Genomic DNA, 72,089 nt, shown 5'->3' with positions numbered 1-72,089 from the left:
GTAACCATGTGTTTAAAAATGGCCGTTGGACTTGAGTGAGGTGTGCACGCTTGTTTGTATGGATTCTTCCCCTCCCCCTTCACTACACAATGCATTCACATGTACATAGCTTAAAACATACACACACACACACTAAACCTTTAGACAAGAGTTAGTTAAAACACACACTTTTACATATATATGTAAATTACAGGCAATAAGAATGATGTATGGCACAAAATCTATATTTTGTGTGGAATATTGTTTCGCTGTTTATTGTTCTATAATATAATACAACACACTTTAAATGAAGTTATATCTTGTGGTTATTCTTGAAATCTGTCGATATAAGGGAATATAAGATTGATGTTTCTTGGGTTAATTTAGAAATACCTTTTGCGAGGAGTTGGTTGACGGTAATAGTCATATATTTAACGGTATTAAATGGCCATACATACATTTGCCAGAATATTAAGGAGATTGAAACCCATAAGGAGGTGAAAATCCTTCAATAAAGTGTATGGTCATAGTTAATGCAGTTTAGTGTAAATGTATAGCAAATGCATGAAAATGGTAGTGCATAGTTTGTTAGATTAAAATGGTTGATTTCTCTGCAATGTTGAATGGAAAGATTACTCTGTTTGTGAGCTGGTTAGAGTTGATTGAAAAGGCTAATGGAGGTTACAAGTGAGATTGTTAGTGTATCTAGAAAGTGACTTGGAAATATTTAGAAAATATTTAGAAACACATTGTGTTGTTTACACTGTTTGCACACAGAAACACATTGTGGATATGTGATGTTTGTATGAGATATTATTAGGAAGTGAAATGTTGGGAAAGTTCAGCATATACTGTCTGTTATATGCAGTCTAGTACTGGATAGATTTAATTGACAACATGGCTCATGTGAGAGACATGCGAGTTATGCTTCAAACTAAAAGCCAAAATGGTCTGTCCTCGATTTTGGCCTTCCTTCTCACATACACATGACCTGTTCCCCATTTTATCTACACACACACACACACACACACATCCTCCATATTGTAATTCTTTCTTTGTCCCACTCACACACACATGACCTATCCTCCATCTTTTTCTTCACACACACCAAATCCTCTTCACAAACACTCACTGTCTTACACACTAAGTCTTACACTGTGATTGCGCACAATATGATTACATACACACATTGTCTTACAACTGATTGCACACACACAACTCTTACACACAAACTGTCTTAAAATCTGATTACATACATTGTTCTGATTGCACGCACAAACACATTATCTTACAATATGATTGCACACAATATGAATGCACACACATAATGTTTGATTGCATATATATATCATGTTTGCTTAGTAATATAGATAAGAGGCACATTTACACATGTATAAGATAGCTGAAGCAGGCAATGAATTGTATTTCATGTTAAATATATAATGCTTTCTACACTGTTATTATATGTGTATATACTGTTACTGAAAATATCTATTGTTAATAAGAATACATATGATCTTTAATGAGACTTTGTGAAAATTCTTTCTTGATATGATATGATATACAGTATATTCATTCTTACCTATATTAAGCTGTGGTAATCAAAGTCAATAGAGCAGACATTGAAATAGAATTATCTTTCTAAGAACTGGGTTCAAATTGGAATCAACCTTGTAATGAACGTAGTTTGGTAAATGGTTATTACCATATTAGCATTAATAGTATATCTGCCACATCATTGGAACTTCGTGCTTTCAGATTAGCACAGTAAGTAGCAACCAAACCAGCTATCCTTTTACAGTCTGTGTGTATTGTTTTAGAACTGTGTTTGTTCCCAATTTTAAACTGCCATGGCATTTCCTGGCGCTATAGCAATAAATGATAATGATGTTAATGAGGATGATGATGATGATGATGAAGGGAGGAGAGGCCTATTTCTAGTTTGCTCCTGAACAATGCAAGGAATGCAAATCATTTTATTATTTTGTAAATAAGCTAAATACTGTCTGTCTTTTCATGTCGCACACAAATACTAGGGCATGCTCTATCCCAACTATAAATCTGTCCCCACATTTTAAGTGTACCTCCGCCTCCAAAGCAAGATGGTTTTACCGGGGTGCAAAGTTACTCCTGTTTTATGCTTTGCTCACCATAATGATTAGGTCGACAGGCCCAGTATTATCAGGTCTAGAATTCAAATGTAGACAGTATTATTAGGTCTAGAATTCAAATGTAGACAGTAAACTAGGGTTAAGGTTGGGGATAGGGATAGGGATAGGGATAGGGTTAGGCTTGTTATTTTTGACCTAACAATACTGTCTGCATTTAAATTGGCAACCTATTAATACTCTCTACAATTTTTTGTAATCTAAAAGTGGTGGTGTGGAATATATCAGTGATGGAATATGATAGCTTGATTTTTTTTAAAATACTTGTCCCATCTGTGCCTGAATAATTCCACCCCCAAAAATACCTGTCTATTCATTACTACTTGAGTTTTATGCAGACTGCATCCCTAATGTTCCCATTCTTAATCTGTCTCTCCCATCACACTTTAACTTTTACCTATGCCTCTACACCATATTTTGCCCTGTACCTATTACTAATCTCCCTGCACCATCTTCTCCTCTCACTTAACCCTCTGCAACATATTTTCACCTGTCCCTCTCACATAATCCCCTGTACCATCTTCACCCCTGTCCCTCTCACATATCCCCTGCACACCCTTCTTCTTTGTCCCTCTCACTTAACCCCCTTCACCATCCTCTCTCCTATCACTATCACATATCCCTGTGCACCGTCTTATCCCATGTCTCTCTCACATACACCCTTGCACCTTCTTCTCCTCTGTCTCTCTCACTTATTCCTATGCAATATCTTCTCCCCTGTCCCACTCACTTATCCCCCTGCCCCATCTTCTCCCCTTTCCCTCTCACATATCCCACTGCTCCATCTTCTCCCTGTCCCTCTCACATACACCCCTGCACCATCCTCTCTTCTGTCACTCTCACTTAACCCCCTGCACCATCTTCTCCCCTGTCCCTGTCAAATATTGCAGTGCACCATGTTCACCCCTGTCCCTGTCACATATCCCCCTACACCATCTCCCCCTCTGTCCTTCTCACATATCCCCCTGCACCATCTTCTTCCCTGTTGCTCTCACACATCCCCCTGCACCATCTTCTCCCCTGTCCCTCTCAACTATCCACTGCACCATTTTCTCCTTTGTCTCCCTACCTTAACTCCCTGCAACATCTTTTTCCCCCTCCCTCTCACATATACCCCTGCAACATCTTCTTCTCTGTCCCTCTCACATATCCCCTGCAACATCTTCTCTCCTGTCCCTGTCACATATCCCCCTGCATCATCTTCTCCACTGTCCCTCTCACCTAATCTCTTGCACCATCTTCTCCCCTGTCTCTCACATATCCACCTGCACCATCTTCTCCCCTGTCTCTCACAGATTCACCTGCACGATCTTCTCCCATTCTTGCAGCTTTCTTTCCTCTCACTCATTTAGTTTCCTTTTTCTGCTTTTTCACTGTCCTTTCTTCAGACCTTCCCACATTCATCAGTAACTTTTCACTTAATATTTACATCAAGAGCTGATGTATTTCTTAAGACTGACAAGCGTTGTTTGGATTTGGAGTGCCCTGTCTTATATTTTTTCCCACATTACCTTTTTTAGAGTTTTAAGAAGTATTACTACTAATACTACTAGTACTGGGATGCTCCTGATCAGTGGTAGTCGCTATTCCGACTCTGAGAAGCCCGACAAGGATGAAATAGACAAAAAAATAGTGATTACAATAACATAGACATGCTGTAAAAGTAGATTTACAATAACATAAACAGAGATTTTTTTTATGCACCAGCACTTTCCTTTCTACGGCTTCAGCGTAGTATTATTATTTGATTAATACAAAATATATTTTTCCTTTGATCATATACCTGGATCAAGTACATTATGTACCAATTCAGAGCAAGACTGTGTTAACTCTGTCAATAGGTTTTGGTTTTTGCAGAGGGTATTTGTCATTTGCAGGGGTCTGCACACACCTATTATACTACATATACGTGTCTATTTATTTTATTAAATTTTATGCTTTATATTGGTGATCCGTGTGTATTCTCATGATCTTATATATTAACTACTTCTTAAGATTTTATATCCAATTTTTAATATTGTGCACCGGTCCTATTGCGCTGTATATCATTATTTGCTTAACATACAGGACTTTTCCGACTACACAGTAATGCCAACTTGTATCAATTGTGAAGAGACTGAAAGCCGGCACTTAACTAAGACGTCACTAAAGAAAGCGACATTGAAATTTCGGAATTTAAAGCGGCAATGGCAGGACCTGGCGCCTAACCCTAACCCCAACCCTTACATTAAATTGTCCAGTTGCCGGGTCCTGCCATTGCTGCTTTAAAATCCAAAAATTCAAAGTTGCCTTTACAGTTAAACACTTGGATGATAAAATCAGGAAATGATTTTTTGGGTGAGTGTACTGCTCAAAAGTCAAATACAGGCAAGTTCCCCTCTGTTTTGCTGGCTACAATAAGAAGCATACTGGTGTCAATCCGTTGGAAAAACATAGAAATGTCATAGCAAAATGCTCACCCTGCTAAGTGTCTCCCCAGGATTCCCCTTTGCCGGTAATGGAGCGAACATAGTGTGTGCATTACAACTGAGTGAATTTCAACATGTACCATGCTTTGGTTGTTCAGAATGTCTTAAAAAACTGATAGGACAATGCAGGAGATGCTGTCTGTGGTCCATAAAATTTCTGGGCATTTTCATCATTCAGCACCTGCACGAAGATCATTGCAGCAACTTAAAAAAAATTACCTGTCATGCCACCAACTGAAGCAAGACTTAGCAATGAGGTAGAATTCTACACTTTATGCACACTGCTGTGTCACTATGTTTCATAGGGATTATATATTTTATTAAACTGCCATGTATTTGTGTCGATACTCACTCACTGTCACTAATTTTAGCCAGCTAGCTCGCTGCAGCCTTTGTCCAATATTGGTGAAAAATTTGACAGTTGAAGAGGTCATTAGAAAATAGACTGTAAATGAATGTTAATAATAGAAATATTAATGTAGGGACAAAAACAGCTCATAATTACATGATTTAACCTGTTTTTCACAATTTTTAAGGAAATCCAGATCCAATACTGAAACCAAAGCACGAAGATAGTTTCAGAACCAGAAGCAAAACCAAAATACAGGATTCTGTATTTGTATACACGGGGTTCTGTATTTGGGAAGTGTGGCCTTCAGACTAAACGAAGTTAAAATCACGTGGGTGAGTGATTAGGTGTTTAGCCTATGGGCTTCTGCTATTTGTAACCAATGGGACAGAGGAGGGGAGTGGTTTAATTTTATATAGGTGAAGGTTCTCCAAAATTTGCCCCTCTCTGCTTCCGGATTTCACGCTGAGGAGTCAGGCTTAGGAGAGCTGGTGCCGTGTGGTATCGTATTTCAGTGCATTTGTATTCTTTATTCTTACTTGTCATTTGTGTTTTCTGTTATCTTTGTCCTTTTTCTGTTTGCTCTTTTGTTATTTTCCTTGTCCCTGTTTCTCCCCCTTTTTCCTCTCTTCCTTCATTCCCCCCCCCCCTCTGTCCCCTCTCCTTCCCTCTCCCCCTTCCCTTTCATCCTCCCCCCCTTTTATCGTTTCTTTCTTTTCCTTTATCTGTTTCCATCCAGCCGCGGGGCTCCGTGGCTGGCTTCCTCCTTCTTTGGTCGGCTGTTGTGTGAGACTCAATATGTCTAGACCTAGCCGGGTGCACAGCGCACCAGCTAGGTATCGGGAGGCGGGGCTGGAGACAGTGTCCTTACCTGCATCTCCTTCTCCCCGTTCTTCTGGAGCTTCAGTCCCTGTATATGGCGGTGTGCCCGTTAGAGGCTCACGTAGCCTGTCCCCCTCTTCCGGTTCCAGGGGCGGGGGTGTCGGGAGGGGGCGGCGGGCGCGGGGAGGCAGAGCGGTGGGCGTGGCTTCAACGGAAGCTTCCATGGTCAGTTCCCCGGGGAGAGTAGGGGGGGAAGCAGTGGTGCTGCAGCAAAAGAGGGTGGTCTTAGTGGGGCCCCGGTCAGCTCTCTTCCTTTGATTCAGTCCCCTCTGCATGTTCCGTCCGGGGGCTTATTTAGGGGGTGGGAGTCTATGCATACACCAGCCGCCCGGGGAGGTGTCACCAGTGGGGGGGGTGCAGAGGCCCCCTTCTCCTTATAGGGGTTTGGGCCTGGTTATTTTGGATCCTCTGATCCCAGGGGTGGTTTCATCTTTTCCCGTGAGTGGTCCACCCGTTAGGGGGGAGAGGGTAGGGGGCGGGGTCGGTAGTTCTTTGCCCTATCCTGTGATAGGCAGCATTTTGGGCAACAGGGGCACAGGAGCAGCCTTCAGTAAGCCTTGGGGGGCAGATGTTTCTGTACCTCCTGTCTAGGGGAGGTCTAGGGGCTTATCTCCCGGGGCAGGGGGTTACGTTTCCCTGGTCAGGGGTCATTAGTGCGGGCACTCAGCCTCCGTACGGGGGGGGGTCCAGGGCAGGGGTCATTGCTACACTTCCAGGTCAAGTCGGTGTTCGGTCCCTACTGTCCCTGGGTCCGGTGGCCACAGCAATCTCCTCCCAAGTCTCGTGGGATTTACCGTACCCCCCAGTGGGGGTCCCTCGTTGTCTAACGCAGTGGTGTCTGGTGCCCCCCCTACCCCATTCCTTCTGGTATATATACCCATTACTACCCGGTGCCCATGGGACATTTTGAAGGGGAAGGTGGGCGACCTGGGTGTGGCTCAGGCGCTTCATTTAGTAGACCCCCTCCTCCTGGGTTTGTGGGTGCAGAACAGGGGATCTTAAGGGGCAGCACAGCAGGGGCAGTGGTCACTTTGTCATCAGGGAAAGTTTGTCAGATGCTAACATGCCTCTTGTTACAGATTCGCAAGTTATGGTTGGGTCAAGCGCACAGCAGTTGCAGGTGGTCGGTGACAGGCAAAGAGCTGAAGAGCGAGCTCTGGTCGTGGCGGATAGCGTGAGGTTGCCGGCAGCTATGGCATCGGGCGATGTGTTGGGTCCGGAATCACAGCAGGCAGCCATCATGGAGACGTCAGCACTGGGACCAGCAGGGGCCGTACAACAAGCGGAGGCGAGCGCTGGTGGTGAGTTGTTGAATGTCGAGCTTCCACACGTGTACTTACACATAGTCCTCCCATGTCTTCCACCGCTGAGGATTCTCCCTCTTCATCGGGGGAGGGTCCCCGTAAGTTGATAAAAATACTCAACTCTCACTTTAGTAGGTCTGGGTCAAAAGGGGGTAGGAATGCTTCAACAGCAAAGTCTGCTGCGGCTAGAGGCCCTATGGTGCAGTGTGAATACACCGCCCTTTTAGCGGGTGTACGCGCTTGCATTAAAGACAGGATTAGGAAGGGTTGGTTAGTGAATATGTTCGAAATTACGAAAGCAGGGAAGAAAGGGCTAGAAGCGGCTTGCGCAAAAGGGGGCATAGGTGAAGAGGCCTATAAGACTTACACGGCATGGGTTGAAGGTTATTGTGCTTTTGCTGCTTGCTATATCAAGACAAGACCGGAAGCGAGTGAGGAGGTATGGAAATACATGCATCTCATAAATGAGATGTATCGGAATGATGGTCCAGGTACGTGGCTTAAGTATGACGAATTATTTAGGGAAAAGGTCGAAGGTCAGGTGGATATGCCGCTTGGAATTAAGGACGTGGAGATATGGATGCAACTTAATCGGGCTAGCGTAGTTTTTGGATCAGGAACCCAGGGGACTCGGTTTCAGCAAGGGGGGAGACGTGGAGCTCCCCAGTTTACAAAAAACAGATGCTTCGCATTTAACAATTCCTCGTGTGGGAGGGGAGAAGCGTGCCGGTACAGGCACAATTGTACATATTGCCACGGACCGCATTCTGCCCAAGAGTATCCGAGGAGTGCCCCCGGTCTCGGCAGAGGTCGTGGCAGCGACGGTAATGTTGGTTAAAGCCCCTTCCCCGGTTTGCAACGATGTGTTAGAACGTTGGCTTAATTTGTACCCAGATGCTGAGCAGGCGGCGTTTCTCCGCGAGGGTTTTCGTAATTGCTTCTGGGTTCCGATTAGGTCAAGGATTAACGCTAGGGCTACTAGAAATTTAAAATCGGCTTACATTTTTCCGGAGGTCCTTGACGAAAAGATTCGGGGAGAGATTAGCCTGGGGCGCATGATTGGCCCTTTCAGCTCCCCCCCTATTATTGATTTGGTTATTTCTCCAGTGGGTATAGTTCGCAAAAAGGCCCCCGGTAAATTTCGCCTAATACAGCACCTATCCCACCCAGAAGGCGAGTCAGTCAATGACGCAATTGATCAAGACATCAGCTCGGTGGTGTATCAGTCATTCGAAGAGGCACTGTTGTTGGTTAGGTATTTTGGCGCAGGTGCATTAATGGCAAAATTAGATATAGAATCGGCGTTTAGATTGCTTCCCCTTCATCCTGACTCTTTTAAATACATGGGGTTTAAAATTAAAGGAGAATATTACATAGATAGATGTCTTCCCATGGGCTGTTCTCTGTCTTGTGCTTATTTTGAAGCATTTAGTTCTTTCCTTCACTGGGCGGTTCAAGCAGGGACAAGACACGAGGGCATTGCTCACTACCTGGACGATTTTTTGTTTGTGGGCCAGGCCGAATCCTCTTTGTGTGCGGATATGTTGTTTTCTGCACAGGCTTTATTTACGATCATTGGGGTACCGGTAGCTCGGGACAAGACAGAAGGTCCGACCACATGTTTGTCCTTCCTAGGGATAGAGATAGACACGGTGGCGGGCTGCTGTCGGTTGCCAGCAGATAAAATCGTGAAGCTGGGAGGGATGATATCTAGTGCTATGTCTGCCCCATTCCTTAAATTGAATCAGGTTCAAGCGTTGTTAGGGCTATTTAATTTCGCATGTAGGGTTATTCTAATGGGGAGGATTTTTTGTAGAAAGCTACAGCTTGCTACGGCGGGTAGGAATAGGCCTCATGCACTTATTAAATTGAACAAAGAGATCAAACAGGACCTGAAGGTATGGACTTCGTTCCGTAGTAGATTTAACGGTGTTAGAATTTGGCCTTCCACCCCTGTTTCCACGAGGGATTTAGAATTGTTTAACAGATGCGGCAGGGTCCTTAGGTTTTGGTGCATACTTTCAAGGTGAGTGGTGTGCATCTCCATGGCCGCAGCAGTGGGTTGAAGGAGATCTGATAAGAAATTTACTTGTTTTAGAGTTATTTCCCATTGTCGTGGCCTTGGTGTTGTGGGCTCCTCAGCTCAAGGGGCATAATGTGTTGTTTTGGTGCGATAATTTGGGAGTAGTTCAGGCAATTAATCGCCAGAGTGCGTCCTCCAGACCAGCGGTGAATTTGCTGCGTGTACTGGTACTTCGTTGCTTGGACTATGACATAGATTTCCGTGCCAAGCATGTCCTAGGGATAGAAAATTGCATTGCTGATTCGCTGTCACGCTTTGATTGGGGGCGGTTCAGATCTTTGGCTCCTGGGGCAAATCCCGTAGGTTTAGATTGTCCATTTTATATTTGGCAGATGGTCGGTCCGGATTAATGTTTTTGGCTGAAGCTGCCTTAGCTCCCTCTACGTTGAAGGCTTACCGGTTGGCGTGGAAGCGCTGGGAGAATTATTTGTTTGCTTCTGTCAGGCGATTAACAGGTGATGGCTCAGACATGGATGATTTTATGTTAAGGTGCTATCAGGAGGGCTTTAGTAAAGCATCCATGTCATCTACGATAGCAGGTATATCGTTTATGGCCAAAGTCCGGGGGCTTGCGGATCCTACGAAATCATTCCTTGTTAAGAAAGCCCTGAAAGGTTGGTCCCGATTACATCCTGTACCCAGGGATCACAGACGGCCAATAGATAAATTGTTGTTGGCTCGGTTGATTAGAGTTTTGTCGGATGTAACTGTAGATGTTTTTGAGGCTTCTCTTTTTAGCGCAGCGTTCTCCATGGCATTTCACGGGGCTTTGAGAATAGGGGAGTTGGTGGCTCAGTCCAAGAAGCAGTTAGGGTCGGCCATTTTAGCAAAAAATTTCATTTTAAATCCGGATTCTATTCAAATTAAGATTGTTCGGTCTAAAACAGATCAGTTGGGGGTGGGTCATTGGATAACGTTAGGAAGGCAGTTGGATGGGAATATTTGTCCAGTAAGGCTTTGCCATGAGTTAGCGGAAGGGTGCCCGCAGCAGGTGGAAGCTTGGTTAGTTCATAGAGACAGTTCCCCGGTTACTAAGTTTCAGTTCCATACCATCATGTGCAAAGCTTTGGAGATTTTGGGCTTACCTTCAAACAAATTTGTCACTCACTCATTTCGGATAGGCACACCGACAGTTGCAGCAGCAGATGGGGCATCAAGTACAGCTATACAGGCCTTAGGTAGATGGAAATCCAATAGCTATAAGCGTTATATTAGGCCTGATGTCTAACCAATGTTGTTTTGCTTCCTTTTTACGCAGCTCTTTCTTTTCTTCTCTTTCTTTTCTCAGGTCGTAGACCCAGGGGTTAGCTGCTCGCCGCTATTTGCGGGTGCGTGAAGGGCTTTTTCCCACCGGGATTTCACCTTCACCTGGGTCGCTACCTTTCCTTTTCTCTGTCTTTTTAATGTTGGAAGCAAAATTCACCCCTCTCCTTTTTGGTTATAGCATTTGCTTCTTGTATCTACATGTTCGGGTAGTATTCAGATTTCATTTGGTTAGGAGTTTTTCAACCCGTTTGTTTTTGTTTTGGTGTTCTGTAGTAGTGATGATTGGTTATTTCTTTTAGGGGTGGATACCAGAAAAATTTCGGTTTGGTTTTTGGGTCACTCCTTTGTCTTCTGGGCTGGTAGACATGATTTTGCCCGGAGTTGTCCATGGTTTCCTATGAATGCGGAAGTTATATGGATCGGAAGGCGGGGTATGAGATGGAGGGAGTTCATTCCCGTTTTTCTGGAGAGATTGCGGTGCGTGGTGTTCCTGATATTCTCGTGGTCCACTTGGGTGGCAATGACATCGGTCAAGTTAAATCCTTGGAGCTGATTATTAAAATTCGTGATGACATTTCTTTGATTTCTGTTCAATGGCCATCTATAAAACTTTGTTGGTCTTATATTATTCCTCGTAGAAGTTGGAGGTCCGATTTGCCCCCTATGGCCATCGCAGCGGTGGTTAGAAAGGTTAACCAGGTGGCCAGCAAGTTTTTTCGAGAAAAAGGGGGGTTTTCTATTTCTCATACATTACTTAAAGCGGAATTTGAACATTTATTTAGATCAGATGGGGTTCATTTGTCCGATATTGGCATTATAATTTTTATTGATCAGTTATTTTGGAAGCTCAGAGTTGTTTTTAGGGCTTTTGTTGGCGGGACGCAGTTTTAGGCAGCTCTGCGGCGTGGTGGGAGAGCAGTGCAGTCGGTAAGTTTGTATATGGGTCATCTTGTCATAGGTCACTACTCCCCCTTTTGGATTGTGTTGTCATCACGTGTGTTGGGTCCAGTGAATGGGACTCTCTACCAGTATGTTGGATATTTTACTGGTGGATATAAGGGGGGTGTAGTCTTGCCGTTGGACAGATATTTCGCACCGGCCAATAGATAAGGCATGATCCTGGGTTGGTGGTACAATGGTCTGACCTTTCCACCGTTATTGGTTTTGTGTTTGCTGACTGCCCTACTCTCGTCCGCCTTTCAGCCACTTTAATTTAAATATTAGCCATTTAATAAATATATTTTATTCCAACGTTAATCTGGTGTCTGTGTCTTTATTGGTTTATTAAGGTATTATGGTAAACACTAAGAACTTCCACACTGTGCATTTTAGTATATTTGTATATTTTTGTATGCGCACACACATTTGTATATGTTCTGAAGTTTCCTGAAAGATCTGAATCGACTTGCAGTGCATCACTTAAATGTTCAGGTACGAAAAATAATGATAAATGATTGGGAAAGTGACCTTTCAGAAGGTATAACCAACCTTTAATGGTTTTTCTGAAAGATTTAGTGGTATATTAACTAAACTGCGGGTTTGAAAAAGTGGAGATGTTGCTTTTAGCAACCAATCAGATTCTAGCTTTCATTTATTTAGTACATTCTACATAATGACAGCTAGAATCTGATTGGTTGCTATAGGCAACATCTCCACTTTTCAAACCTGCAGTTTAGTAAATATACCCCTTAGTTTCTTTCACTAGATGGAGCTGAGGAACCAATCATATTTGCACCTGATCTTCTAAAATATATCTATTAAATACAAAATGTGTTTAATTCATGCTGTTTCTTGCTTAAGCTTTCCTATAAACAAGGGTGGATTGGGAACTGAAAGTGGCCCTGAAAAAAACAACTGTACGTGGCCTCACATGGGCGGACCAAATCAATTGTAGACGGGGCCTGTTTGGAAAATGTATAGGTACATGACATATGGAAATAATGAACATAGAGAATACAGTGAATAAAGAGAGCTCCCTTGTGCCCGCAACACAATACATAAAGCACCCTTGTACCCAGCACACAATATACTGAACCCTTGTGCCTGACACACAATACACAGCACCTTTGTGCCCGCCACACAATACACAGCACCCTTGGGACCGCCAGACAATACAGAAGGCAGCCTTGTGACCGCCACACAAAACACAGCAACATTGTGCCTGCCACACAGAGCACAGCACCCTTGTAAAAGCCACACAATAAACATCATTCTTGTGCCCACCACACAAAACACAGCACCCTTGTGACCGCCACATAATACACAGCACCTTTATAAAAGCCACACAATACAGACAGCAGCCATGAAACCAGCGTACAATACAGAAGGCAGCCATGAGACTGCTGCACAATACAGAGAGCAGCTATGTAACCACTGTGCAATACAGAGGGCAGCCTTGTGACCAATAGCTCAAGTACTTAAAACCAGATACAGATAAAAGTGAGATTACATGAAAAAATAATTTGGCATGTTACAGGTATTCTGTCACCATAATACTTTCTGTAAAGAAAGTCAACAGGGATCTCAACAGATTGAGTCATTGGAAGGTGTTTGGGTTTTTTTCTAACTGGAACCTTTGAAAAACACATTGACATCTAATGTACTTGATAAACTAAAAGCAATATATTTTAGGCATAGATTCCCAGAAGAGTTTGTATTAGACAACTACTGTCAGTATCCTTCAGCAGAATTTGCACAATTTACAACAATGCCTTTAATTTGCACACAATTTCTAGCCCTATCAATCCAAAGTCAAATGGACAGATCGAGAAAACCTTCAAGCTTAAAAACAGAGAAATTCACTTCATCACCATAGTGGAATACAGAAATACAGCTGATTACACTGCATGCTGCCAATTACAGCTAAAAGGGATTCTATCCTTTACATCCCACAATGCCCTATACATACATACATAAAGCCATATACATATACGACCATATATACATATATATATATATATATATATATATATATATATATACATACATACATACACACACATATATAAACATACACATACACAATGCCATATACTGTACATACACAATACCCAATGCAATATATATATATGTATACACGCACACACATTGTCATATACTGTCATGTATTTTGACTGTCTGAGGACATCCACATTCCTGCATAATTAAATTAATAAATAATAACAATGGTAGGGAAAGTTTTGTGTATTCTGACTATCTGAGAACATCCGCATGCCTGCTTACACCGATACCTAGCCATGGACGCTACAGCACTGTTAAACCACTGCACATCATTTCAACAACTTTGATCCCTCTTTAAAGCTGTTATGCAGTTTTTTATGTAGAATTTTACCCCTGACCAGTTCCGATCTTTCAATATGGATGGTTCAGCCATGAGGCACACAACACAGTCTCGCATTCCGGGCACCTGGCATCTGTATAAACCTCATCAGGTGTTATTCCACAGCCTGGACCTCCTCTCTGTCCCAGGATTTCTGCCACACTTCTTTGCAATCTGAAAGGAAGTAGAGTCGTCCATTATGGCTCTGCAAAATACAGAGAAGGCAAAGCTCTTTTGCCTAGCGAAACTGTGTGCAACACCTACCTGTGGAAGCCATGGCTGGGCACTGTTGCCAGGTCCATACACAGCCGCTTTTCTGATGTGGAAGTGTTGAAAGGCTTAACAACTTGTCCCTCTGTCACGGGGGATTGCTCATCATCCGACATGTCACTCTGTAGCTGGACCGGTTCTGAAAAGAAACAGATATGTAAACATACATCAGACACCAGATTTCCTAATTACCATACGGATCAATGTGCATCTCGTCCAAATTCTTGCCTTTGAATTTGGCCAGTCTGTCACTCTCGAGAGCTATTAACAGTTTGCTGATCTTGGTGAGTTGAATTTTGTGTGTTTTTTAACCGCAGTCCTCCATCATGGTTCAACACTCCACAATGCTTGCAAATTTTGAAGGCCATGCCCGACCTTGAGTGCCAGCGAGGGCGTCTTAAATGTACTTGTCTACTTGTCTTAGCTAACTACCAGCTTCACAGTGTCTACTATGTGCAGAAAGTTCGATGGGGCGGTAAAGTCTTCCATCCTCTCCAAAGGGTATCTCTTCTGGCCAGTAGCAGTAGCCTGCCCATATTTCTAAGCTTCTGACGGATGTACTCGTGCCTGCCAACATCTGATCCGACCTGGTTAAAGAGATACTGCTCCACCTACATGATGCATCGGTCATTTTTGACAGCAAGTAAACCTCATCCTGGGTCATGTCACTCAAGAGCTTCCATCAGCCACCACTGATATCAGGTGGAACAGGCTGAGCAAAGGCACACAGTGACTGGACTCTGTTCTTGTCAGGTGTGAGCTTGTTGCCCCTGCGGTTTAGGTTACATATCTTCATGTGTCACCACAGGTATTTCCTTGTAAACAAGCCCTGGCAGGCTACACAATACATGAAGCCTTCGGCATCCATCTCTTTGTCTGGAAGTTTGCACAGGACCAGAATGCCATGGCCTGCCCTCATTGCTTCAGCGTTGTGTGCAAAGGTGCCCCTATTGCAAAGATGTGCCATTTGCATGTACCTTTCTTTTGAGTGCTTTGGGAATTTCATGGCCCAGGCTACTTCAGTCTCACCAAGAAACACAGATACTCAGGCCAGAAAGAAGGAATGGCTCTATATCTACTCTATAGACATGCAGCCTCAAGGAAGTAATGAAAGTCCAATACAGGGGTCACAAAACCCATATTTGTTATGTCCCCGCTTCTAATTTAATTTCTGGTAGTTGAACATGGGAAACATTTGTGAAATCTGGTGAAAATGATTCATTGCAATCAACCAGCTTTTTGCTTTCATTTTGATCAGTTTGAATATGAAGTACCTATAGGCAACACTTTCTTTTTTTTTTGTGCAACAATTTTCATAAATATTAGTAATTAAATATATTAATTTATATTTCATTTTCATGTAATAAAAAGCAAGATATGCAATAAATAAAATGACCACTTTCAGTGGCTCTCTTCTGCCAATTCTGAAAAAAGATCAAATAAACATACACGACAACAAGAAATGAAAGAAGCACTACAACTGCTTTAAATATTAGCAAGTCTTCTACAAAAGAAGTATTAATCATTATTGTTATTCTATTTATTTTCAGAAGCCAGCGTTTGTGCTTTGGAGGGCACTATGGCAATATAATATAATGGCTTGTGCAGTTGGCAAAGCAGTCACCAGTAGCAAGGGTGTTTGGGTAATTTCCCAGTTGATGGAAACATTTGTGACTATCTCAGTGTTATTTTAGTGAATGTCTGACCTTTGCAACCAACAAAAACTGCTTCTCAGACATAGAAATAAAGAGATCTTCTCAGTTGTCAGAACAATGATCTCTTGAAAAGTACAAGAAAGACATGATGAGACATGGCTGGATTCCACGGTCGAGCTGCTTGTATCTGAGCCACAGTAAAAGTCTGTGGTTACAGAGGCAACTTGATTGTGCTATTTTAGTAAGTCGAAACCTCCTTTTCAAGTCCTGAAATACATTTAGATATGTTACACTGCAAAATATTATAATCACATAGAAATATACCTCTGCCATCACTTTCTTTATTGTACAATTTAATAACAGCACTTCTTAAATCGTAATTAATAATAATAATAATAATATATAATAAATGTCCTCATACTACCTTGTGTTTATTAATACCTAGGGCTAGATTTACTAAGCTGCGGGTTTGAAAAAGTGGGGTTGTTGCCTATAGCAACCAATCAGATTCTAGCTGTCATTTTGTAGAAGGTACTAAATAAATGAAAGCTAGAATCTGATTGGTTGCTATAGGCAACATCCCCACTTTTTCAAACCCGCAGCTTAGTAAATCTGGCCCCTAGTCTTGTTTTATTACTATATTTGTAACCAATTGTAAAGCGTTATCAAGTATGGTGGTGCTATATAAATAAATGTTAATAAATAAACAATAATAATTCTAATATAATTTTTGTTTTTAAACACTACAGAAAACTGTCAAAATAGTAAACAACTGAATAAATGAAGAATGCCAAATATACTATAAAGCAGTTGTTTCCACAGACATGGTTCTTTAGTTCTTTATTGAGTCATAATTAATATGCCACCATGCTTATGGTGATGCAGATATATACTGGTCTTGGCCAGCTGGCAGCTAGATTCTCAACAATAACTAGAGGTAGTAGATTGTAAGCTTGCACACACACAACAACTACAACTACAAGGTGAGCTGGGGAAGGTGGAACCAAATACAACAGATGCAACACAGTTTTGCCCTGTGCCGGCTCATTTTAACCCCTGCCTACCACCACATACATAGATGGTAGATAGGTAAATTTTTTGAATTTCCATATTGAGCATTTCCCGAATAATCTCAAAGACTACAGTAAAGAACAGGGTGAACGGTTCCACCAAGACGATAAAGATGTAGAAAGAAGATACAAGGGTTGTTGGGAAATCAGCATGATGGCTGACTGCTGCTGGATGATACACAGAGACGACACAGAAAAAAACGTATAAGCGAAAAGCGACAAAACTAAGTTTTAAGACAAAAATAAACAAGATATTATCGATTTTTTTCAATAATGATGGTTCGTATTTCACAATAAATATGTCAAGAACAATTAAACTTCTTGTTTTATCTTAAAACTTTATGTAACCCCCTTATAGGTAAATGTGATGTGGTATTTTTTTTTATATACTATTTCTTGATGTACACAAGAGTATAATTAAGAAAATAAAAGTATTATTAAAAAAGCTTTCAATACCTTAACTTTCATAGACCTGTGTTATCAGTGTGCATTACATTAAGAACTAAGAACATATTTTGTTAATATTTCTCTGTTCAAGAATATGTTTACAGTGTTGGATAAGGCATTAAATGATAAGCCTCCAGATCAGTCCGTATAAGCTCCCTAAAAGTGACCTTAGCTTTAGGGTTGGGGATAGAAAAAGGCATGCTGTGCATTTGACATGGTCATCAGAAGTTGGGGGCAGGGCAGGGTTATGTTTAGACTTTTTTGCCATCAGCTAGGGCTATGATATACCTTAAGTATCAACTACTCCCCCACATCTTTTAGATTGTAAGCTTATTTGGCCAATGCCAACTTCACCTTCTGTTTCATGTCATTATACTTAAACTATGAGAATTAAAATATATACAGGTAATTAAAATCTACCGACTTGCTTTTCACAACAGGAAGCAGAGTGTGTTACCAGTCACTGGCTAATGCACCTTGTTAGTAGTGCAACACTTTTCCAAGTCAGTTCAGAGTAACAACAAGGTGCAGTATCATAGTTGCCAGACATCAGTCAATATCCTGACAATCAATAAAAAAATAAGTACATGTTTTGCCATCACCACAACAGTTATTTTGGTTTCTCAAGGAGCTATTAATACATTATTTACATTCCACGATGCCTTTTATCTCACTGAATCTAATACTTTCACATTCTGATCAAATTTATAAGGACATAACCAAGTCAGCAAATAGTAGTCATATAACAGTACTTCCAATAGCTGGCACCCATGTGCAGTAGTACACATGTAGTAGTAGTAGTACAATGTTAAGAGGCCTGTTTCAGCTCTTGTGGTATAGAAACCATATTTAAAAGCACATTGATATGCAGAAAAAATTGAATAGGTATTATTGTTGCTATATTAATCTTACACTAATGGACCTGTGTTTTCTTCTGTAGATCTAGTTTACTATGATTTTATCTGTCATAATAAACTGTGCTATTCTCAATCATATGAGGAATCCAGGATGTTCTAAGATAATCTATTTTGTTCTGTGTATAATTCCTTTTTTATCAAATACACCAATAGATCCCAAGTGTCTGGTTGTCTTAGAACAGTGCCCAAATTTTTTTTAACAAGAACTCAGAATGTTTTCCTCCCACAATTCACACTTCACACTTACCCAGATAAGTAGGATAGGTTCACGTACCTCATTAGAAAAAATAAATAGATTGGGTTCCTCCTGTGCTCCTTAGGGAATGGGGAAGGGATTTTGTGATGCAGCCTATAAATTCCCTTGGGAATACCTACTTAATCCCCACAAGTATACTGCAAAGCAGAAAAATTGTGATAAGGCGCAAATAGGACGGTAAATAAAATAACCGGTACCAAGTGCCAATATGCATATGTAGCAAACAATGCAAATAATTGAAAGCAGCTAATAGCTGAAATGTTCAAACAGAATGATAATACTCATTGTAAACAATATCTTGCAGGCTACAAGTCCAAACGTTAAAGTCATTTTCACAGAAGCATCTCAATGGTGTTCATTTTGATCATTAAAAGCCTCCTCCTATGTCTTTTCAAGTTTCTCACCCAATTATCCCACATAAAAAAGGGAGACAAGAAGAGACATCAGTGCCCCAATAGTGTGATACTTTAAGGAATATTTAATAAACAAAGATAAAATAAACTTACATTTGGTAAGTGTTAACATGCACATCAAAGTTTCTTTAAATTCAAATGGACGTCCTCCACTCGTGGTCATTATCGCGGCTCTGCTCCGTACAACAGAACTTCCGGGTTTGGTTGCCCCGGTAACAGATCTCAGCTCTCATTGGTTCCCTACTCGTTTCGTCGTATTCACTTCGCCAGGGGATATCCAATGAGGGCTGAGTAATGCCTTTAATAGAGTCTATCTATCCAGATCACCTGCAGCTACTAATGAAAGTTTTAAAAACATGCTGTTGAAATCCATAGGCACTAGATACCTATTCAGGAGCCCTATACAAAATATGATTTATAAATCATGTCTTCTGGTTGCAATAATGTTTCGGGGGACATGTATACCATAACAACTCTAATATGCAAATAAAATTTAAAAAAATAATAAATGGAAGAAACTCATGAGTCTGTGCACATATCAATATAAAAATAATGATAACGTCAGTATGGTTGTATGCAGTGTAAAAAGTTTGTCATACAAAATATAAAACTTTTTTAAAAGCAGTTATAAAATATCTGCTCAATTTGGCCATTGTAGTTCAAAATCTAAATTCAACCACATCGGTGCTAGAGTACCCAGGGTGAATATCTACTTTGCTTCTTCTTGATTTAGTAATTTATTGAAATCTCCTCCTCTCCAATGTTTACGAATTAGCTTTATTCCCAAGAATCTTAATCCTGATGGATCCTGTTGATGTATTGTTTTGAAATGATAGGACAGATGATGGGTTTCTAATCCAATCTTAATGTTCCTAATATGCTCATTAATTCTCGTTTTTAATTTTCTAAATGTTCTACCTGCATATTGTAGGCCACATGGACATGTTATAAGATAAATTACTCCTGTAGAATTACAGGAGATATCATCTCTCACTTGAACAGATTTAGATGAAGTGTAAGAAGTGAACTCAGCAATTGCTTTGGTGTTTTCGGTCTTCGTGATGGTGCATGCTTTGCAATTAAGGCAATGAAAGAAACCTCTTGCTTGTTTGAAGTTCGTGAGCCAATTTGTTGTTTTGTTATCTTTTTTTGGTAGGTAGCTTGTAACCATCTTTTGCTTAAGGTTGGGAGCTTTTCTAAAAGTGATAGGTGGATTTGCAGGGAGAAATTTCAAAAGGATCTCGTCCTTTCTCAGAAGGTGCCAGTGCTTTCTTATTTTCGACTTTATATCCTTTGCTGACTCTGAATACTGTGTTATGAATGGGACACATGTGTCACACTTCTCCTTGTTTCTTTCTTTATATTCTAAAAGATCTTCTCTATTAAGGGAACTGACTTCCTCTAGAGCTTTTTCCACTCTATTTTCACTATATCCTCTCTCATAGAACCGAGACTTTAAAATGTTTCCTTGATTTTTAAAAACATTCAGGTCAGAGCAATTCCTTCTTATCCGGGTAAACTGGCCCCGATGAATGTTATTCAACCAACTGGCATAATGATGGCTGTTTATTGATATAAAACTGTTACAGTCAACTGCTTTGAAATGAGTTTGCGTCTCAATCTTCCTATCCTTAATGAAAATTTCCAAGTACAAAAAAATCACTTTTTCTTGGCTGAAGTTCGTGATAAATTCTAAATTCTTCTGTGGGGTGTTCATATTTTGAATGAACTCCTTTAGTGAATCTTTACCCCCATGCCAGATACAGAGGATATCATCTATGAATCATTTCCAGAGGATCAAATTTGCCACCAAGCGACGGTTTGACCAGATGTTTTCCTCTTCCCATTGACTCATGAAAAGGTTTGCGTAGCTTGGCGCAAACTTGGTCCCCATCGCTGTTCCTTTTGTCTGGAGATAATGGGAATCTTCAAACCAAAAATTATTGTGTGTGAGAATAAATTGTATTCCTTTAATGAAAAACTTAATCTAAGTGGGTGAGATGTTAGAGTCTTTTTCCAGAAAAAAACTAATACTGTGGATACCATCTGAGTGATTGATACATGTATAAAGTGTGCGCACATCACTGGTAACTAATATGAAATGTTCTTCCCAGTGGACTTGACTCAGAAGATTCAATATCTGTGTAGTATCTCTCAGATACAACTGTTGTTGTTGCACTATAGTCTGTAAAAATTGGTCTATGTACTCAGATAATGGTGATATGAGGGAATTGATCCCTGAGATAATTGGACGACCTGGAGGTTTTTTGGTGTCTTTGTGTACCTTTGGGAGGTGGTAAAAGACTAGTAATATTGGATGTTCCACTTTCAGAAACTGGTATTCTTTATCTGTGAGGATTCCTTGTTCTAATCCTTCTTATAACAAAGAGTTCTCTTTGATATTCCAAAGTTGGGTCCTTTTTCAACAATTTATACGTGTCCTCTTCACTCAGAAGGTGGATAGATTCAGACACGTATTGTTCTTTATCTAATATAACAAGGCCCCCTCCCTTGTCAGCTGGCTTTATGACAATAGTAGTGTCTTTGGATAGATCTTCTAAGGTGTCCCTTTCTCTATATGTTAAGTTGGTTTTTCTATTTTTCTTCTCTATATTCAAGGACATAACCTCATCCTCTATTACTTTCTGAAATGCAATGATGTAACTTCCTTTCATATGCACCGGATAGAAATTAGATCTGGGTCTTAGATCTGTATGTGTATAATTTAATGGATCATGAGTAGTGATTAGATCTGCGGTTTTTGAATCTTTCAAAAAATATTTCTTCAAAGTTAAATTCCTGACAAACTTTTGAATATCTATGTATGTTTGAAATTTATTCATTAAGTAAGGGGATGTGAAGTAGGGGATATAGTATGTAAATCCAGATTGAAGACAAGGAGGAACTTTGGTGCTTGCATGATTGTGTCAGCGTTCCAAGATGGAATGTGTTGATTTGTGTTCTTGGTTTAGCTGTTTACAATTTTACATTATGCTCTATTAAGAGTCTGTAATATTAATAACATTTTGAATAGAGGAGCCACTCTGGAAGTAATGAAACACTGCTGTTAAGCATTTTCCAACTTTTGTTATAGCCGGCAATGGATGTTTTACTCTGGAATATGCGCTTTTCAATAGGAATTGAAAAGTGCATATTCCCTCCCACCCCAATGTGCAACAAAATGTGTTGTACATTGGGGTGGGAGGGGGAGATTCTGCAACCTGTGGTGTGATTTGGCATGAATTTCTCAGCAATTGGTAGTGTGCACTGGGAGGCATTACTCTGCAATATGTGTTATGCTATGAAGTTTATCTCTCTGTAATATGTAGCTTGCCGTGGGGGGGGGGGGGGGGGGGGGGGGTAACTCTAACTAGTAGGTGAAATTTTGCATCTTGGAAAAACCTTGTTGCGGTGCAAGGAAGAAAATTTAAAATTTGGGGACAGATTTAGAGCTGGGATGGGGCGCTTCCTAGTTCACCTTAAAACTTTAAATTAAAGCTGCTGATACAACATTTGCTGATGCCAGAACTGTCAGCCCCAAATAATACCACTGAGGCACCAGAATCAACCCGGCAGAAGACCTGACAGGAGATATCACCCATTACCGCTGAGCTTATCACAAGTTACACCCACATTGTTTATTTGAACATCGATATCGCAGACTCCTTGTCAGCATTGTATAACTGACATATCGCTTCTCTTAAGACGTGAACTGCACTAGAAATACTCGCCCTGAGTAAGAAGCTACAGATTTTTGTCTCATATTGTTTCACTGTGATCACATATGTAGCAATGCTTCAGAGTCTATTACATAGACTAGTGTTTCCCAATCCTAGTTCTCAAGTACCCCTAACAGTGCAGGTTTTCCAGGTTACCAGTGATATAATTATACCATATGTGGATTTTTCAAAATGTGTCAGTCAGCAATGATTACACCTGTGCTCCAGCAAAGAGATATGGAAAACATGCACTGTTAGGGGTACTTGAGGACTAGGGTTGAGAAACACTGTCATAGACAAAAGCTGGGCTACTACCACCCAAAGAGACTCATAAGTAACACAGTGCTGGGCTTTCCTCCGCCATCTTAGCTTGTGAGTGGGGGACTTAAAGAACCTACCTATGACAACCGAACTGGCCCAATATTGATGTAAGAACATCCAGTGTCAATCCATGAATATCACTACATTCTGGCACCACAATCTATTTAGATAAATGAGGGGTTTAAGTGGGTGACAGTCTGGAACTTCCTTTATCCTCAATTTTATCAGAAATACAAAAACTTAATTGAGATGGAAGACAGACTAATTGTCAATGAGTGAAACTAACACATGATTATTTTGTAAAAAACTTAATAAATAATTATTAATTAAATGGTCAAAACAGACCACTGAAACTGGTGATAGGTATGGACCTGACAAGAAAGATATTGCTTGTTTCTTAGAATCCATTTTTTCACTAACTGGCACCATTTTGTCTGTAGTTGATAATCAACTGGATAAGCAGAATGTAATATAATATATAACTATACATTAATATATAATATATATAGTAATGTAATATATTCAATATTGGTCTCATAATTATCATTACTACATCAAAGACTTTAAGATTATTGCCACCTAATGGCTGAAGTTAGTATCACAAACATATTTTAGGAATAATTATATCCTTTTATGAACCATTGAATCTGACTTTTATTAAATTTCTAAATTCAATTGTTATAAGAAGAACTATAGCGATCTATAGTCATCTAGCTGCAGAAGACAAACATAATCTAGAATATATCAATCTACTTCTAAAATAACATCTTATATGCACAACAATAATTAATATATAACCAAGGAGAGTGACCTAGAAGCCACTCTAAACAAACAAGTTTCATGAGAGCTCCATAAACTTGTAGCTAAAATTACTACTCACAGAGAATCACTCTTTTCAAGTTAAAAATATTACACCTTGAAATGAAACTATTCCTTTGGATCTTCCTATCAATCTCCAATTACCAGATCTTACTTAATCATTTACAAAAGGGATTTGAGCCTTCACCTCACAAAACTATCATCTGGTGACTATTGATCATATCAACCTCAACTCAAACTACAACACTCCAACAATAAAAATTTCAAGGTGGTATATACAGGCACTTTATGTGAAATTTACGTGGCTCACATTCACTCAAGTGGGAAAACCTCCCCTCGTAATACTGAAGGTCACTTCCATTTCCATTTTTTACTCCTTGAGGAACTCCCAAAATTTGTAACAAACTAACCTTACTGCAGAATGACCAACGTTATGAATATCTCACAATAAACATGGCGACCTAGCCACTATTTGGGTGACTGTGGCCTCCAGCAATCACTACTAAATACAATACATAATTTCTATTCTAATTGATAATCAACTAACCACACCTCTTTTAACCAATACTGAATCATCAACCATGAGCAAAGACGAAAAAAACTAACAAACAAGAATCTCAAAAACTTTGCGATCATTCTCTCCAAACAGATCTCCGATTCTTTCTCACATAATATAGCCTTCAGAGGGACTCATCCAATCATCCAGCGATCTCCTCTTCACCACCTTCCCTTCCAGATGGTTCCATACCACCTGCTATTGCAGAGACCTCTTCAAGCAATGAAATGTGAGAAGTCTTCACATACCTGAAATCTCTTCCCAATAACCAAAGCCTAGAAGATATTGTTCGCCCAGAACTGGCTGAAATTAAGGGTGACATTTTACAAATCACAAATAAAGTCACCTCGTTGGAGGAAGGAAGAGAAGCCATGGATAACCTTCCCTCCAGTCTTCAAAATGTAGTGTATTCCCAAGCTTCTGAATTACAATTCTTAAAAAGTAAACTAGATGACATAACATATGGGTACATGGTATTCCAGTAGAAATTCGTTTAACAGGTCTGACTAGAATCTTCAATGAGCTTCTGAGCCAATCTCCAAATATTCTTATCACCTTTGATAGATCTCATAGAGCTCTGAGACCACGTGGACTACCAACATACAAACCTCGGTATGTAATATGCTGCTTTCATTATTATACCCAAAAAGAAGATTGAGGAAGATTCACAAACTAGACAAGATTAAATTCAAAGACAGATCCATCCAACATTTCCTTGATCTCTCCTGGTATATTCTCCAACAACGAATGGCTTTGAAACCCCTGACAGATGAACTAAACAAAAGTAACTTGAAATTTCATTGGAGTTTTCCTTTTCAACTTCAAGCAACCCAAGAAGGTAAATCTTCCATATTAAGATTTATATCAGACCTAGACCAGTTCTGCACCTCTCTACCTAAGATTCATGTCCGAGATTGGACAGATCCTCTCTTTCAAATGGAAACTATACCACTTCCATCTAAAGAAACTGCTTGGAATACAGTTCAACATCCAGGGAGAAAAACGAGAAAATAAATAAATTAATACCTCCCAGGACACCCATGTTAAAATGATCTATTTTTAACTGAAACCTATAGAAATGAACTAAATGATTCATTTATCTTTTTTTTTAATCAAATTCTATCATTTGAAACACAGTGTTTAATATAATGTATTGTTAATTTAGTTATCTGAAACTTTAATGCTTTATTCAAATATACTTTTAGATTGCATTGGTCACTGTCCCCCAATGACTCCTACAGTGTGTGTATATACACCTTTTTATGCTCACCCTTGATCTATTGTCATAGTGTAAGCCGAAAATGCTATTATGATTTAATTCCATTCAATGTCATTGTTCTTTTTCTTTGTTCTATATTACCCTTTACCTTTTATTTAATTCCCCTCCCTCTCTTTCATATTCCGATCTTCCCCAACCTTTTAATTATATTTTTGTTTATGGAGTCATGAACAGAAACTAATCTCTGTTTAAGATTCAGGATGACTAACCCAATTAATAAACCCCATATCTGTTCTATTAATGCTAATAGCCCTGAAAAAAGATCTAGAGCACTTAGAACGCTCAGAGCAGACAAAATAGATATCACCCTAATACAGGAGTCACATTTTCGACATAACTCACAATCTCCTTCTTTGAAAAGTCTATATTTTCCCCATGTGTATTATAGCAACAATTTTGAAAGTATATCAAAATGAGTTGGTATCTTATTTGTCCATCACCTTTCCTTAACAGATGTTACACGCCATAGATTAAAAATAGGCAGAGGTCTTTTAATTAAATGTAAGATCTTTAGTCATTAATTCTCCATTGTTAATCTTTATGCCCCTAGTCAAGGACAACCTGCTTATTACTAGAAGATGTTAGAGCATGCTGAACATTTACTCAAAGTTATCACCATAGTTAGTGGTGATTTGAATTGGACCTTGGATCCACTCTATGACTTCTCATCAGGTGTCCCTAGATACTCTGAAAGAAAATACCATCCGGTAAGACGCATCTTTCATGAACATCAGTTGATGGATACCTGGAGACTCCTTTATCCCTCTGACCAAGATTACAATTTTTTCTCTCACTACATACTGTATACTCTATGATAGACTATACTTTTCTTGGCCATAAACACTTACACATCCTACAGGAAGCAGGGATAGGCTCGGTAACCTGGTCTTATCTCGCATCCGTTATTCTCACTATTAATCTTCCAAACCTGATCTTCAACCAGTGGACTTGGAAACTCAACAAAAGCTTACTCCAAGACGCTTACTGTATATCCCAATTAAAATCCTCTATCAAAGAATATGGAACTATTAATAACACTCCTGATGCCTCCAAAATCACTATCTGGGAGGCCCATAAATGTGTCATGTGAGGCAAATGTACCCTCTAACATAAAGTAAGAGATCTAGAAACTATCCACAAGTCAACTTTATCCAAATCACTCTTTACTGAATTGGTAGAGGCAAAAACGGCATTTTCAGAACAGCCGCAACTTGGTAGCTTCTGCCTCACTGCACTGGGGTCGTGAGTTTGATTCTGGACCATGGCCTTATATGTGTGCAGTTTGCATGTTTTCCCTGTGTTTGCATGGGTTTCCTCCAAGTGCATTGGTTTCCTTCCACACTCCAAAAATATACTAGTAGTTTAATTGGCTGCTAACAAATTGACCCTAGTCTCTCTCTGTCCATATGTGTATGTTAGGGAATTTAGACTGTAAGTACCAATGGGGCAGGGGCTGATGTGAATGAGTACTCTGTACAGTGCTGTCGAATTAGTGACGCTATATAAATAGCTGCTGCTGCTGCTGATGGTGAGGGTGCTGCGGGGGGAGATTGATAACTATTTACGCTCAAATAAGTTCCTAAAATTGTCAGAAGCAAATAGAGACTCTCTGAAACCACCATTTACAACTCAAGAGTTGGAACAAGCTTTCTCTTTTTCCCTTTCAAGTAAAAGCCAAGGTCCCGATGGCTTTACCATAACTTATTTTAAGACCTTCAAGACCCATCTTGTCCCATTACTCCTCCATTTCTGCCAAATCTTATTTCTCTAAACAATCCCTAGAAGCCCACATTACAATTATACCGAAGGAAGGGGAGGATTCATCCCTGTGTCTCAGCTATCGACCTATTTAATTTAACTATATTTAAATAAAATTTAAATCATCTACAGTACACTATTATTTTAGGTCATGGAAGTAAATTTATGAATGCTTCACAGTTACTTTATACCCTGTCCTCAATCACCAAAATTCAACAACCTGTCCTCTTCCAGGAAATCATTACACCTCATGTTACGCACCAGAATAGTGTTTAGTTCCTGCTTTTCTTCCTCTTACACATCCTCCTCCTGGCAACATTTGTTATTGTTGTTTCACTCTTATCCTTTACACCATATACAAAGGTTTACCCCTCAGAGTATTCAGCGTGGATAAGGAAATGGAAGAGATTACAATTGTGAGGCTCTCTTTTCAGTTGCCATACTGAATACATGACAGCACATTGCTGCTACAGTTTTAAAAAAATGTGTATTATAATTTGCTAAACTCTTATAGTAGATACAGCATCATATGGCTGTTGGTGTACTTCCAGTTTAGCCCAGCATCAGAAGTAGAACTAGAATTTTTGCATAGGCATGTCATTTTGTAATTACCCCTCCTTTCTTTTTGCCCCTCTTTAACCACCCTATGCCACCCAATGCTCTGACAACATTTGCACTATATGATATTTGTAAAGAAAGAGCACTATGAAGTCCATATATAAATAAGAAAAAGATGCTGAGAAAAACGCCTCTATCGCACAACAACATTACTAAGTCCATTGCATTTTGTGTTTGCATCAGTACATGAACAACAATTTATCTGAGTGCTCTAATTGTTCTCCATTGTTTGATATTATTGTCTACCTGGTATTGAACCAGCTTGACTTTAGACTACACTTGTTTGCCTGATTCTAAACTGCCTGACATAACTTTTTACCTGTCACTGACTATGATTCTCTGTAATTTGTCCTGGCTATGTCACTGAATTTATCTAGTTATTTTAACTCCTGCTGGGGCTATTATGGGGTCTGTGACCTTTGGACATCTTGTGTTGAAGCTCATCACTTCTTTGATTAGATGTCTGGTAAGAACCACTAGTAGCACAGAGGGTCCATTTATTGCTTGTCATTGTACCCACCCACTGAAAACAAGAGAAGTCAGCTACTAGAACCAATTTTTATGGAAGTGTAGGCTGTCTGAATTCAGTTCTATGCTTCTCCCTTGGCCTTCAATCAGGTATTGTATGCTTGATGTCATATTTGTGAAACACCCCTCTGGCGTTGTTGTTCACACCTCCCAGTGACTGAGAGTGTGGTCTGGCACTAGGACCCAGAGGAGACACAGCAGGAATGTTGCTTAGCAACATCAGGCTGGTATAAGGGGTTCAGAACCTGTGTGTGGAGAAGAGTCAGCCAGGGACCCATGACAGAGGGGAGGAGGTCCTGGGACCCCCCTTGTAATATTTGGAGCTGATCCGTCACGTGCTGTCACACACAGAATACTAGTGACATGGGGCAGATTTCAGGGATAATTTATCTCAGATTGTGACAGATTAATAGAAAGGAGAGACAGCAAATTGAAGGGGTTGAGAGATAATACCCCACAGAGGAGGGGTGAGAGATAATACCACTGCAGAGGATGGGAGAGAGATATTACCCCCGCAGAGGAAGGGTGAGAGATAATACACTCGCAGAGGAAAGGTGAGTGAACACTGCTGTGAGAGAGAGATGAGAGTGAACTAAAAAGCAATCCATTTTGGATGTGACTGCCCCATTGATATTCTGTCTATGTAGCTATTAAGAACTGTGCAGGAGGTGACAACAGATATATATAGGAACTGTACATATTTACTTAATCACTGCAACCATTTAAGAATGTGCTGGAGTGAAGGAGTGTAAATAGAGAGTTTATTTTGCAATATAGAGATGGTTTGGCACCCAAATTATTGAGACATCTGATTGCACTGCACCACCCAGTTACATCACCTGTGTCCCAACATCTTCACAGAAACTTCAGAGACTCTATAAAAATAACCTGCATGTGTGAAGACCATCTGGTCATCTATATCCATGCCAGGAGCTAGCTAGGATTGTGTTACAGATCTGGTTTGGTACAGGCTTGATTAGTAGTGTATTCTGCGAAGGCCTGTACACATGACCTAGTCTTAACTAGGGATGAGCGCACTCGGATTTATGAAATCCGAGCCCACCCGAACGTTGCGGATCCGAGTCGGATCCGAGACAGATCCGGGTATTGGCGCCAAATTCAAAAGTGAAACTGAGGCTCTGACTCATAATCCCGTTGTCGGATCTCGCGATACTCGGATCCTATAAATTCCCCGCTAGTCGCCGCCATCTTCACTCGGGCATTGATCAGGGTAGAGGGAGGGTGTGTTAGGTGGTCCTCTGTGCTGTTTAGTTCTGTGCTGTTTAGTTCTGTGCTGTTTAGTTCTGTGCTGTGCTGTGCTGTGCTGTGCTGTGTTCTGCAGTATCAGTCCAGTGGTGCTGTGTGCTGTGCTCTGTCCTTCTGAGGTCAGTGGTGCTGCTGGGTCCTGTGCTGTGTCCTGTTCAGTCCAGTGGTGCTGTGTCCTGTGCTCTGTGCTTCTAAGGGCATAGTTATTTCCCCATTATTCCCAAGTTTTTAAAAAATAAAAAAAAAGTAAAAAAAAATAAAAAATTAGAAATTAAAAAAAAATTATATAATTATAACCAAATGTGCAAAACCAATCCAGCAGTATAAGTCCATTGGTACTGCAATATTACCAAGTTCACACATTCTGCAGTATCAGTCCAGTGGTGCTGTGTCCTGTGCTCTGTCCTGCTGAGTTCCGTAGTGCTGCTGGGTCCTGTGCCGTGTCCTGTTCAGTCCAGTGGTGCTGTGTCCTGTGCTCTGTGCTTCTAAGGGCATAGTTATTTCCCCATTATTACCAAGTTTTTAAAAAATAAAAAAAAAGTAAAAAAAAATAAAAAATTAAAAAAAAAAAAAAATATATAATAATTATAACCAAATTTGCAAAACCAATCCAGCAGTATAAGTCCATTGGTACTGCAATATTACCAAGTTCACACATTCTGCAGTATCAGTCCAGTGGTGCTGTGTCCTGTGCTCTGTCCTGCTGAGTTCCGTAGTGCTGCTGGGTCCTGTGCCGTGTCCTGTTCAGTCCAGTGGTGCTGTGTCCTGTGCTCTGTGCTTCTAAGGGCATAGTTATTTCCCCATTATTCCCAAGTTTTTAAAAAATAAAAAAAAAGTAAAAAAAAAAAAAAAATTAAAAAAAAAAAAAAATATATAATAATTATAACCAAATTTGCAAAACCAATCCAGCAGTATAAGTCCATTGGTACTGCAATATTACCAAGTTCACACATTCTGCAGTATCAGTCCAGTGGTGCTGTGTCCTGTGCTCTGTCCTGCTGAGTTCCGTAGTGCTGCTGGGTCCTGTGCCGTGTCCTGTTCAGTCCAGTGGTGCTGTGTCCTGTGCTCTGTGCTTCTAAGGGCATAGTTTTTTCCCCACTATTCCCAAGTTTTTTAAAAATTAAAAAAAAGTAAAAAAAAATAAAAAATTAAAAAAAAAAAAAAATATATAATAATTATAACCAAATTTGCAAAAACAATACAGCAGTATAAGTCCATTGGTACTGCAATATTACCAAGTTCACACATTCTGCAGTATCTTGTGCTACATATAATGGAGACCAAAAATTTGGAGGATAAAGTAGGAAAAGATCAAGACCCACTTCCTCCTAATGCTGAAGCTGCTGCCACTAGTCATGACATAGACGATGAAATGCCATCAACGTCGTCTTCCAAGCCCGATGCCCAATCTCGTAGTACCGGGCATGTAAAATCCAAAAAGCCCAAGTTAAGAAAATGTAGCAAAAAGAGAAACTTTAAATCATCTGAGGAGAAACGTAAAGTTGCCAATATGCCATTTACGACACGGAGTGGCAAGGAACGGCTTAGGCCCTGGCCCGTGTTCATGACTAGTGGTTCAGCTTCACCCACGGATCTTAGCCCTCCTCCTCCTCCCCCCCCTTACAAAAAATTGAAGAGAGTTATGCTGTCAGCAACAAAACAGCAAACAACTCTGCCTTCTAAAGAGAAATTATCACAAATCCCCAAGGCGAGTCCAAGGGTGTTGGTGGTTGTCAAGCCTGACCTTTCCAACACTGTACGGGAAGAGGTGGCTCGGGAGGAGGCTATTGATGATGTAGCTGGCGCTGTGGAGGAACTTGATGATGAGGATGGTGATGTGGTTATTGTAAATGAGGCACCAGGGGGGGAAACAGCTGATGTCCATGGGATGAAAAAGCCCATCGTCATGCCTGGTCAGAAGACCAAAAAATGCACCTCTTCGGTCTGGAGTTATTTTTATCCAAATCCAGACAACCAATGTATGGCCATATGTAGCTTATGTAAAGCTCAAATAAGCAGGGGTAAGGATCTTGCCCACCTAGGAACATCCTCCCTTATACGTCACCTGAATAACCTTCATAGTTCAGTGGTTAGTTCAGGAACTGGGGCTAGGACCCTCATCGGTACAGGGACACCTAAATCCCGTGGTCCAGTTGGATACACACCAGCAACACCCTCCTCGTCAACTTCCTCCACAATCTCCATCAGATTCAGTCCTGCAGCCCAAGTCAGCAGCCAGACTGAGTCCTCCTCAATACGGGATTCATCCGAGGAATCCTGCAGCGGTACGCCTACTACTGCCACTGCTGCTGTTGCTGCTGTTAGTCGGTCATCTTCCCAGAGGGGAAGTCGTAAGACCGCTAAGTCTTTCACAAAACAATTGACCGTCCAACAGTCGTTTGCCATGACCACAAAATACGATAGTAGTCACCCTATTGCAAAGCGTATAACTGCGGCTGTAACTGCAATGTTGGTGTTAGACGTGCGCCCGGTGTCCGCCATCAGTGGAGTGGGATTTAGAGGGTTGATGGAGGTATTGTGTCCCTGGTACCAAATCCCCTCGAGATTCCACTTCACTAGGCAGGCGATACCAAAAATGTACAGAGAAGTACGATCAAGTGTCCTCAGTGCTCTTAAAAATGCGGTTGTACCCACTGTCCACTTAACCACGGACATGTGGACAAGTGGTTCTGGGCAAACGAAGGACTATATGACTGTGACAGCCCACTGGGTAGATGCATCCCCTTCCGCAGCAACAGCAACAGCTGCATCAGTAGCAGCATCTACAAAATGGCTGCTCATGCAAAGGCAGGCAACATTGTGCATTACAGGCTTTAATAAGAGGCACAACGCTGACAACATATTAGAGAAAATGAGGGAAATTATCTCCCAGTGGCTTACCCCACTTAGACTCTCATGGGGATTTGTGGTGTCAGACAATGCCAGTAACATTGTGCGGGCATTAAATATGGGCAATTTCCAGCACGTCCCATGTTTTGCTCACACCATTAATTTGGTGGTGCAGCATTACCTCAAGAGTGACAGGGGTGTGCAGGAGATGCTTGCGGTGGCGCGCAAAATTGCTGGACACTTTCGGCATTCAGCCAGTGCCTACCGCAGACTAGAGGCACATCAAAAAAGCATGAACCTGCCCTGCCATCACCTCAAACAAGAGGTTGTGACGCGCTGGAACTCCACCCTCTATATGCTGCAGAGGATGGAGGAGCAGCAAAAGGCCATTCAGGCCTACACAGCCACCTACGACATAGGCAAAGGAGTGGGGATGTGCCTCAGTCAAGCGCAGTGGAGACTGATTTCCGTGTTGTGCAAGGTTCTGCAGCCATTTGAACTTGCCACACGAGAAGTCAGTTCCGACACTGCCAGCTTGAGTCAGGTCATTCCCCTGATCAGGCTGTTGCAGAAGCAGCTGGAGAAAGTGAGGGAGGAGCTGGTAAGCCATTGCGATTACACCAAGCATGTAGCTCTTGTGGATGTAGCCCTTCGTACGCTTTGCCAGGATCCGAGGGTGGTCACTCTTTTAAAGTCAGAGGAATACATTCTGGCCACCGTGCTCGATCCTCGGTTTAAAGCGTATGTTGTGTCTCTGTTTCCGGCGGACACAAGTCTACAGCGGTGCAAAGACCTGCTGGTCAGGAGATTGTCCTCTGAAGAGGACCGTGACATGCCAACAGCTCCACCCTCATTTTCTTCCACATCTATGGCTGCGAGGAAAAAGCTCAGTTTTCCCAAAAGAGGCACTGGCGGGGATGCTGATAACATCTGGTCCGGACTGAAGGACCTGCCAACCATTGCAGACATGTCTACTCTCGCTGCATTGGATGCTGTCACAATAGAAAAAATTGTGGATGATTACTTTGCTGACACCATCCAAGTAGACATGTCAGACAGTCCATATTGTTACTGGCAGGAAAAAAAGGCAGTTTGGAAGCCCCTGTACAAACTGGCTCTATTTTACCTGAGTTGTCCCCCCTCCAGTGTGTACTCGGAAAGAGTTTTTAGTGCAGCGGGGAACCTGGTCAGTGAGCGGCGAAGGAGGTTGCTTCCTCACAACGTTGAAAAAATTATGTTTATAAAAATGAATAATCAATTCCTCAATGAAGTACAGCACTGCCCTCCAGATACTACAGAGGGACCTGTGGTTGTGGAGTCCAGCGGGGACGAATTGATAATGTGTGATGAGGAGGAAGTACACACTGTAGGGGGAGAGGAATCAGAGGTTGAGGATGAGGACGACATCTTGCCTCAGTAGAGCCTGTTTAGTCTGTACAGGGAGAGATGAATAGCTTTTTTGGTGTGGGGGCCCAAACAAACCAATCATTTCAGCCAAAGTTGTTTGGTAGGCCCTGTCGCTGAAATGATTGGTTTGTTAAAGTGTGCATGTCCTATTTCAACAACATAAGGGTGGGTGTGAGGGCCCAAGGACAATTCCATCTTGGACCTTTTTTTTTGGCATTATATGACCAATCAACAGTCGTTTGCCATGTTCAAAAAGTAAAACCAAATTTAAAAAAATACAAGAAATTAAACCAAAAGTAAAATGCCGTGTCATAATTTAAAACAAGAGGTATTGACGTGCTCTAAAACTACTGTATTGTTGTTTATATTTTATAAACACTACACTTGAAAGCTTGAGTCTTTCAATAAAAAAGTAACTGTCCATTGCACGAATATTTGCAACAGGGACAATTTTAGGGTTAAGAAAGTCAACTAATAACACTTCGACGCTGTCTGTCTTTATAAACACTACACTTGGAAGTTGGAGGAGGTATTGTGGCCCCGGCACCAAATTTACTACCGGGGCCACTCCACTGTGCAGTCCATATTTAGGTGTATCAGATATTAAACAACGGTGACAGTTGATGCCCAATTTTTTAATTACATTGTGGCCTCGGTACCAAATTGTGTATCGGGGCCACCACACTACGCAGTCCAGATACTTGTTTGGTGGAATTCAGACCAGTTGAGGGTTTTATTATTATATTGTGTGGACCACTCTATCTATACCACACTACAACTCTATACCACTCTATTTCATACTTTAATTCTATTTCATACTTTAATTCTATTTCATACTTTAATTCTATTTCATACTTTAATTCTATTACTAATTACCATAAAGAGGAACAAAATAAACCAATTTTACCAAAAGTATAATATGACTTAGACTTACAAACACTACACTTGAAAGATCGTGCCTTTAAATGAAAAAGTCAGTCTTCATTGCACGACTATGTGCAACAGGGACAGTTTTTTGGGTTAACAAAGTCAAACAATAACACTTTGACCCTGTCTGTCTGGGATCTCAATGACGAATTGTCTGTACCATGTTTGGAGGAGGTATTGTGGCCCCGGTATCAAATTGGGTACCGGGGCCACCCCACTATGCAGTCCAGATACTTGTTTGGTGGAATTCAGACACGTGGAGGGTTTTATTATTATTATATTGTGTGGACCACTCTATCTATACCACACTACAACTCTATACCACTCTATTTCATACTTTAATTCGATTTCATACTTTAATTCTATTTCATACTTTAATTCTATTTCATACTTTAATTCTATTTCATACTTTAATTCTATTACTAATTAATTACCATAAAGAGGAACAAAATAAACCAATTTTACCAAAAGTATAATATGACTTAGACTTACAAACACTACACTTGAAAGATCGTGCCTTTAAATGAAAAAGTCAGTCTTCATTGCACGACTATGTGCAACAGGGACAGTTTTTTGGGTTTACAAAGTCAAACAATAACACTTTGACCCTGTCTGTCTGGGATCTCAATGACGAATTGTCTGTACCATGTTTGGAGGAGGTATTGTGGCCCCGGTATCAAATTGGGTACCGGGGCCACCCCACTATGCAGTCCAGATACTTGTTTGGTGGAATTCAGACACGTGGAGGGTTTTTTAATTATATTGTGGCCTCGGTACCAAATTGTGTACCGGGGCCACCACACTACGCAGTCAAGATAGATAGATGCGTATTGCGTATCATAGATAAAGTACATTCAGTGGTGTGGGGCAAATTGAAAAATATTCAAAATGCACTGACATTATCAAAAACAAGAGGTTGTCACACGCTAAAACTCCAACATGTATATGATGGAGAGGATGGAGGAGCAGCCGTATGTGTAGTGTAATGCAGATCTGTTGAAGGTTTTTTATATATTTTATTGTGGTGCCCAGTGCCCACTCCTCTACGCAGTCCAGGTACAATTATTGGTGCGAATCATAAAAGTTCAGGGTTTTTAAGATATTGTGGTGACCCACTCCTCTACGCAGTCCAGGTACAATTATTGGTGCGAATCATAAAAGTTCAGGGTTTTTAAGATATTGTGGTGACCCACTCATCTACGCAGTCCAGGTACAATTATTGGTGCGAATCATAAAAGTTCAGGGATTTTAAGATATTGTGGTGACCCACTCCTCTACGCAGTCCAGGTACAATTATTGGTGCGAATCATAAAAGTTCAGGGTTTTTAATATATTGTGGTGACCCACTCCTCTACGCAGTCCAGGTACAATTATTGGTGCGATTCATAAAAGTTCAGGGTTTTTAATTTATATTGTGGTGACCCACTCCTCTACGCAGTCCAGGTACAATTATTGGTGCAAATCATAAAAGTTCAGGGTTTTTAAGATATTGTGGTGACCCACTCCTCTACGCAGTCCAGGTACAATTATTGGTGCGAATCATAAAAGTTCAGGGTTTTTAAGATATTGTGGTGACCCACTCCTCTACGCAGTCCAGGTACAATTATTGGTGCGAATCATAAAAGTTCAGGGTTTTTAATATATTGTGGTGACCCACTCCTCTACGCAGTCCAGGTACAATTATTGGTGCAATTCATAAAAGTTCAGGGTTTTTAATTTATATTGTGGTGACCCACTCCTCTACGCAGTCCAGGTACAATTATTGGTGCGAATCATAAAAGTTCAGGGTTTTTAAGATATTGTGGTGACCCACTCCTCTACGCAGTCCAGGTACAATTATTGGTGCGAATCATAAAAGTTCAGGGTTTCTTAAGATATTGTGGTGACCCACTCCTCTACGCAGTCCAGGTACAATTATTGGTGCGAATCATAAAAGTTCAGGGTTTTTAAGATATTGTGGTAACCCACTCCTCTACGCAGTCCAGGTACAATTATTGGTGCGAATCATAAAAGTTCAGGGATTTTAAGATATTGTGGTGACCCACTCCTCTACGCAGTCCAGGTACAATTATTGGTGCGAATCATAAAAGTTCAGGGATTTTAAGATATTGTGGTGACCCACTCCTCTACGCAGTCCAGGTACAATTATTGGTGCGAATCATAAAAGTTCAGGGTTTTTAATATATTGTGGTGACCCACTCCTCTACGCAGTCCAGGTACAATTATTGGTGCGATTCATAAAAGTTCAGGGTTTTTAATTTATATTGTGGTGACCCACTCCTCTACGCAGTCCAGGTACAATTATTGGTGCGAATCATAAAAGTTCAGGGTTTTTAATATATTGTGGTGACCCACTCCTCTACGCAGTCCAGGTACATTTATTGGTGCGATTCATAAAAGTTCGGGGTTTTTAAGATATTGTGGTGACCCACTCCTCTACGCAGTCCAGGTACATTTATTGGTGCGAATCATAAAAGTTCAGGGTTTTTAATATATATTGTGGTGACCCACTCCTCTACGCAGTCCAGGTACATTTATTGGTGCGAATCATAAAAGTTCAGGGTTTTTAATATATATTGTGGTGACCCACTCCTCTACGCAGTCCAGGTACATTTATTGGTGCGAATCATAAAAGTTCAGGAATTTTAATATATATTGTGGTGACCCACTCCTCTACGCAGTACAGAAAGATACCTTGTTGCAACGTTTTGGACTAATAACTATATTGTGAGGTGTTCAGAATACACTGTAAATTAGTGGAAATGCTTGTTATTGAATGTTATTGAGGTTAATAATAGCCTAGGAGTGAAAATAAGCCCAAAAACTTGATTTTTAAACTTTTTATGTTTTTTTCAAAAAAAATCCGAATCCAATACCTTAAATCCGAACCGAGACCTTTCGTCAAGTGTTTTGCGAGACAAATCCGAACCTCAAAAATAACGAAAATCCGGATCCAAAACACAAAACACGAGACCTCAAAAGTCGCCGGTGCACATCCCTAGTCTTAACAAGGGTACCCAGAAATAATGAGGCAAGACACAGAGGTGGCTTCTTCAATACTTCAATGTTGTTTAGAAAATATATATATATATATATATATATATATATATATATATATATATATATATAATGAAGTATTGTCTGTAAGATGTCTCATACAGATTATGGAGAAGCATAAACAACGAAAAAGAAAACACTGCTAATACATGGAAGTATTAGTGACATAACATGCATAACAGAATTAGGAGAATGGGTTGGGTTAGGTTAAACAGGAGTAGCAGTAGTGCTGCCAATCATGAGGAGAACAATAATACATATAGGAATGCAAGCATCAATATACACAGAGATATTAGTACTGAGTCTGAGGCAGAGAGGAGTCCAGAGCGCAACACCACATACAGCAATGCTGACTGAGCACAGAGTCCTGCGATAGCTAGAATATAGTATACAGATATTGTAGAATGCCATAAGTCAAAGTGCAGAGACGAGGAGAAGTTACGACGGAGAGTAGCGATGACTGTAGCAGCAGTGAATACACAATGCAGGTGTCAATAAGCCACGGCAAAGCGAGGCCAGGAAATAACAACACAAACACAACAGCAGTTTTATTCACAGCATAGATGATATAGCCGCGATAAACACCGCAATGATGAGAATTGTCAGGGCTCTGTATGCCACAGAGAAGATAGCAGCTAACCAATGTCAGGGCACCACAGGGTACAATAATTAGTAGTGATTGCACTACACATGGATGCGAAGAAAATCTATACACCGCAGGGTATAGGGATAGCAGTGTAAGCGAACAGTCTGTTAGGTACGACAAAGGTTCTTGTACAGCGAGATTGAAGGTAATGAGAGTCTATGTATAACAATGAAAGGCAACATAACACTTGATAATAGACAGAGTTTTGTAATGATGCACATGAAGATAATTGCAACAAGGAAGTCTTAGGGATAGTGCTCCAGCACTTGGTTGATGAAATGCAATTCATCCACAAGGAATACAGGAGGTCAGGATACACTAGGGTCCATGGAATCAGGTAGCAAACAAGTTGCACTGACAGTGAGCAGGTGCCAGTGCTGAGTTTAAACAGAGCTCGTTTTGAATGACTCGCCCTAAGGGCGAGTCATATGATCCACAGGAGAACAGAGCAGACAAGAAAAGTAGCAAACCTGAGCAGGATTGTCACAGACTAAGAAGGAGGTGTACTGCCTGAACTGTGCACTCAACACTACACTCAGTGACAGGGGGTTACATTTGTAAGGATTGTTACATACATTATAACATGGAATGATTCCTCTGTCTAATTTAAAAGTGCTGCTATCAGAGGCTCAGGAAACCAACAATTAACGGAACCAAGACTGAACCATTAGGCTGTTGGGTGCTAGTGCCGGTGTCACAATAGTGAGCATGCACCACCTTCTTTAATGGATGTTATGAATGTCCATGCAGAGATGTGGCACCTTATGAATGTACATGCTGTCCCCTCAGGCTCACATTTCCCAGAAGTCGGCTTGGTATATGTGAGTTCAAGTGTTGTTCTGGGGAGAGCACACAGGAAATTTGCCTCAAATCTAACACACTTTGGCTCAAATATAATGGGTTTGTCATTTTTACCTGTTTGTGATCAGAAGTCTCCACATGGGTAACATTTGCCACTTGGTAGAGTATTCAGAGTGCATTTAATGTTAAAGGAACATACACATGATCAACAGTTGCAACTAGGTACACTATATGGACAAAAGTATTTGGCTACACCTGTTAATTTATTGAATTAAGGTATTTCAATCAGACCCATTGCCAGAGGTGTATAAAATCAAGCACCTAGCCATGCAGTCTCCATTTGCAAATATTTGTGATACAAAATGGGTCATTCTGAAGAGCTCACTGACTTCAGGCGTGGTACTGGGATAGGATGTGATAGGATGCCACCTTTGCAATAAGTCGTGAAATTTCATTCCTGCTGGATATTCCACGGTCAACTGTAAGTGACATTAGAGAAAGTGGAAGTATTTAGGAACAACTGCAACTCAGCCATGAAGTGGAAGACCGCGTCAAACCACAGAGCGGGGTCAATGACTGCTAAGGCGCATGGTGTGTAAAAGCCGCCAACCCTCTGCTGATTCCATAGCTGAAGAGTTCTGAACTTCCACTGACATTAATGTAAGCACAAAATCTGTGTGGCGGGAGTTTAATGGAATGGGTTTCCATGGCCGAGCAGCTGCATGCAAGCCTAACATTACTAAGACCAATGCCAAGCGTCAGATTGAGTGGTGTAAAGCACACAGACACTGGACTATGGAGCAGAGGAACTTTACCTGCCTGAAAGCATTATGCCAATTGTGAAGTTTGGTGGAGAAGGAATAATGGTATGGGGCTGTTTTTCAGGTTTTAGGCTAGGCCCCTTGAAGGGCAATCTGAGTGCTTTGGCATACCAAGTCATTTTTGACAATGCTATACTTCCAACTTTGTGGCAACCATTTGGGGAAGGTCCTTTTCTATTCTAACATGACTGTGCCCCAGTGCACAAAGAAAGGACCACATTGACATGGTTTGATGAGTTCATTGTGGAAGAACTTGACTGGCCCGCACAGAGCCCTGACCTCAACCCCATCAAGTACCGTTGAGATGAACTGAAACGGAGATTGCTAGCCAGGCTTTCTCTTCCAACATCAGTGCCTGCCCTCATAAATGCTCTACAGAATGAATTGACACAAATTTCCATAGAAACACTCCAACAACTTGTGGAAAGCCTATCAAGAGTGGAAGATGTTATCACGACAAAAGGGGGACCAACTCAATATTAAAGTATATGTATCTGAATACAATGTCATTACAGTCCCTGTTGGTGTAATGGTCAAGTGTCCGAATACTTTTGTCCATATAGTATATTTCCAGGCCCAAGATTATAACATGCCAGATGAAGAGCTCTAAACAGGTTTAAAAGCTTGTAACTTACTTTTCTAATATAAAGACAATCCATGTTCGGTGGAGCCCTCCCTGTGCAACCCTTTGCTTCAGCACAAAACAACTATATATTGCTTGTAGCAGAAATATGCTAATAATGTTCCATAAAAACATGTAGCAAATATCTTTTTATTTCCTTTACGGACTGTATTTCTTAATAAATAGATGCAATAGACCCATACTGTTGTGTGATATCTGCATTGTCCACCCTTTAAATATTAAAGGCAGCATGTTTTGTTACTCTACAGTTGTCAACATTAGGTAGTGGTTTTATTTGCAAAATACACCATATCAGTCTATTCAATCTATTTATTTATTTCCCACTCCAGAATCCAAGACTTCTCCCGAGCTGCCCCCCTACACTGGAATGACCTCCCTCGCTCCATCCGTCTCGCTCCCAAGCTGTGCTCCTTCAAACGAGCACTTAAAACTCACCTGTTCCTTAAAGCCTACCAATCATCCACCTAACCCCTCACCTACTCTGCTCACTCTTCCCTCTCTCCCCTGGTATCACCGCTCCCTCTTGTGTCTGTTTCATCCACCCTCCCTTAGGATGTAAGCTCGTTGAGCAGGGCACTTCTTCCCTCGTGTCTCCCCACCTGTTCTTCTGCTCCGTCCTCACTCCATTTGTCTGTCCCGGAGTTTCTGAAGCACTGGTACTTTGTGTTTACTGTTCTGTACTGTTTAACCCTGTATGGTTTACTGTTTGTACTATGTACGGCGCTGCGGACACCTTGTGGCGCCTAACAAATAAATGATAATAATAATAATAATAATAATATTTATTCAGTAAGTATATCCAAACAGTTATGTATGGAGATTGACTGATCACAAAATCGGTATTTATTTTTCAAATCTCTTATATTAAACTGTAAGAAAACAAGAGAAAGTTGCATATCCTACTAATACATAATAACAACAAATCTATTTTTATCAACCATTAATGTCCATATCATGTCTCTGTATGAATTGGAATTTCCTATTTCTCACCAATTACCTGTAGGATTTATTTACAACATTTTAAATTGATTTACAGTTATGACCGTTCTATTCCATAGGCAGAAGAGAGAAATTTCCGTCCTAACTTCTGAGTTGACCTCTGTGGGAAAATCAAGACTCAGACTTTGAACCACTGCTGAGGTATTTACCAGCTGTTACCTTCTGAACAGCTGTGTTCACAAAAAGTATTTTTCTCATGAAATTAACTGTACTGTGAATCACATGCCTAATTTGCACATAAGATTTTGTGCAACAGTTTGCCTTAGATGTTAATCTACAAATACATATTATGAGAGATCTCAATATACCTGATGTGAATTAGAATCTGTCAATATCTAAATTAGCCAGTAGCATTAACCATATGGATCGCTAGCATATGTTTATCTCAAGCAAGATAGGGAAACAACCAGCAGGGAATACATTACAGACATCGTTTTCACCAATGGAGATGTAGATAAATGCATCTGTAAGAGGGAACTTTTGGCTAAACAGTAAAGCTGAACCACACCTAAAAATGTTTTAGAATCTAGACTGAAATAACTTAAAACATTTATATGAATCCCTGACAGGGTGGGAATTAATAGGTGGAGTGTAGGGAACAGTAAACTAAAAAATACATTATTCAATGCAACAGAAGTTTGTGCCATGTATGTTAGCAAAAGCAAAAGGAAGAGGAAGTCAATATGGCTCTCCAAGGAAATGGCAGTTTTTTATAATACTAAGTAAAACTGCAATCAAGAAATCTAGATAGAACCAATCAAAGAACATAAAAGCATATAAAGCTTGAATAAAGAGGCTAAATACACAATAAAGTAAAAACAGAAGAAAAAATTGCACAGTCAAAAAGGGGGACAAATCTTAGATGCATTAGTGAAAGGAAAAACAAAGAGAATATAATACAGCTAAAAACTGAAGGGGGTAGATATGTTGGAGGAGACAAAGAAACTGCAAAAGCTATTTTTGCTCTTTAATTACTGTAGACAATTCAAAGGGGTCACCTAGCTTAGAGAAAAATATACCCTATTGTACTGTACACAAACATATATACTACAGAAGAGGTGATACTTGAACTTGCAACATTAAAAGTAGGTAAGACAATGGGACCAAAAAGTATTAAAGATAAACTCGCTTGCAGAGCCAATAGCAAAAAGTTTTAAATAATTACTGCTGACAGGTATATTTCCAGATGATTGGAAAATAACAAATGTACAGTCATGGCCAAAAGTTTGAGAATCACACAAGTATTGGTTTCATAAAGTTTGCTGCTTCAGTGTTTTTAGACCTTTTTGTCAGATGTTGCTATGGAATACTGAAATAAAATTACAAGCATTTCATAAGTGTCAAAGGTTTTTATTGACAATTACATTAAGTTTATGCGAATAGTCAATATTTGCATTGTTGACCCTTCTTTTTGAAGATTTCTGCAAATCGCCCTGGCATGCTGTCAATCATGTTCTGGGCCATGTACTGACTGATGGTCGCCCATTCTTGCCTAAATAATGCTTAGAGTTTGTCAGAATTTGTGGGTTTTTGTTTGTCCACCTTGCCTCTTGACGATTGACCACAAGTTCTCAATGGGATTAAGGTCTGGGGAGTTTTCTGGCCATGGACCCAACATTTTTATGTTTTGATCCCCGAGCCACTTAGTTATCACTTTTGCCTTATGGCAAGGTGCTCCATCATGCTGGAAAAGGCATTGTTAGTCACAAAACTGTTCTTGTATGGTTGGGAGAAGTTGCTCTTGGAGGATGTTTTGGTACCATTCTTTATTAATGGATTTGTTTTTAGGCAAAATTGTGAGTGAGCCCACTTCCTTGGCTGAGAAGCAACCCCACACATGAATGGTCTCAGGATGCTTTACTGTTGGCATGACACAGGACTGATGGTAGTGCTCACCTTTCCTTCTCCAAACAAGCATTTTTCCAGATGCCCCAAACAATCTGAAAGGGGATTCATCAGAGAAAATTACTTTACCAAAGTCCTCAGCAGTCCAATCCCTGTACCTTTTGCAGAATATCAGTCTGTCCCTGATGTTTATCCTGGAGAGAAGTTGTTTTTTTGCTTTCCTTCTTGACACCAGGCCATCCTCCAAAAGTATTCGCCTCACTGTGCGTGCAGATGCACTCACACCAGCCTGCTGCCATTCCTGAGCAAGCTCTGCACTGGTGGGAGTGGCCTCACTCCCAATTTTGCCTAAGAACACAGCCATGAATAAAGAATGGTACCAAAACATCCCAACCATCCAAGGGCAGTTTCTCCCAACAATCCAAGTACAGTTTGGTGACAAACAATGCCTTTTCCAATATGATGCAGCCCCTTGCCATTAGGCAAAAGTGAAAACTAAGTGGCTCGGGAATCAAAACACCAAAATTTTGGGTCCATGGCCAGAAAACTCCCCTGACCTTAATCCCATTGAGAACTTGTGGTCAATCCTCAAGAGGCAGGTGGATAAACAAAAACTGACAAATTCTGACAAACTCCAAGCATGCCAGGGCGAATTGCAGAGGTCTTCAAAAAGAACGATCAACATTGCAATTATTAACTCTTTGCATAAACTTAATGTAATTGTCAATAAAAGACTTTGACACTTATGAAATGTTTGTAATTTTACTTCAGTATACCATAGCAATATCTGACAAAAATGTCTAAAAACACTGAAGCAGCAAACTTTGTAAAAAAACAATATTTGTGTCATTCTCAAAACGTTTGGCCATGACTGTAGTTCCACTACACAATAAGGCTGTAGAGAAGAATGCGATCACTGTAGCCTGTGAGTATCCAATCAGTAGTAGGGAAATTAATAGAATCAGTTTAGAAAAAAAGATTTGTTGCCTATATAAAATCAAACAAACTACGAGATCCACATAGATTTTCTGCCCAGAGGTCATGTGAAACAAATTTATTTGACTCACTGACTAAAGAGATAGGGTGGATCAATGGATATAGCTTATTTACAAAGGCTTGTCCTATGGTACGCCACAATAAACTAATATAGAAACTAAAAATCCTTGTATTTGCCTCAAAGACAATGGAATGAAAAAAAAAAAGGTTTATCTAAATGATTTTGCAAGGTTTACCAAAAGAGAGGATGAGGATGGTGACTGTTTGCCAGTAATTAACGCTACTGAACTAAGAGGCACTGAGTATAATACACCCCTGCTGTTCACCATAGACCCCCGCAAGGAAGTATGGAGTTCGCAGTGTGGGATGTGCAGGTCGCGTCCCTCAAGTACAGTCACTGGCGAAACAGATAGGCGAAGGTAGTGAGGGCAGACAGTCCGAGGTCAAATCCAGTAGGAAACGTGGTACCAGAGCAGAATCCGAAGAATAGTCAGGAAAGCCAATGTCAAAGGCCAAACGGTTACGTTGACAGAAACAGGATTCAAAAGAGTAGTCAGTAACCTAGCCGAAGTCAAATAGGGATTGCATTCCACTGGCTAGCAATGGGGCACACATACGCAGAAGGTAGGCTGGAACCTTTTATGAACGTGCTTCAATATTAAACACAGTCTCAAACAATGTATATATCATCGGAATCTCAGAACCTTAATGCAGAAATGATAACTCGGAGTAATAGAGTTGTAGCTGGATCCTCACGTAGGTACAGCGACGAGAACACAATGCTTAGAGGCAAACAGCAATCTCTTCAGAAACAACAGGGTCAGAAACTAATAATACAGTGCCGTCAGCAGTAGAATCACACATGGGTTCCAGAGCAATAAGTAAGGTAGCACCAACTATGCACTGATTACATTAAGCATGATTGGAAGCTGGGGCTAAGTTCACTCTATACAAAAGTTGGTCAACACAAGTACTGGATCAATATGGCAGACAGCGATCGAGCAGTAGTCAAGTGGAGGCTGGGTCAGATACACTAAGGAACAGGAACAGGTATGCTGGACAATAGATAGACTCAATAGTTTGGCATCTTACAGCCGCAAGCATGAATATATAAAATCTCCAAGTATCAAAGATAAGTATTGTCACGAACACCCAGCCTGTCCCAGATACAGTAATCTGAATAGCTGGCCGTGACTAGCGTAAGCTTAGTCACACTTCAATCACGTACACATGTAGCATGAGCTTTCCTGGGCTTCATAAATTCACAAAGTATCACATAGAAAACACTAGATTAAAATTATTTATCTGAAAAATGTTTAGAGGTTTAGTTACAAAAAAGTGTATAACATACATTAGGTTGCAGAAGTAAGTTTCAGAAAATAAAATAGGAAATAAAACCAGAGTCACTACTTCCTAGCTAAGACTTGTGTGTGAGGGAACACATTGAGAAATATGGGACATTTCATTGTTGATAGACCGTCTCATGAAAATGCACACTGTGATGTCTAAAGCAGAAGGTTTTAGACCTTTTTCCACATATCTCTCACCCCCCACCTTTGGCGTTTAGCTGTCAATAAGAACAGATTGATCTCCCAGATGTCACAGGGCTTTCAAAGTGAACTAGGGATGTCCTGAGATTGGGAATGTTCACAGGACCTGAGTTCTCACCTCTGCTTGTTTGGTTTGTCAGGTCTACTTCCTTTGCATACCAAAAAAAAACTCCTCAGAGATGATTATCTATTACTTTCTGGCTAATTTCAAATGATTATTGACACTTGCATAGTTTCAGACACATGTCATCTAGCAAAGCACACGTTGAGATTACATTACAAGGTTAAATACAATATACAGTGTCATACCTGATTATTAAGGGAAAATGACAATAATACATAATCGTCACACCTCACCCTAAACCTAGGGCATGGAGAACTGTGACCTGTCACTGTCTCTCCTGCCCATTCACCACTTCTGCCCCTTGGCACGAGAGGCCATCTGCATTTCCATGTTCTGCACCCTTCCGGTGCTGAATGTTGTAGTTATATTGCTGCAAAATTAAGCTCCAACTTAAAAGCTTACCATTATCCCCAGAAACTCTGTTTAGTCAGCTTAGAGGATTATGGTCTGTAATAATGGTGAAATTCCGTCCATAAAGGTAGGGCTGTAGCTTCTGAAGTGACCATACCATGGCTAGGCACTCTCGTTCAATGGTAGCATAAGCCACCTCTCGGGGGAGTAATTTTCTACTTAGGAAAATGATAGGGTGATCCACCCCCTGCGCTGTCACCTGGGTAAGGACAGCTCCTAGTCCATAGTTAGACGCGTCCTCCGTTTAAAATGTGGGACCTGTAGCACAGGGCCAAAGCAGATTTCAGAGCTGTAAATGCACTTTCACATTCCTCTGTCCAATTAACCACCTGTGGTAACTTCTTCTTTGTTAAGTCAGTCAGAGGATAGGCTAGGGTGCTATAATGGGGCACAAACTTTCAATAACATTCAGCTGTACCTAAGAAAGACATGACTTGGTTTTCGTGGTAGGGGTTGGCCACGTCATGATAGCCTCTACCTTGCCTGGCCCTGGGCAGAGAGTACCTCCCCCTACACGGTGCCCCAAGTATTGCACTTCACGCATGCCAAGCTGGCACTTCTCTGGCGTGATAGTCAGACCTGCCTCAGTAATTCCGCCTAACACACTATTCAGATGGATCAGGTGCTCCTCCGAGGTGTGGCTGAACACCGCAATGTCATCCAGGTAGGCAACTGCATGTCCCTCCTGGCCCTCTAGCAGGTCATTGACCAAGCGCTGGAAGGATGCAGGGGCATTTTTCATTGCAAAGGGCATGATCAAAAACTCAAACAGCCCAAATGGGGTGATAAATGCAGACCGCTCACGTGCCTCGGGTGACAATAGGATCTGCCGGTACCCTCTACTGGGATCCATGATGGTGATGTAGCATGCCTGGGAAAGCTGATCTAGTAGTTCATCTATTCTAGGCATAGGATAAGCATCAAACACTGTGTCGTCATTCAACCTCCTATAGTCTACACAGAACCGGGTGCCCCCACATTTCTTTGGGACCAGTACCACTGGGGCAGCCCAAGAACTGTGAGACTTTTGAATTATCCCTAGCTGCAACATCTTGTCTATTTCCATTTTCATTGCTTCTAGCACTTCTAGGGAAGTACGATATGCAGGCTGTCTGAGGGCGGTATGGTTGCCAGTGCTTACATGACGGGTGACCAAGTGTGTTTTTCCAGGTTTCCCTGTAAAATGGGACTGATAGGGCCCTAGCATGTCAGCTAGCTGCTCTAGCTGAGAGTCAGATAACTCTTCACTGCAGTGGGCGTCTGCCTCTTTAGCAGCAACTGCTAAATCTACCAAGGAGTCAGACTCCTAATTACTCTCAGGCAAACTACACACAGTTAATACAAAGGCTTCCTTGTAATGATGAGCTTTGAGCATGTTGATGTGATGTACCTTCTGCCTCTTTTGGCCCTCATCTTTTGCCACTACATAATTGACATCATAAATGAGCTGTACTATGGTATAGGGGTCTTCCCAGGAAGCCTGCAACTTGTTCTGTCACATAGGGATCAGAACCAGAACCTTTTGCCCCACCTCAAATATGCGTTCTCTCGCATTGCGGTCATACCACAGCTTCTGTTTCGCCTGCGCAGCTCTCAGGTTGCTCTGTACCATCTCCATTAAGGACTGAACTGCACTACATAGTGTTCCACTAACGTTTCTGGGGTGATCAATTTCCCTTCCCACTTTTCCCTATTCAAATCTAATGGGCCCCACACCCGACGCCCATACAGGAGTTCAAAGGGTGAGTAGCCAGTGGATTCCTGCGGTACCTCACGGTATGCAAAGAGGAGGAGCGGCTGGAACCTCACCCAGTCTCTTCCCTGCGACCTCACAAAAGTCCTTAGCATTTGTCTTTAGGGTGTTATTAAGGCATTCGCACAGCTTGTTGGCCTGCGGATGATACAGGGAAGTAATTAAATTATTCACCTGCATCTTATTACACAGACTCTGCATGAGGTTAGACATGAACTGGGTACCTTGATCAGTTAACACTTTTTTTGGGATCCCCACCCTAGAAAAAATAGTTATAAAGGCATCTGCTACCTTGTCTGAGCGAATGAAGGAAAGAGCTACTGCTTCTGGGTACCTAGTAGCATAATCCACTACAGTCAGAATGTACTCTTTCCCTGAGCTACTGGGAATGGCTAGGGGACCCACAATATCCACAGCAACCCGTTCAAAGGGTTCTGATATTATGGGCAGGGGAATGAGAGGGGCCCTCCTACATCACCAGAATTCCCAATTACCTGAATTACCAGCAACCCTTCCCTATAGATTTGAGGTACACAAGCTCCCTGTCATCAATTACATCTGGATGTATACTCGTGACATTTTTCTCTCTGTACAAAATGCCATTTTTCCAAAAAATTTAATCTTTCTTACTTCCCAAACAGTCTTGGCTGACCCTCCCCCATACTGTTGATAAACTGGGATCAGTGTTTTGTTCTAATTTGAAAGTGCCACTTCTGAGCTCAGTGTTGCACACAGTAGGAGGTAGCTCATTCAAATCCCTGCCTGAATCTGCAGCTCCTACAGTGAGGGAGAGTTTAATTTCTAGTGAACTTCCCTCCACACTTTCCGGGTTTAATGTACAGCTCCTCTGTGCTGCTCTCTGGGTCACTACTGCTAATACATTTGATACATTTCCACACTTTGGGACACCTTCAGAATTGGGTACATGCAAATCGACCTGCTTATCTAAAACATTAGCAGACATGGCATCACATATAGGCACAATCTCACACACTTTGCCCTGATCAAATTCACAACCTAAGGGATTTAAAGGGTTGGTCTCTCCAACAAGAGCATTATCATCAAACACATTGACACATAAGCCCTCCCTCTGCATCACAGGTACATGCAAATCTGCATGAGTATTCTCAGCAGAACATAAAATTTCATTACATATTTTTGCTCTTATTTTATGCTGGTCAGCAAAGTTCACCTGGGAAAGATTAAGGTTAGTTTGCACCAGTGCATCAGAAATTACATCACTTTCATTTATATAAGCAGCGTGCATCCTTCTCAAATCAATCCCCAACAGTACCGTGGCAGGCAGATTATCTATTACCCCAACGTATACCTCTACCAGATCCCCAATCCAGATACACTCTGGCTAGGGGTACTGCAGAATGTAGGACCCTCCACTCCTCGCACAGCAATAGTCTTCCCGGGAATAATGTTCTCTGGGCTCACTAGAGCTGGATGTACAAGAGTCAGGTCTGCGCCAGAGTCTAACAACCCAAGTGCGACTTTGTGTCCTACCTTAAATACTTGCAGATTGTCTCTGGGGCATTCTTGGGATCCTCCTGCACACAGGACGACCGGCACTGGCTTTCCTGCTGGGCCCCCCACAGGAGAAGGAGTTGTTTACTTCTTTTTGGAGCAATTGACACTGATGTGCCCCACTTCCTCACATGTAAATCAAGTGCACCCAGTTGCCAAAACAGGTTTTCCCCCTGCCCCTCCAAATGGTGAAGCAACAGCTGGTTTTGTTGATAGGGAAGTCAGGGGTGATCCTCCAGGTTGCCTCTCTTTCCACATAGTTGCCCTGGTGCTCCCCAACTCTGGTATCCTTTGTTACCTGTTCCACGAGCAAGACCTACGGTATTGTTGCAGGAACCTTGTGCCTCATAATCAGTCCTGTTCTCAGCTATTCGCTTTTTAAAGACCTCAACGCTTCGGTTCACTGTCATTCACCTGAACCTCTCCATTTATCGTCCAGCAGTCCTGCTCCACTCCACGGTTCCATCTCACCCTGCTCTAATTCCCCTTAGAGGACCGCAACCTGTGGCTAGAGAGCAGCTAAGTCCATATTCCCTTGCGGGGATTCCTGGTGAATACTGCTCTACCTCGCACCTCGCTGGGGATAAGTCTATCTAGAGCGGGGCATGGAGGCATATTCCAAACTCAGGCTCCGTGACACAGGGATGCCTCTTGTCCCCAATGATTTTTATCCTATGTATGGAAACCTTAGCGCGATCCATAGGAGCAAATCCGGACATATCTGGATTGCAGATGGGAGATAGAGAATTTAAACTTGCGCTCTTTGCAGATGACCTTCACATAATCCTCACGAACCTTGTAATTTCGATCCCAAACTTAATGTCAGAATTCTTTACCTTTTAGAGATCCCTCTAACTTTAAAATCAATTACTCAAAGTCAGAGGCCCTGAATATCACAACACCTTTAGATATAGTTGAAGGCCTGAAACCTGCATTCTCATTCATCTAGCACCCCACCCAACTTAAATATCTTGGGGTGATCATTAACTGAGACGTATCCAAGATCTACATGGATAATATTTTACCTATTACCGTAACCATCTGTAAAAACCTGAGAGACTAGCTCCCAAAGGACTTCTTCTTAATAGGTAGAGTCAATATTGTGAAAATGAACCTGCTACCAAGAGTCTTATACCTACTACACACACTCCCAATCCACATCCCAACCTCTTGGTTTGATAACATGCATTAAACCAAGAAGTAGACAACCTTGCTTCAAACATGACATCCTGTACAAACGCAAACATTTAGGTGACCTGCAGCTGCCACACTTCTCTACCTATTATGACGCTGTCATGTTAAATAGACTTCTGGACTGGCCAAGATGAGGTCAGACAAGCAGTTGGTTTGGATTGAGGAATATACATTACACACACCTATTAACCTAGCCTCATGGCAACCGTTGCTTCCCACTATCCGTCACCCGACAATCTCTCCTACCCTGGCTAACTGGTCCAGACTACGTATCATCCCACATATATCAACACTAAACTCACTCCTGACCCCATTTCTCGATCCTCCAAACTTTCTTCCTGGCCACTCGAGACAGGCTTTCAAACACTGAACTTTGCCTGGTGTCACCTGTGTTGGCTAGCTGGTGAATAAATCCGAAATTATCCCGTTCGCCGATATTCAGGCAAAATGGGAACTACCCAACTCAGAGATGTGGAGACACTTACAATTACAACACTTTTTATGCTCTCCGGGTGTGAGCGAAATGGCAGGGAAAGCAGTCACGCAGTTTGAGTCCTTATGCACCACCCTTCACTATCCTAGACCTACTTTGTCCTACATATATTAAATCTTGATTGAACACTCCTTTAATACACCACAAAAATTTACTACAGACTGGAAACACGATTTGGGGACTGCCATCAGGACTGGTGTGATATTTTCCAATGCACCCATGCTAGCTTAGTCAGTGTGTGGTTGATTGAAACACAATATAAAGTGTTGACTCTGAGATACCGGTGTACCAGCCTGGGTTCTCAGACCTATGTTGGAGGTGACAAGTGACAACAGGCACCCTGCTTCACATCTGGTGGGATTGCACAAATCTCAGACCCTTCTGGGGCGCAGTTTTACTCATCACCAAGGTGATCGTGGTAACCAAGGTACCGAATTGTCTGAAATATTGGCTACTTAAAGACATTAGATTGCCCATTTCACAATACAAAAAAAAAAATTGGTAAGAAAAAAATCGCTTAGCAATTAGGATGAGACATCTACACCTGAACTCGCAATTCAATATGTATTTAGAAGCAGCTGGGTTCTTCCTTCAGTCCTGCTATTTGTGAATGATTTGTTGCAGAGACATTTATTTGTTTGTTTGGGATTTCTAAGACATTATTGCAGTGAGTAGTATTCGATATGTCTCAATAGATATTACATAGCTGATTACCAATAGGATTTTAACTTTTTATACATCAAACAATGTACGTATATTTTTCAGTTTACATTAGTCATGTATTCCTGTATATGCTGGTGTAAAGTGTCACATTTATAGCAACACTCTGCTAATGGGTTTCCTATACAAAACCCAGGAATAAGCAGACTATAGCATTGTTGTGCTGAATCATTGAAATGTCTTTCATGAATAACTTTTGACCGAAAAAAACATGTTAAATATCCACAGCAATATAAATAATCCTTATACCTCTCTTTTGCCCTCTCCTTAAATTCTTGGGCCAACTATATATTTATACTTTTGGTGCTCCGGCTCACGATTTGGATATTGGTGGGTACTCTGTGCCGTAAACAATGCAGATTAAGTAGCTATCGGAATGGAATCTGTCCGCTGTTCTTTCATTTATCAGGTCCTCAGAAGGGGGCTGAGGGTCGTTACAGATGGATAAAAAGTGAATAGCACTATTTGCAATTACAAACACCTGTATTGATAATGTTTTCAAACTTTTTGTTTGGAGTTTTGTATTGATGCTTTAAAAGTTATTCACTCCTTTCCTATTTGGTGATGTTACATTTGCTAATATATAAGTTTTGCGTTTTCAAACAATCTGGGGGGGGGGGCATTACAATGTAAGGTAGCTCAAAATGAGTTTTTGAAGTGCTTGTAAAAAGGTGAATCTCTGACTTTTGATAAGCCACTTTTGGACACGCTACAGGTCTATAATGCGAATGCATAAGCATTTATATACTAATGTTCATGTACTTGCAAACTATGTAGGAGCCTGAGGAATGCATTGTTTTTTAAGAATGAAATCAATTAGATTTAGGTGGGGTGGGCGGAGAATGTATTACATTTGTTGGTGTTTTATCATTTTTACCACTCTCTTTTTATTGTATTTAAAAACATCATATGCTGGGCCAAGCACTCCAGAATGTCATGGTTCAAGAACAAGGCGCCAGCATAATTTTACAGGGCATGAAATTGGCATTCTGGTGGAAAAGAATATTGATAAATTTCATTCGAACACCATACGTACGTCCACTGCTGAGAAAAACCCACCACTGGGAAGAAATCACTTAATAAGTCAACGCCATTGCTCCTTGTCGGGTGATGCCCCATGAAGTAAAGAAACGGTTATATTAATAGTTTTACCAAATCCAAAATTAGTTTTGACTTACTCTAAACATAGTACAAGTCTGACGACTGTTACCGTGACACTATTTTCCCAGTGTAAGTCATTTATATTTGAAGGCCAGATTTGTACTTAGGAAATGTGCATTGTAGTGTAAAAGTGTAGTTGTACAAATTTACATGTTACTTTTTTTACAATTATCCACCCAGGACAAGGCACAGACATTTAGCAGTGTGTGTGTGAGTCTGATTTTTGTGTTTAAATTGAAAGATAACAATGGTAATTCCATGTTTTTAATTAAAAAGTTTTTGAATTAATATATTTTTCTCATTTATACAGCTGGGCCGACTATAAACAACATTTAAAAACAATATTAACTGAGGCAAGGAGGCACGCTCAAGGAACGGGTGGTGGCCCACCACAGGACCTGATATTAACCGCACTTGAGGAGCAAGCAAGCATTGCCATTTCAGAGGAGTCTCTGTTTCGGGTGGGCCGAAATGATACTGGCTGCGACGCTTAACACGGCCGTTATCTCCCCTAGGTACATTTGGACTATATACTATTGGTGTCTGTTAATGTTTGTGCTTTGTTTAGGAACATGTGACACCTCTATCAGTATGCACATCATACTCACTCTAATTTCATTATTGATTTTCAAATGTATTATTTTTTTGTTACAATCTAACCCTAAACCTAAAATCTGAATCATCTTAATGGATGCATCACTATTGACATTATTGGTTGTTTTTTTTAAAAAAAATTAATAAACCTAAACATCTGTATTTTTTATTTTTTACAGAGCGGGAGAAGGAGCAAGAAACTTAGGCTTCAAACATTGACGTAAAACAAGTGGAGGTGGCTGCCCGTGATGTTGAGTCCCCTCGGAGGGAGCATGCACAACTCTTGAGGCAGTAGACACTTTCGCACATAAGCCAACACTATGAATCTGACACTTAGTCCATTGACAATTCATGTCCAATACCCTCACCCATCTAAAGCACGAATTTGACGAACACATGACTACTTTAAATTCAACCCTCATAAATATGTGCACCCTCTTGTCCCAAATCGTCATTAATCAGCCAACTTCACAATATTCCCACTAAATGTCACTCCTTCACCTACTCCAGACCCTCAGCTCATTAATCGTAATATTTCACCACTTTTTATTTCTCTGCCTCCTTCCCCTTCTCATCCTCCTTCCCCTTCTCATCCTCCTGGCCCTTCTCATCCTCTTGCACACCCCTCGGCACACCCCATATATCCCCCTGGCTACCCCCCTGGCTACCCCTCTGCCTACTCCAATCCCCCTTCGTTACGCCGTCAGTCACACCCTGCTGCCTAAGAGAGTTCTGATGCTTCCTCCGCTCCCTCAACATCATAGGTGACTCGAAGTCAGAATCATTTATACGCCTCAAAAAAGGGGAAAAAACGAAAAGAAAATGATTATCTTTTTTGTTTGTTTATTGTTTTGAAAAATCTTTTTTTGAAAATTGTCATTAAGTCTAATGAGAATAAAATTAGACGTTTATTTTAAAATGTTTGTTTGTAGTTTGTGAAAAAAGTATACAGAAATGGAAAAAGGTAACATATTGTTGTTTGTGAGTACACTGTTAAATCAGTACACTGACTCAACATAACTTAAAACACTAATATCCAAACCCCAACATTACTGTTTACTAGACAAATGGCCCAGGAATGTGTTTGCTAAGTCAAAATCAAATGATGTTTGTTGTGAATTTGTTGACGAGTGTAAACAAACATAAACAAAAGCATCCCCCCCCCCTCTCAAACTTGAACTTTGAAAAGTGATAAGCTTGGATGCTTAATTGTGGCAAAAAATAAAGATACAATTAGAGCTGTCTGTTCCTTATTGCGGGGTCCATAAATATGCGTGTACCTGTTAATGTAGAACAAGCAAAGGTTTTATTGATCTGGGGTCTGTTTTGTATGTACAGGTTTTTTTTTGGTCTCCTTATGTGGCTAATTAAGGGAAGAAATTATTGTTTATGCAGTTTAGGCAAAACATGTTGCATTGGAGTGCTTTTAAATTTACAATGTGATGTGCAAATGCTTTAAACATTATGTAAAGTGTGACAAAACAGACATACTGTCATTTAAATACAAAATAGAGTACTCATTTGCCCCACTTGCAGTGTAGCATGGTTTGTTTTTTGAATTTTCTTGTAGTAGTTTAGTTTTTAATTTAAAAAAAACTTAGTTAATCCAGGGAAGATTTTGAGTAGGGTTAGGGCTTGTCCTAGCATAACTGAACATATATTAGTTTGGTGCTTTGGGTGGGCTACGTGAATATACACTCAAGTCCATAAATATTGGGACATCGACACAATTCTCATATTTTGGGCTTTATACACTACCACAATGGATTTGAAATGAAACAAACAAGATGTGCTTTAACTTCAGACTTTCAGCTTTAATTTGAGGGTATTTACATCCAAATCAGGTGAACGGTGTAGGAATTACAATGGTTTCTATATGTGCCTCCCACTTTTTAAGGGACCAAGAGTAATGGGACAAACTAAACAATCCTACATCAAACTTTCACTTTTTAATACTTTGTTGCAAATCCTTTGCAGTCAATTACAGCCTGAAGTCTGGATCGCATAGACATCATCAGACACTGGGTTTCATCACTGGTGATGCTCTGCCAGGCCTCTACTGCATTTTCTCTTCAGTTTTGTCTTTATCAAGTGAAATGCATGCTCAATCGGATTCAGGTCAGTTGATTGACTTGGCCATTGCATAACATTCCACTTGTTAGCCTTAAAAAACTCTTTGGTTGCTTTTGCAGTATGCTTCGAGTCATTGTCCATCTGCACTGTGAAGCGCCGTAGAATGAGTTCTGAAGCATTTGACTGAATATGAGCAAATAATATTGCCCGAAACACTTCAGAATTCATCCTGCTGCTTTTGTCAGCAGTCACATCATCAATAAATACATGGGAACCAGTTCCATTGGCAGCCATACATGCCCACGCCATGACACTACCACCACCATGCTTCACTGATGAGGTAGTATGTTTTGGATCATGAGCAGTTTCTTTCCTTCTCCATACTCTTCTCTTCCCATCACTCTGGTACAAGTTGATCTTTGTCTCATCTGTCCATAGGATGTTGTTCCAGAACTGTAATGGCTTTTTTAGATGTTGTTTGGCAAACTCTAATCTGGTCTTCCTGTTTTTGTGGCTCACACATGGTTTATATCTTGTGGTGAACCCTTTATATTCACTCTTGTGAAGTCTTCTCTTGATTGTTGACTTTGACACATATACAACTACCTCCTGGAGAGTATTCTTGATTTGGCCATCTGTTGTGAATGGGTTTTTCTTCACCAGGGGGAAAAAAATGATTCTGTCATCCACCAGTTGTTTTCCGTGGTCTTCTGGGTCTTTTGGTGTTGCTGAGCTCTCCGGTGCATTCTTTCTTTTTAAGAATGTTCCAAACAGTTGATTTGGCCACACCTAATGTTTTTGCTATCTCTCGGATGTGTTTGTTTTGATTTTTCAGTTTAATGATGGCTTGCTTCACTGATAGTAACAGCTCTTTGGATCTCATATTGAGAGACGACAGCAACATATTTCAAATGCAACTGTCACACCTAGAATCAACTCCAGACCTTTTACCTGCTTAATTGATGATGAAATAATGAGGGAATAGCCCACACATGTCCATGAAACAGGTTTTGAGTCGATTGTCACATTACTTTTGGTCCCTTCAAAAGTGGGAGGCACATATAGAAACCGTTGTAATTCCTACACCGTTCACCAGACTTGGATGTAAATACCCTCAAATTAAAGCTGAAAGTCTGCAGTTAAAGCACATCTTGTTAGCTTCATTTCAAATCCACTGTGGTGGTGTATAGAGCCCAAAATATGAGAATTGTGTCGATGTTCCAATATTTATGGACTTGACTGTATTAGGATTGTTTGTTTATTTTGTTGTAAGTAGCTTATTGTATTCACCCTTGCTTTGTGACATGGTTGTGCAAAGATTCACATTGTCAGATTGGTAGTGCCTTCCTTTCCTTTACAACTTACAAGGGCATATTCCTCACTTAGTAGTACTAGCAGCGTCGGACTGGCCCACCAGGATACTGGGAGAATCCCCGGTGGGCCCTGATGCCTTGGGACCACTCCCCCTTTTCTTTGTAGGCCGAGCGCACCCTGGCCTGATGCTCCGTAGCTGGTTCCCTAAATCGCGCTGATGTCAGTGCAGCGCAGCTTTCAGCCACGTCATAATGCCGGGCAGCGGCGGTCACTGCCTTTCGGTTCGGCCTGTCAGTGAACAGTGAGTGCTGGGCGTTTGGCGGCCGGCAGCAGGGTAAGCAGAGAACATTGTAAATTATATTTTTACTTCCCCTTTAAAAAATAATCTAATTAGCGTACGTTTCATGCAGAAGCCCTGCACCCTTCTAGAATCACAGAAATTATTTTTTAATACAAGTTTAATTTCATGTGCATCTCCTGTACTACACCCTTAATAGCTCACTAGTTTACATGCAAATCTCAGGTAGTTTGTTTTTTTAGCTTTATAGGTGGGGCAATTTAATTTTATAGTGGGGACTATTAATTTAAGATGGGGTGGTTTGGGGGCTATAAATTGAATGTGGGGCTGAGTTTGAGGAGCATGAGGTCTATTTATTAAATGTGAATATGAATTATTTAATGGCAGTGATGGTTGCTGGAAATAGGTATATTTATTACACGTAAATGTGATTAATTTATTGCAGGGACTGTCTGGAGGGAGGGAAATAGGTTTATTAAATGGGAATACTATTACTTTAAAGTTGGGGCTGGAGGAAGTATTAATTGTGGGTCCTACTGATTTAACGCTGGGGTTGGTTGGAATTTTCTAAATGTACCCATTATTTTTCCAAATAAGACCCCCAACATCCAGACAAGCCATAACTAAAGAAACCTGCAGGTGGTAAAAGTGACAAGAACAGGTAGGATAGTCTGTCAAATGTTCTGAGTCTAGTGCAGGCTTGGCTAACCTGTGGCACTCCAAGTGTTATGAAACTACTAGTCCTAGCATAACCTTCCAGCAATAAGCTGCTATATATTGGTAAAGCACGCTGGGGCTTGTAGTTTCACAACACCTGGAGTGCAACAGGTTAGCCAAGCCTCATCTAGTGGGAAAATTTTTGGTGACTTTTCTGCCCAATATAAGGGGCAGGTCAAGACTGTGTACTCTTTATATGCACACTGCATTCTTTATATACTACACTATGGTGCTAGCTGTCCTTCGTGGGCTGATCACTCTCCCCCTCTAGTGTCTGGTCTCGGCTCTATGATGGCTGGCCACAACCCCTCTGGTGGGCCCCTAGTGTTGCAGTCTCCCGGTGGGCCCTTCTTGCCCCAGATGGACACTGGGCACTACTGTGTGTATAATATGAACCGGGTCCATTACTGTGTGTCATGAACAGGAGCTAACACATTGAGAAGTAAAAGTGCTATTTTTTTTTTTTATTTACTTTAGATTTTGTATGTTCTATAATTAGATCAAGATAACAGGGGAACTGCCTTCAATTAGAGAACCAGGGATTGGTGGTGGTATTAGGAGGTTGTTTTGGAGAGAACAAATAATGGAGAAAAGATGACTAGTAAAGAGCTACAAAGCATCTATAAAGTCCATCGTTACGCAAGTTAAAACTGCTGATGTCATCACACACGAGGCATGTACCACAGGACATGTGACCTGTCCCATATGTGCAGGCAGCATGAAAAGAAGACCGGAGATACTGCAGTGCTGGAATGAAAGAAGGTAAATATAGGATGGGGGGGTGATTTCAATATAGATTAGGTGGGGGCGTGGGCTATTAAATTAATAGTGTGCAGGACATATTTATCGGTGGGGTGATGATGGTGCCTATGGGATAATTTAATGCTGGGGTGGTTTTGGGTCTAATAATTTAATGCATAGCTAAGTCTGGGGAGAAGGGTGGCTTTTTGTTAAGTGAGAATACTAATTATTTAGTGTTGAGGCTTTTTAGGGAGGGTAATAGGTTTATTACATGCAAATACTAATTATTTAATGTCTGGGCAGCTTGGGGGGAGAATGTGTATTGATTAAATGTAAATACTATTAATCAATGTCTTTGAGGGGAAAATGTTTATTTTGTAAATGTGCTTAGTATTAATTTAATGTCAGGGCTGTTTGGCTAATTATTAAACATGGGAGCTATTGATTTAGCATTGAAACTGGTTTGGGAAAGGGGCTAGAGTGTTCCCTCATTGCTAAGCTTTACATATTTAATGTTCCTATCCAGTTTTTCAAATAGGACCCCAACATTCCAGGATCCAGAGAGCAACTGCGATTGAGACATCATCAGGTAGTGAATGCTGCAAGAACAAATAGGAGAGAGCAGGACAGTCTGCCAACTGTTATCATTCTAGTGGGGCAAGACTTTGTTCCAATCTAAGGGGTGGGGCCTAGACTATGCACTCTTTGGGCCTGAGTCATTAAGGGACGTATGTCCATTTTCAGTGCGTATCATACACAAAAGTGTTGTACGCATGCTCAGCAGCCAAGCTCACACACTTTTCTGAACACGAAAGGTGTACGGGTGCGAACGCAATTGCCATTTGCGACGGCCTACGACTTTGGGGCGTTAGGGTGTTAATGGGGCGTGGTTCCGTAGTCAATTCGCAATGAGGGCGTTCCCGTGTGCCCTCACTGTCAAAGTCAGACTTGCGAACACATGCAATCGCGTGTTTGACGGCGTATTCTATGCACCTGCTCGGGGTCTTGTTTATCTAGCATTGCTGAACCACTAACACACAGAAATTGGCCTCAGGATCGCCATGTGATCATGACGTATGCTGACTCTCACCTGCATACTCTCAGCAAATTAAACAATGCTATAAAGCTCTGAATACATCATGTGCCCTGTTCACTGCTGACTCATTTACTGGTATGTTTGCTTTATATATTTTAAGCTATTACTAGGGTTTATTTGGTTGATTATTTTTGAAAGTATCTGTTTACTGCTAGCCTATCATTTGACTATTTTTGGGGGGGCTTTCCCTCCGAGTTATGTATTATTTTGGGTGTAATACTTTGTTTCATGTAATAGTTTTCTTGTTGGGGCTGTTTACTAGTTTTTTCATTTTTTTTCTATATTTTCTTTAGTTTTCCATTGACATTTGTGGGTCACAGCACAGGATAACCCTCCATTTTGTGGTAAGTAACATGGGCCTAGGTCTGCAACCTGACATAGTATATATGGAGAAGGAATAATTGCCCTTTCTTTTTTCTTTTTTAGTTTGCCATTGACATTTGAAGTTGTGACGTGTGAAGTGACTGCAGATTCTGCTAGTTTGAGCCAAGTTATTCCTTTAATTAGACTATTGGAAAAGCAGCTTGAGAAACTGAAGGAGGAGATGAAAGCAAGCAATTCCGCAAAGTATGTTGGCCTTGTCGATCAAGTACTTAATTCGCTTCACAATGATCCTCGAGTTATTAAAATCTTGAATTCGTATCAGTACGTTTTGGCCACTGTGCTTGATCCAAGGTTTAAGACCTACATTGAGTCTTTGCTTCAAAATGAACGAGATGTGAACTTTTGCAAGGAGCTATTGCTCAGCAAGTTGTCCGCTGAACTGGGCCTCGGCTTGACGACGTGTCCTCCTTCAGTTTCTCAAGCAGCTGCTGCTCGTAAAATATTTAATTTTCAAAAAAGAAGCAGGGAAGACGCAGAGGGCAGACCAGAACAGTTGAACATCTGGGGGTAAATGTATCAATATGAGGGTTCTTCAACACCCGCGTGTTCAGCCTCTTCCGCGATTAAATTTCAAGGGAAAGGGAAGTTAACCCTTTACAATGCAGCGCCGCTTGAAATTTAATCACGGAAGAGGCTGAACACGCGGGTGTTGAAGAACCCGCATATTGATACATTTACCCCCTGGGCTGATTTGAAGGATTTTTCAAAAAAATGTGTGACCTTGCCCATAACTCCATCCAATATGAGTATTAACATGCAAAGGATGGTGGAGGATTATTTTCAAGAGGTAATTAATATGGAAATGTCAGACAGTCCCTTTCCTTACTGGGAAGAAAAGCAGGCCATTTGGAAACCCATGTACAAACTTGCTTTGCAATACTTAAGCTGCCCACCCTCCAGCGTGTACTCTGAACGAGTTTTCAGCACAGCAGGGAACTTAGTCAGTGATTGCCTTAGAAGGTTACTTCCCAAAAATGTTGAGAAAAGGATGTTTATAAAAATGAACTACATCTTCCACGAGGAAGGCCTTCACCATCCAAGACATCCAAGCACTGACTGTTCTCTAATGCAGATTCAAGCGGCGATGAATTGATAGTCTGTGATGATGGCGTACACACTGATGAGGGTGAAGATGAAGCTGAAGATGATGACGATAACATCTTTTTAAAACTTTCTATGTAAGTGTAGGGTGCAATCTACCCCCAAAGAGGAAAGGGACTTGGGGCATTTCCATATCACATACCGTCTTGAAAGGCTGCTGTTTGGGCAATTTCTCCTTAAGGGTAGGGTGTCATACACACAGTGACCCCAAAATGGCTTTGTCCATTTCTATTAATATTGTACAGTCTATAACGGCTGAATTTTTGGGTATTTTCGACAAGTGGAGGGGGGCCTATAGAGACAAAAACCAAACTGCCTTTCTCCATTTCAATTAATATTGTACAGTCTATAACGGCTGAATTTTTTTGTATTTTCTACAAGTGGAGGGGGGCCGAGAGGGACAGAAACCAAACTGCCTTTCTCCATTTCAATTAATATTGTACAGTCTATAAATGCTGAATTTTTGAGTATTTTCTACAAGTGGAGGGGGGCCTAGAGAGACAGAAACCAAACTGCCTTTCTCCATTTCAATTAATATAGTACAGTGTATAACGGCTACATTTTTAAGTATTTTATACAAGTGGAGGGGGGCCGAGAGACACAAACCAAACTGGCTTTCTCCATTTCAATTAATATTGTACAGTCTATAACGGCTGAATTTTTTTGTATTTTCTACAAGTGGAGGGGGGCCTAGAGAGACAAAAACCAAACTGCCTTTGTCCATTTCTTTACATATTTAAGTATAAGTGTAGGGTGTAATATACATCCAAAGATGATGGCTGCATTGCCAATATGCATAGATGGAGAGGAAGACAATCTGGTTTGTGTGTAGAATTAATGAAGTCCTAACAGGAATTGAACTGTTTTTTTGATAATTGATTAGCTTTACAATTACATTACTTATCCAAGAAACAGGTGGAGCACTTAATTTGCTTATTTTATGCCTAAAAACATTGATTTCTAAACAAAATAACAAAACAAAACCAAACAAAACCAAAACCAAAACACGCAATGCCGGTTTGGCATAACCAAAACCAAAACCAAAACACGACGGTAATCCAGATCCAAAACCAAAACACGGGGTCAGTGAGCATCTCTACTTCTTTATCTGTTTAAAATATTAGAGAAAAAGAGATCAACCTTAGGCCATTTTGAAACAAATTATTACTTGACTGTGTGTACTTTTTACACACCTGTACTTTCAAGCTGTAAAATCTACAATTTGTTGCCTTCACTGTAACGCAGGTCCCCCAATAACCTAAAAGGAATAACATTGTTAACTATAGATACTTACATGCTGTGAAAGGCAACTTCTTCATGTCTTTTTCTTACTCAATGAAATGATCCTTGCCACACCTCCTTTGTGCACCAGCTGACAGCTGAGTCATAAGGTCTGTTAAAATAAATTACAAAATGAAAGAGAATGTAAGGTATCTCCATTAGAAAACATTGACAAATCAGTGCCTTAAAATCAATAAATACACAACAATTAGTTTAAGCACTATACCTGGGCAGAAAAGAAAATTCACATAGTAAGTCAGATATATGATTAACAGACTATGCATAATTATTGAATTTTTTCAGGTGAGGCAGACATGTCCCAGCTAAGGCCTGGTAGTACATCAATGAAAGCCTTTAGTTTGGTCTATTTTAAACAAAACTCTAACAATCAAGCTTCATCATTATTTTTCTAAGTGCTATGGCTATAAAAGTCACATCTGATAATCTCAGCAGGGGCAGAGGCAGCCCTTACAGCACCATTTCAAAGGTAAACAAAAGTACAAACTATCTGTTGCATGCATTTGTTTATGTTTATAAAAATGAAACAGGCCTTTAATTCATCACCAAACAATTGTATTTTTAGGATGCAGGAGAGTTTTAAAAGTGTGATATAAACCATATTATAAAAAGATTTTACCTTGCAAATCAGTGTTCAACTTAAAGTGGCCTGCCTCCACAGTTTCAGGAGGGCTGGGGATCTATTCTCTAAACTCTTCATCTACCAAAGATTTAGGGGTATAATATATCACTGTATAATTATTGACATTAATAAAAATTATAAAAGTAAAAAGTTTGCACATAGTGTTTCCACCTGCACATTGGCTTAGTGGTTAGACAATCCACCTTTCAACAGTGGAGACCTGAGTTCGAATCCTTACCCATACCCTTATCTCTCTGGAGTTTGTATATCCTCACCATGTTTGTGTGGATTTTCTATGTGTCCCTTATGCAAGAGTACGCTTGTTTTAAGTTTGCACTATTCATCCGAACAACTTTAACAAATTAAGCTGTTATGCTTTCATATTGTTATTAGCGTATTATTATTAGCTGTTTTTTTTACAAATATCAACAACTAACTGTTCGACACATCAACCACTTTACATTGCAATTTATTACAACTGTGGTTGTAATAAAAAAAAAGGTTGTTTAATGTTTGCTATAAATATAAAATACATTTTTTTTTTGGAGTGAAGTGTATTAAGATGTATGTTGATGTATGTTGTGCGTATTTCGTTTCTTAAGTGTTTGGAGAACTTCTTAAGTGCAGTTAAGAAAGATTTCCATCTTAAGTTAAGAAGTTCTTAGCATACGCAACGGATCTTCCTTCTTAAGTCCCTTTTCTGGGCATACGCAGAGAAGATTTTTGTAGGATCCACAAAAAATGGCAGATAAGATCAGTAATGAATCAGGCCCATTGCCTCCCTTTGACCACAAGTGGCACCACCAAGTGGCTGGTACCCAGGGCCGTCTTCCTCCCTGGGCATGCTGGGCAATTGCCATGGGGCTCCACGAGCATAAGGGCCCCAATCTATTCACCCATGTGTCAAGGCACAGCTGTACAGCATGTTTTTTAATGTTTAAACACTGATTTTTGTTACAGGTATTAATAAATATAAACTTATTTTTAAACTAATCAGTCACTGTTTCAGAGTTTTAGCAGGAAAAGCAGATTTACCTTTACTATTCATTTTTCTAAGATAATGGGAGACAGAATCCTGTAATCACAGTAGAGATAATAGTTTTCACAATTACATTTCCTGTTTTTCTTATTTGAAGATGAGTAAATCCAAGTTGCACTTACTTTTCATTAGGAGGCATAGAAGATAAGAAAGAAAGAAAAGTTGATAGCCATGTTATATTATGCTCCTTTTTCATATATCTTCCATGTGACTATCTATTTCGGTACATGTAGTATTATAGGATATGAAATACTTCTAAACTAGCATATCCATGTGGGAATACGGGCATTGATTTGATAACAGGAAGATGATAATATATCAGTGCTGGAAGTGGGACGGTAAGTGTCGGTATGACATACCAGCACTTCTCTGCCCCACTTCTTCACAAGCAGCCATTTGTGAAATTCAGCTTCATTCTACTGCTGAAATAAATACCTTAGAAGTTATTCCTCGTGTGGCTTCACCTTCTTTGCACCTGCAAGCAAGCTCTATGAGCAAGACAGTTATCCAGCCCCCCAGTTTCCAATACACTCCTCCCACAGCTAGTCCCTGGGGTCCTGAGATGGATCCCAGAAACCCTATTGCCGTGACAAGGTATATCCCTTATCTGTCACGGTCTCAAGCGATTGGCAGGTCTTTACGATGCGAATCCTAGGGTTCATACAGTTTAGCGTTACTCAAACAGGGCGCGGAGTCTAACGAGTAGACGGTGTTCACCAGGAACTGCCGCAAAGCAGTATGGTCTTAGCTGCATCTGCTCACAGGTAGCGGCCCCTGCTAGAGTACTGAGCGAGACCCTTGGGAAGTCAGGAGACAAGGGACAGTCAATAACGATGAAGGGTAGATGAAATACCGGAACAACTGAAGGAGCGTCAGCTGTGTAGACAAGAGAATGGATATGCAGGTATTTAGTTGGAGCGTAAGCTCTGTAGACAAGCAAGCAGGATAGCGGGTACTTGGTTGGAGCGTAAGCTCTGTAGACAAGCAGACAGGATAGTGGGTAACTGGTTGGAGCGTAAGCTCTGTAGACAGGCAGACATGATAGCAGGTACTTGGTTGGAGTGTAAGCTCTGTAGACAAGCAGACAGGATAACGGGTACTTGGTTGGAGCGTAAACTCAGTAGACAAGCTGGCAGGATAACGGGTACTTGGTTGTAGCGTAAGCTCTGTAGACAAGCAGACCGGATAGCGGGTACTTGGCTGGAGCATAAGCTCTGTAGACAAGCAGACAGGATAGGAGGTAACCACGTCTAGTATCTAAGGTAACTTAAGGAACAGGCACTGAGTGTTTAGAGGTGGTGCCTTTTGTATGTGGTGCCAAAATTGCCTGGCCAATAGGGATGCGGGCAGAGGTTTTATAAGTTGCGGGATGGCGGCGCCCGGGACGGAGCGGACCGCCTGAGTCAGGTAAGTTTGCCGGGGGTTGGGTGAGCTTCCTGATACCACAGCGAGTGACATTATCCTTACTAGAGACGCAGGCCATGTCCGAGTATGTCACGGAGAATCTTTGTCGGACATTCATTCGGAAGTCCTCCTCTTCTGCCGATGCAGGATTCTTTTATGTTAAAAAATTAAGACGGCTCGCTGAGATCTTGTATTGATTATCGCTAGCTAAATGTAATCACTATTAATAATCTCTACCCTTTTCCTCTCATCTCGGAGCTGTTCAATCGCATCTGAGGGGCACAGATTTTAGAGGGGCATATAATCTGATCCATATTCGTCAAGGGGACGAGTGGAAGATGACTTTCAACACTCGGGACTGGCACTACTAATTACCTGGTCATACCCTTCGTGCTGTGCAATGCCCCAACAGTCTTCAAGGAATTTGTCAATGAAATTTTTCAGGACTTGCTTTACTGTTCTGTAGTGATATATCTGGACGATATCCTTATTTTCTCTCAGGATATCATGTCTCATTCAAAGCACGTTAAAGAGGTTCTCGCCTCTTCTGTAAACTTGAAAAATGTGTTTTTGAAGTACCTCAAGTGTCCTTCCTGAGATATCTCGTGTCTGGTCACAATCTCCAAATGGAACCTAAGAAGGTGGAAGCCAATCTCAAATGGCCACAACCCTCGGTTTTGAAGGCTACAGAATGATTTTTTTGGCTTTGCTAACTATTATCACCAATTTATAAAAGATTTCTCCACTCTCAATGCTCCCATTATCTCCCTCACCAGCAAGGGAGACCTAACCAAGATCTGGCCTCCGTCTGCTGTATCTGCTTTCAATACCTTAAAAAGAGCTTTTTCCAGTGCCCCAGTGCTCATTCAACCGGATCAATGCAAAACATTTCATTCTGGAAGTTGACACTTTGGCTGTCGGTATTGGTGCTGTATTATGCTAGAGCTTGTCTTCTGATCCCTCCTCCCTTGTGGTTTCCTATCCAAGAAGTTTTCACCTCACAAAAAGAATTATGGCATCAGGGACAAGGAACTTCTGGCAATTAAGGTAGGTCTTGAGTATTGGCATAATCTTTTAGAGGGAGCAGTTCACCAATCATAAGAACCTATTTATAAACAGCACAGTGTATGAACCTCGTCAGACCCATTGGTCATTATTTTTCTCACGCAGGGGCAGATTGGTCTTAGGCAATACTGTGAACTTTCCTGGTAGGCCGATGCCATAATGAGGCCACCCGTGTGCCGCCTGACGTTTTTTTTTTATTGCATACTTTTTTTTTTTGAAACAAGGAAGATGGCTGGCCCCTATCCCCAAGACCAGCAATATTCCTTCTTGTGTCCCTCCCTCCCCTCTTTGTGTGTCCTATCACATGGAAGTGCGGCTGGAAGCGGATGACAGGTAAGTGTAAAGAGGGAGGCTTATGTCAGTGCTGTGTGTGAAGAGGGGGACTGATGTCAGTGCTGTGTGAGTGAGGAGGGGAGGGGGCTGATGTCAGTGCTGTGTGTGTGTGAGATGACAAAAGGGCTGATGTCAGTGTTGTGTGTGTGAAGAGGGGGGAGGCTGATATCAGTGCTGTGTTTGTGAAGAGGAGGGTAGGCTGATGTCAGTGCTGTTTGTGAAGAGGTGGGAGGGGCTGATGTCAGTGCTGTGTGTGTGTGAAGAGGTGGGGGGCTGATGTCAGTGCTGTGTATGTGAAGGGGGAGCTGATTTCAGTGCTGTGTGTGTGAAGAGGAGGGTAGGCTGATGTCAGTGCTGTGTATGTGAAGAGGGGGGGGGGCTGATGTCAGTGCTGTGTATGTGAAGAGGTGGGGGACTGATGTCAGTGTTGTGTGTGTGTGTGTGATGACAAGGGGGCTGATGTCAGTGTTGTGTGTGACATAACAATGGGGCTGATGACAGTGTTGTGTGTGTGTGTGTGATGACAAGGGGGCTTATGTCAGTGTTGTGTGTGTGTGTGTGATGACAAGGGGGCTGATGTCAGTGTTATGTGTGTGTGTGTGTGTGTGATGACAAGGGGGCTGATGTCAGTGTTGTGTGTGTGATAACAATGGGGCTGATGACAGTGTTGTGTGTGTGTGTGTGATGACAAGGGGGCTGATGTCAGTGTTGTGTGTGTGATAACAATGGGGCTGATGTCAGTGTTGTGTGTGTGTGTGTGTGTGTGTGTGATGACAAGGGGGCTGATGCCAGTGTTGTGTGTGTGTGTGTGATGACAAGAGGGTTGATGTCAGTGTTGTGTGTGTATGTGTGTGACGACACAGGGAGCTTGTGGCAATGTAATGTGTCTGTGTGATGGCAAGGGGGCATGTGGCAATGTAATGTGTGTGTGTTATAGCAAGGGTGTGTGTGGCAGTGTAATGTGTGTGTGTGTTGGCACAGGGGGCTTATGGAAATGTAATGTGTATGTGCTGGCTAAGGGGGCTTGTGAAAATGTAATGTGTGTGTGATGGCAAGAGGGCTTGTGGCAATGTAATGTGCAGTGTCGGACTGGCCCACCGGAGTACCGGAAAAATGACCGGTGGGCCCCAACACCTAAATGCTCTGCTCCTTAATGTAGCGGGGAGGGACTGCTACCCAGGTCCCCCAAACCAATGACTATCACTGCCGACGATACAGCTGGGGCGGTGCATGCACAGTCAGCACAGCCCCAGCACTCACTAACATCATGTGATGAGCTCCTCCAATCGGAGCTCAGATCACATGCAGCTCCTACAGACCCCGCGATTCCTGTTCCTGTTCAATGGGGGGGGGGGGTTATCGGATCGGATCCACTCTCTCTGGGAGTCACCTGACAGCGCTGCAGAGACAGCGGGGCGACTAGTTCCTCAGCTCAGGCAGTGTCAGCAAAGATGAGAAAGAAGAAGAAAAAGCGGAGACTGTAAGTAAACTATAGTTTTCATATATGTAGTTTTCTCTTTAGAGCATAAAAATACATAAATTCATCAAAATCCCATCAAGGGGGGTAAGGTTGTCTTAAAAATCCAGCTACCAAATCTATAAAATCTATAGGGGGGATTAGAAGGTGACTATTCTGGCTCCCAGTTTATAATTATTTTTTTTAAACTTGATATACTGTAGGCAAATCTATAAAAAAAATATAGAGGATGAGGTTGATGAGACTGTTCTGGCGCCCAAGATATAAAAAAAAATAGGGGGGTTGATATTTTTATTGTGCCCAGTCTGTAAAAAATATGGGACTGTTTGTGAGAAATAGGTCTTTTTATTTATGCTAATAATTTCAGGGCTGGTGTGTGTGTGGGAGGTCTACAGATTAAATGGGAATCCTATTAATTTAATGTTGGGGCTTTGGGGGGGGGGCAGTATATGCACATATTAGAAGTGAATGATTTTAATGTTGGGACTGGTTTGTAGGAAGCAGGTGTTTACATTCATAAATGTAAACACTATTTAATTTTGGGGTGAAAGGCGCTTAATTATTAAACGTGAGTGCTATTAATTTAATGTTGAGCTGGTTGGGGTTAGGTTGGTCTAGTGTATAGTCATAGCGGGCAGAGCCTTCTTACCTCTGTCTGTATTACCCTGTATTGTTTTATTACTGTGTTTGTTCCCAATTGTAAAGTGCTACGGAATTTGCTGGCGCTATATAAATAAATGTTGATTATTATTGCTCTACTTTCTAGGAGGTGAATAATAGCTATCTCTTTTCCAAACAGGACCCCAACACTTCTGGATCTGGCCAAGCAGCAGCTGACTTGAAGAAACCAGCAGCAGATGCAAGAACAGGTAGGAGAGCACAGCATAGGGATAGAGGGTGGTCTAGCGCCTGTAGAAGGCTAAGCGCTGCCACTAGGAGGCAACACTGACTCAGCCCAAGATATGGAGGGGGAACAACAATGTGAGAGATGTAAGGGGGCAATCAGGAATATACAAGAGGGGCAATATTTGTATACGTGCAACACTATCTTTATACATATTAGACCAGTGGTCCGCAGAGCTGTACAGAGAACTCACTCACATTAGTCCCTGCCCCATTGGAGCTTGCAGTCTAAACTCCTTAACACACACACATACACACACGGGTCAATTTTGATAGCAGCCAATTAACCTACTATTATATTTTTAGAGTGTGGGAGGAAAAGAGACATGTCTTTAGGTACGAAGGGCTGGCCACATATATAATCACTAAGATGTTCTTTAGCAAGAGCTCAATACTGTATTTACTGGCCACACAAATAGATTCTTAGAACAGGATAACATACACACTCTCAGAGGATAGAGAACTCAGAAGTGGCAAGATGCAACATGGTGATACCTGGGCAAATTATTATGCATAAAAGTATAATATATGATTTTTCAGGTGTCTGGCCACGCCCCCTCAGCAGTGCACTGTGTCACACACACGCCTTTTTATGGGCCCCTACTGTTGCATTCCCCTGGTGGGCCCTTCATGCCCCAGTCCGACACTGGTAATGTGTGTGTGATGGCAAGGAGTGTGTGGCTAAGTAATGTGTATGTGTGATGGCAAGGGGGCATGTGGCAATGTAATGTGTGTGTGATGGCAAGAAGACGTGTGGTAATGAAATGCGTCTGTGAGGGCAGGGGGAATGTAATGTGTGTGTGTGATGGCAAGGGGACGTTTGTCAATGTAATGTGTGTGTGATGACAAGAGTGCGTGTGGCAATGCAGTGTGTGTGATGGTAAGGAGATGTGTGTCAATGTAATGTGTGTGTGTGTGATAGCAAGGGGGCTTGTGGCAATGTAATGTGTGTGAGGGCAGGGTGGCTTGTGGCAATGTAATGTGCCTATGATGGCAAGGGGGCTTGTGGCAATGTAATATGTGTGTGATGGCAAGGGGGCTTGTGTCATTGTAATGTGGGTATGAGGTATGTGGTGGCTAATAGGTGCTATTTTGTTTGTGGGGTGACGGTGGGGTAATTTAATTTAATCGTGGGGCCTATTAATTTAAAATGGGGTGGTTTGGGGGGCTATTAATTGAATGATGGGGTGAGTTTGGTTGAGAATAAGGTCTATTTATTAAATGTGAATATGAATTATTTAATGGCAGTGATGGTGTCACGAATCTGTAGAATATTTAGTGGATCCCTGTTCTCTGTCAATGAATAGTACTCATTCAGGAGCGCGGAGTCTAACGGGTAGAGGGTTTTCACCAGTGACCCCCGCAAGGAGATATTGGCTTTGCTGCCCCTATCCTGCAGGTCGCGGTCTCCCAAATGAGTGACAGAGAAGTGGTGGAGCTTGAAACTACAGGTTTTGATAATTCAAGGTATCAGCACTGGTACAGCAACAGTTCAAAACACCAATGAGAATGGTTTAGAAATAACTGGTTTATATTTGGTAACCCAGGGTAACAACAGGAGCATCATTGATACAGCAACAGTTCAAATAGATCAATGGAGATGATAGAACTAGCTGGCTTGCAATTTAGTAACTTAGGGTAACAACAAGAGAATCACTGATACAGCAACAGTTCAAATAGTCAATGAAGATGATAAGAATAGCTGGCTTGCAATTAGTAACTCAGAGTAACGGCAGGAGAATCATGATACAGCAGCAGCTCAAAAAGTCAAAGAAGATGATAGAACTAGCGACAGTTCAATATGCACATAATAAGGAAGGACAACTTAGCTGATCCGTAAATGGTGATTCCAATAACAAGTGAGTTACTTGTACAACGGCAGTCCCAGCGTAGAGGCAGCAATGTAGTTGAGCTGGCTGATCTGTGGATTGCGATTCTGGCAGCAGGTGCGTTTGCTTGTTACAGTAGCAGGCCCAGCGTGGAAGTAG

At 41.2% G+C, this 72,089-nt stretch overlaps 1 long non-coding RNA gene across 2 annotated transcripts; it reads left to right on the top strand.

The window, feature by feature from the left end:
* The first annotated feature begins 28,694 nt into the window (after positions 1-28,694).
* Positions 28,695-55,148, top strand: LOC142106759 (uncharacterized). Of its 2 annotated transcripts, none has more exons than XR_012679783.1 (4): positions 28,695-28,998; positions 41,921-42,002; positions 53,952-54,156; positions 54,415-55,148. It is a non-coding gene; the product is annotated as an uncharacterized LOC142106759 (long non-coding RNA). The 2 variants fall into 2 exon arrangements; XR_012679782.1 differs by having other exon boundaries at positions 41,899-42,002.
* The last annotated feature ends 16,941 nt before the right edge of the window (positions 55,149-72,089 follow it).

The sequence above is a fragment of the Mixophyes fleayi genome, chromosome 1 (genome assembly GCF_038048845.1).
Source record: "Mixophyes fleayi isolate aMixFle1 chromosome 1, aMixFle1.hap1, whole genome shotgun sequence".
NCBI lineage: Eukaryota > Metazoa > Chordata > Amphibia > Anura > Limnodynastidae > Mixophyes > Mixophyes fleayi.
This window is presented reverse-complemented; position numbering and strand designations above follow the sequence as displayed.